Genomic DNA, 72,089 nt, shown 5'->3' with positions numbered 1-72,089 from the left:
TCATTATTTGATACTTGCATTGGATGTCGAGTATATGTGCATTTCATGGAGCGTCTTTTGACTTTACTTTAAACCGTGTCGCCTAGATTTCATTCGTATTATGACGTTGTAACTTAACTATTGGTTGAACAATTCTTGTAAACTTTGGGAACAATCTTTATTTTGAAATGAAGGCGACATATTTTGGTCAAACTTTGTCTTAAAGACTTACGACCACGTAACGAGACCTAAGTAGACGGCGCCGTCAAACATGATTTGGTCGGGTCGCTACATTTGGGGCGGTGGCCAAGCCGGAGGCTTCAGTAGGAAGCCGGCGGCTTGCCTTGAGTCGGTGACTACTTGTGCAAGTTATACTTTATCCGCAAGCTAAGATCTTGTAACCATCTTATCCAAGCCGGCGGCTTCAATCCAGGCCGGCGACTTCCTTGATTTGCCAGATCTTTATAATTTTGCCTTGATTTTGTTTCCATTTTTACTTGAACTTCGTCGATAAGTTAAGAAACCGTGTCAACCAGGCCGGCGGCTTCATTGGGAAGCCAGCGGCTTCCTAGCCTTTTTCTTGATCAACAAGTTCTTTCAATTTTACAATGATTCTGGAACATTCTGGTGTATTCAGCTCCAAGCCGGCGGCTTCATTGACTCCATGCCGGCGGCTTCATCTAGCCGATTTGTAATTTTCTTTATTTTGATCCTGTTTAATACATATCTTTGACATGAACATTAGAAATATCTTTTTCCCATTTTTACCCATTTTAGTGTGTTTTGGCATCAAAATAACTCAAAAATACTAAGATAACTCCTCAAAATATTACCAAAAAACTGTATAATTTAGGAGTTATCAAGGTGCCCGCTCAAGTTGAAGCTGAAATGTCTCATTCATATTGATTATAAACGTTCCATATTAATTAATTTCGTTGCGAGGTTTTGACCTCTATATGAGACGTTTTTCAAAGACTATATTCAGTTTTAAAACAACCATAACCTTTATTTTATCGACAAGGTTAAAAAGTTACCACCTAGATTATCCAAATATGATAATCTAAAATATCAAACTTACACACTACCAATACATATTGGTTTACAATATTAATATGTTACAACAAAGTAAATCTCGAATGCAGTTTTAAACAATTTATACAAGCATGCTGACACCAAATCTTGTCCATATTTTAGCATGTAACAGCAGAAGCTCTTAATAATCACCTGATAATAAATGCTTTAAACGTCAACAAAAAAGTTGGTGAGTTATAGGTTTAACCTATATATTTATCAAATCGTATTAATAGACCACAAGATTTCATATTTCAATATACATCCCATACATAGAGATAAATATCATTCATATGGTGAACACCTGGTAACCGACCTTAACAAGATGCATATAGAATATCCCCTATCATTCCGGGACTCCCTTCGGACATGATGAATTCGAAGTACTAAAGCATCTGGTACTTTGGATGGGCCTCGTTGAGCCCAATAGATCTATCTTTAAGATTCACGTCAATTAGGGTGTATGTTTCCTAATTCTTAGATTACCAGACTAAAAAGGGGCATATTCGGTTTAATAATCCAGCCATAGAATGTAGCTTCATTTACTTGTGTCTATTTTGTAAAACATTTATAAAACTGCATGTATTCTCATCCCAAAATATTAGATTTTAAAAGTGGGACTATAACACACTTTCACAAATTTTTACTTCGTCAGGAAGTAAGACTTGGCCACTGGTCGATTCACGAATCTATAACAAATATGTACATATATATCAAAGTATATTCAAAATATATTTACAACATTTTTAATACGTTTTAATGTTTTAAGTTTTTTAAGTCAGCTGTCCTCGTTAGTAACCTATAACTAGTTGTCCACAGTTAGATGTACAGAAAAATAAAGCAATATATATTTTCTCAAATCAATCCACAATCTCGTGTATACAAGCCTCAGGCTAGATCACAACTCAAAGTATATATAATATTTTGGAATCAACCTCAACCCTGTATAGCTAACTCCAACATTACTACATATAGAGTGTCTATGGTTGTTCTGAAATATATATATATAGATGGGTCGATATGATATGTCAAAACATTGTATTCGTGTATATGGTATCCCAAGATTACATAATATATTAGAATACATGTATAATACAATATGATTTAGCTAGGATATGATTAATATAAATTTGTTACCAATTTTCACGTAGCTACAACAAGAAAAATTATCCAATCTTGTTTTACCCATAACTTCTTCGTTTTAAATCCGTTTTGAGTGATTCAAGTTGCTATGGTTTCATTTTGAACTTAAGTTTATGAATCTAAATAGAAAAAGTATAAGTTTATAGTCGGAAATACAGATTACAAGTTATTTTTGTAAAGGTAGTCATTTCAGTCGAAAGAACGACGTCTAGATGACCATTTTGGAAAACATACTTCCACTTTGAGTTTAACCATGATTTTTGGATATAGTTTCATGTTCATAAGGAAAATCATTCAACCAGAAGAATAACTTTTAAATCAAAGTTTATCATAGTTTTTAATTAACTAACCTAAAACAGCCCTCGGTGTTACTACGACGGTGTATATCCGGTTTTACGGTGTTTTTCATGTTTTCAGGTTTTAAATCATTAAGTTAGCATATCATATAGATATAGAACATGTGTTTAGTTGATTTTAAAAGTCATGTTATAAGGATTAACTTTGTTTGCGAATAAGTTTAGAATTACCTAAACTATGTTCTAGTGATTACATGTTCAAATCTTCGAATAAGATAGTTATACATATATGAATCGAATGATGTTATGAACATCATTACTACCTCAAGTTTAGTAGGTAAACCTATTAGAAATGATGAAAAAATAACTTGAGCTTCAAAGGAGCTTTGATGGCTTGGAAGTTCTTGAAATAGAATCATGACACAAAAACAAGTTCAAGTAAGATTATTACTCGAATTAAGATAGTTATAGTTATAGAAATTGAATCAAAGCTTGAATATGAATATTACCTTGATTTAGAAAGATAACCTACTGTAAATAACAATGTTTTCTTAATCTTAGATGATTGCTTGGAATGGATTAGGAAACTTGGAAGTAAACTTGTAAACTTGGAAGTGTTCTTGATGTGTTCTTAAGTAATTGTTTTTATGATGATTATAGGTAATAACCAAAGCTTGTATTTGATGATTTTTTCTGGAAAAATATTAAATTAGACATTCATGGAAGTGTGTATGTGTTTTGAGAGAGAATTAGGAAGAAAATTGGAAGTGAAATGGAGTAGGTGGTGAGTGGTGAAGGTGAGTGGGGTTAAAAGGAGTTCTTGTGTTTATTTCCTTGCTCATAAGTCATGCTAGTTGTGTAATTGTTGGTTCCACATGTTTGTTTACTATCTAGGGCTGCTAAGAGCTGAATTATTATGTGTATATACCAATAGTATATACGTCTAGGAGCTGGGTATTGTACGAGTACGAATACGGTTGCATACGAGTAGAATTATTGATGAAATTGAACGAGAATGCAATAGTAAGCATTTTTGTTAAATAGAAGTACTTTGATATGTGTCTTGAAGTCTTCCAAAAGTGTATTATTACAACATAATAGACTACATGTATATACATTTAACTGAGTCGTTAAGTCATCGTTAGTCGTTACATGTAAGTGTTGTTTTAAAACCTTTAAGTTAACGATCTTGTTAAATGTTGTTAACCCATTGTTTATAATATCTAATGAGATGTTAAATTATTACATTATCATGATATTATGATGTATTAATATATCTTAATATGATATATATACATTTAAATGTAGTTACAACAATAATCGTTGCATATATGACTCGTTTCGAAATCCTTAAGTTAGTAGTCTTGTTTTTACATATGTAGTTCATTGTTAATACACTTAATGATATATTTACTTATCATTTATCATATTTAAACATAGTGTAACAATATCATAATATGATTCATATGTATTTAGTAAGACGTTGTTATAACGATAATCGTTATATATATCGTTTCGAGTTTCTTAATTCAATAAACTCATTTTTATGTATATCACTCATTGTTAACATACCTAATGAGATACTCACTTATCATAATATCATGTTAACTATATATATATATATATATATATATATATATATATATATATATATATATATATATATATATATATATATATATATATATATATATATATATATATATATATATATATATATATCCATATATATATGTCATCATATAGTTTTTACAAGTTTAAACATTCGTGAATCACCAGTCAACTTGGGTGGTCAATTGTCTATATGAAACCTATTTCAATTAATCAAGTCTTAACAAGTTTGATTGCTTAACATGTTGGAAACACTTAATCATATAAATATCAATTTCATTTAATATATATAAACATGGAAAAGTTTGGGTCACTACAGTACCTACCCGTTAAATAAATTTCGTCCCGAAATGTTAAGCAGTTGGAGGTGTTGACGTATCTTCTGGAAATAAGTGCGGGTATTTCTTCTTCATCTGATCTTCTCGTTCCCAGGTGAACTCGGGTCCTCTACGAGCATTCCATCGAACCATAACAATTGGTATCTTGTTTTGCTTAAGTCTTTTAACCTCACGATCCATTATTTCGACGGGTTCTTCGATGAATTGAAGTTTTTTGTTGATTTGGATTTCGTCTAACGGAATAGTGAGATCTTCTTTAGCAAAATATTTCTTCAAATTCGAGACGTGGAAAGTGTTATGAACAGCCGCGATTTGTTGAGGTAACTCAAGTCGGTAAGCTACTGGTCCGACACGATCAATAATCTTGAATGGTCCAATATACCTTGGATTTAATTTCCCTCATTTACCAAATCGAACAACGTCTTTCCAAGGTGCAACTTTAAGCATGACCATCTCTCCAATTTAAAATACTAAATCTTTTCTTTTAATGTCAGCGTAGTTCTTTTGTCGACTTTGGGCGGTTTTCAACCGTTGTTAAATTTGGATGATCTTCTCGGTAGTTTCTTGTATTATCTCCGGACCCGTAATTTGTCTATCCCCCACTTCACTCCAACAAATCAGAGACCTGCACTTTCTACCATAAAGTGCTTCAAACGGTGCCATCTCAATGCTTGAATGGTAGCTGTTGTTGTAGGAAAATTCTGCTAACGGAAGATGTCGATCCCAACTGTTTCAAAAATCAATAACACATGCTCGTAGCATATCTTCAAGCGTTTGTATCATCCTTTCACTCTGCCCATCAGTTTGTGGATGATAGGTAGTACTCATGTCCAGATGAGTTCCTAATGCTTGCTGTAATGTCTGCCATAATCTTGAAATAAATCTACCATCCCTATCAGAGATAATAGAGATTGATATTCCATGTCTGGAGATGACTTCCTTCAAATACAATCATGCTAACTTCTCCATCGTGCCATCTTCTCTTATTGGCAGGAAGTGTGCTGATTTGGTGAGACGATCAACTATTACCCAAAAAGTATCAAAACCACTTGCAGTCCTTGGCAATTTAGTGATGAAATCCATGGTAATGTTTTCCCATTTCCATTCCAGGATTTCGGGTTGTTGAAGTAGACCTGATGGTTTCTGATGCTCACCTTTGACCTTAGAACCCGTCAAACATTCTCCTACATATTTAGCAACATCGGCTTTCATACCCGGCTTTCATATCTCCAAATTTTGGTACCTAAATTCTTTCAGCCCTATACCGGGTTCCGTCTTCCCGAATATTTAGATGCTTCTCCAATCCTTTGGGTATTTCATCCTTTAAATTTCCTTCTTTTAAAACTCCTTGTTGCGCCTCCTTTATTTGAGTAGTAAGGTTATTGTGAATCATTATATTCATAGCTTTTACTCGAATGGGTTCTCTGTCCTTTCTGCTCAAGGCATCGGCTACCACATTTGCCTTCCCCAGGTGGTAACGAATCTCAAAGTCGTAATCATTCAATAATTCAATCCACCTGCGCTGCCTCATGTTCAGTTGTTTCTGATTAAATATGTGTTGAAGACTTTTGTGGTCGGTATATATAATACTTTTGACCCCATATAAGTAGTGCCTCCAAGTCTTTAATGCAAAAACAACCACGCCTAATTCTAAATCGTGTGTCGTATAATTCTGCTCGTGAATCTACAATTGTCTAGACGCATAAGCAATTACCTTCTTCGTTGCATTAATACACAACCGAGACCTTGCTTTGAGGCATCACAATATATCACAAAATCATCATTCCCTTCAAGTAATGACAATATAGGTGGCGTAGTTAACTTTTTCTTTAACAATTGAAACGCTTTCTCTTGTTCATCCTTCCATTCAAATTTCCTCCCTTTATGCTTTAATGCAGTCAAGGGTTTTGCTATTCTGGAAAAATCTTGGAAGAACCTTCTGTAGTAACCAGCTAATCCTAAAAATTGGCGTATATGCTTCGGAGTTTTTGGGGTTTCCCACTTTTCAACGGTTTCAATCTTTGCTGGATCCACCTGAATACCTTCTTTGTTCACTATATGACCCAGGAATTGAACTTCTTCCAACCAAAATGCACACTTTGAAAACTTAGCGTACAGTTTTTCTCTCCTTAACAACTCTAGCACTTTTCTCAAATGTTCTTCGTGCTCCTGGTCATTCTTTAAGTAAATAAGTATGTCATCGATAAAGACAATGACAAACTTGTAAAGGTATGGTCCACACACTCGGTTCATGAGGTCCATGGACACGGTTGGTGCGTTAGTCAACCCAAACGGCATAACCATAAACTCGTAATGACTGTAATGCGTCCTAAAAGTAGTCTTTGGAATATCATCCTCCTTCACCCGCATTTGATGATACCCAGAACGTAAATCAATCTTCAAATAAACCGATGAGCCTTGTAGTTGATCAAATAAGTCGTCGATTCTCGGTAGTAGGTAGCGGTTCTTGATGGTAAGTTTGTTCAACTCTCGGTAGTCGATACACAACCTAAATGTACCATCCTTCTTCTTAAAAAACAAAACAGGAGCTCCCCATGGTGATGTGCTTGGTCGAATGAAACCACACTCTAAAAGTTCTTGTAACTGACTTTGTAATTCTTTCATTTCGCTGGGTGCGAGTCTGTATGGAGCACGAGCTATTGGTGTAGCTCCCGGTACAAGGTCTATTTGAAATTCAATGGATCGATGTGGGGGTAATCCCGGTAATTCTTTCGGAAATACATCGAGAAATTCTTTTACGACGGAAACATCACTGATGTTCTTTTCTTCAGGTTTAACTTCCTCGATATGTGCTAGAATGATGTAACAACCTTTTCTTATTAGTTTTTGTGCCTTCATACTACTAATAAGATTTAATTTCGCGTTATTTTTTTCTACGTACACCATTAAGGGTTTTCCTTTTTCCCGTACAATGTGAATTGCATTTTTGTAACATACGATCTCTGCTCTCACCTTTTTCAACCAGTCCATGCCAATTATTATATCAAAACTTCCTAACTCTACTGGTATCAAATCAATCTTAAATGTTTCACTAACCAGCTTAATTTCTCGATTCCGACATATATTATCTGCTGTAATTAATTTACCGTTTGCTAATTCGAGTAAAAATTTATTATCCAAAGGCGTCAGTGGACAACTTAATTTAGCACAAAAATCTCTACTCATATAGATTCTATCCGCACCCAAATCCAATAAAACATAAGCCAATGTATTGTCAATAAGAAACGTACCCGTAACAAGCTCCGGGTCTTCCTGCGCTTCTGCGGCATTAATATTGAAAACTCTTCCGCGGCCTTGCCCATTAGTATTCCCTTGGTTTGGGCAATTTCTAATAATGTAGCCCGGTTTTCCACATTTATAACAAACTACGTCGGCATTATTTGTTCCGACCTTATTTATTTCTTTATTTTTGTTGTTCTTTGGTCCGTAAACCTCACATTTTGCCGCGCCATGACCACTTCTCTTACATTTGGTGCAAAATGTTGTGCAAAACGCATTCGGATGGTACTCTGCACACCTGAAGCATGGTTGTTTCTGTTGTTTGTTGTTATTGAGGTTGTTGTAAGGATTGTTATTGTTATTGAAACGGTTGTTGTAGTTGTTGTTGTTCTTGGGATGTTTGTTGTAGTTATTGTTAGGATTGCGGTTATTGTTGTGATTATTGTTTCGGTTGTGGTTGTAATTGTTATTGTTGTTGTACTAGTGACTCTTGTCACTGTTTTCCTCCCACTTCCTTTTGAGTAGTTTCGTGTTGGCTTCTTCGGCCACCTGTTCTTTAATTCTCCCCTCAATCTGATTTATGAGTTTATGAGCCATTCGACTTGCCTTCTGTATGGAAGCTGGCTCGTGTGAACTCACATCTTCTTGAATCCTTACTGGTAACCCTTTTACAAATGCGTCGATCTTCTCTTCTTCATCTTCGAACGCTCCCGGACACAATATGCATAACTCTGTGAATCATCATTCATATGTGGTAATGTCGAATCCTTGTGTTCGTAACTCTCTAAGTTCTACCTTGAGCTTATTGACTTCGTTTCTAGGATGGTACTGCTCGTTCATCAATTGCTTGAATGCCGACCACGGTAGTACGTAAGCAGCATTTTGTCCTACATGTTCAAGATAGGTGTTCCACCACGTTAACGCAGTACCTGTGAAGGTATGCGAAGCGTACTTAAATTTGTCCTCTTCAGTACACTTACTTATAGCAAACACCGATTCGACCTTCTCGGTCCACCCTTTCAATCCAATTGGTCCTTCGGTTCCATCAAATTCCAAAGGTTTGCAGGCAGTGAATTCTTTGTAGGAGCATCCTACACGATTTTTTGTGGAATTAGTTCCACTGCTAGGTCGAGAGTTATTGTTATTATGCATCGCAGCCTTTACTGTGGCTATGTTTGCTACAAGGAAAAAACGGAAATCTTCCTCGCTCATGTTCAAATTCTGACGAGTCGTCGGTGCCATTTCCTTCAAAAATAGCCCAAAAGAATTAAGTTAATCATATAGAATATTAAGAGTAGTCAATAGTATTTCGTAGCATAGTATGAACTCATTTATAAAAGCTTTTTCTTCATATTAGCATTTTATAGTTTTAATTCGGGTAGTACCTACCCGTTAAGTTCATACTTAGTAGCTAATATACAATTCAACTACTACAATTCTATATGAAAAAACTTATTATAATAAAATTTTGCTTTCAAATTTTTATACAATATTTTACAAACTTACAATACCACTATTATACATATAGGATGAAATATAGCACATAATAACTTTGCAACTCAGCAGCTATAAAGGCAATTCTAGTTAATACGCAAGTTGTTCAGCAAAAGAAATAAAGACACATAATTCATAAGTCCAGAAACAAGTCATGCATTCTGGTTTTACTAAGACGACTTTCCATCCTTGGTCTTGTGGAAAGTAACCGTTATGACCATTGGCTAGGCAGTATGTTGTAATATCGTCAAAAGGACGAGGGTTTCGTAATGTCCAACAGCCCCGTAATAATCTAAAAACCTTGTTTCTCACCCCAACTACTGAATCCATCACTTGTGGGAAGGTTTTATTTAAAAGTTGTAATCCGATATTCTTTTTCTCACTTTGGTAAGAAGCGAACATTACTAACCCGTAAGGATAACATGCTTCTTTATGTTGCATATTAGAAGCTCTTTCTAACTCACGAAATCCTATGTTGGGATATGTTGAGTCAAAATAGGTTCTTAACCCGTAGCGTAAAATTGCATTTGGGTTCCCTGCATTTAACGCTTTAAAGAAAACACGGCGTAACTTACGGTCTCCCCAATGTAATATACCCCACCTATCAAAGGAAAGCCTTTTATAAACTAAGGCATTTCTGGAAAGTCTTTCAAATGTTTGACAAGTTAATTTTGCCATAACTAAATGTGCTGATGAATTCTGACCGACTCTAGACAATATTTCCTCAATCATATCCTCTGGTAGGTCTTCTAAAATATTCGGTTGTCTACCCTTAACATCCATTTTGTTTTTATACTGTAAAATACACAACGATTAGATTCGAAAAAGATAATTAACAAACAATACAAGCAATTTTTACATAGAACATAAAAGTACAAGTACACTACAATACATATAATACACAACATGATTACAACCCTCTAATCCAAATCACTGGTTTCATCTTCTTCTAACTTGGTTCGTTTTCCTAATTTTCTAGGGATATATGGTGTTCCTCTAATACGAGCCGTCGTTTTCCACAATGGTTTAGAAAAACCTGGTGGTTTAGAGGTTCCCGGGTTATTGTCACATTTTAGGAAATATGGACATTGCCGATACATATAAAGTTCATCGGGGTTGGAATCAGGTTTCTCTATTTTTATACCTTTTCCCTTATTATTTTCTTTTGCTTTATTAAATTGGGTCGAGGTAATTTCTATAACATCATCGGAATCCTCATCGGGATCCGATTCATTGAAAAATTGGTAATCTTCCCAATATTTTGCTTCCTTGGCGGAAACACCATTGACCATTTTTAACTTTGGTCCGTTGGTTGAGAATTTTCTTTTATTTAATCGATTTACTGTAGGTATCAATATTTCTTCCTCTGGAACCTCTTCTTCTTCTGGTTCTTCCTCTTCCGGTTCCACCTCTTCCGGTTCCTCTTCTTCCGGTTCCTCCTCTTCCGGTTCCTCCTCTTCCGGTTCCTCTTCGGGAATTTGTGAATCTTCCCAAAGTATATTCGACTCTTCATTATTATTAGGTGAGTCGATGGGATTTGTACTAGAGGTAGACATCTATCACACAATATCAAACACGTTAAGTGATTAATATATCACAAAATATTTACATGTTAATAATATATAGTTTCCAACAAAAAATGTTAAGCAATCATTTTTGAAGAAAAACACGGTCGAAGTCCAGACTCACTAATGCATCCTAACAAACTCGGTAAGACACAATAATGCAAAAATTCTGGTTCTCTAGGACCAACGCTCGGATACCAACTAAAATGTCCCGTTCATATTGATTATAAACGTTCCATATTAATTGATTTCGTTGCGAGGTTTTGACCTCTATATGAGACGTTTTTCAAAGACTGCATTCGTTTTTAAAACAACCATAACCTTTATTTTATCGACAAGGTTAAAAAGTCACCACCTAGATTATCCAGAAATGATAATCTAAAATATCACACTTACACACTACCAATACATATTGGTTTACAATATTAATATGTTACAACAAAGTAAATCTCGAATGCAGTTTTAAACAATAATATACAAGCATGCTGACACCAAATCTTGTCCATATTTTAGCATGCAACAGCGGAAGCTCTTAATAATCACCTGAGAATAAACATACTTTAAACGTCAACAAAAATGTTGGTGAGTTATAGGTTTAACCTATATATTTATCAAATCGTATTAATAGACCACAAGATTTCATATTTCAATATACATCCCATACATAGAGATAAAAATCATTCATACGGTGAACACCTAGTAACCGACCTTAACAAGATGCATGTAGAATATCCCCTATCATTCCGGGACTCCCTTCGGACATGATGAATTCGAAGTACTAAAGCATCTGGTACTTTGGATGGGGCTCGTTGGGCCCAATAGATCTATTTTTAGGATTCGCGTCAATTAGGGTGTCTGTTCCTTAATTCTTAGATTACCAGACTAAAAAGGGGCATATTCGGTTTAATAATCCAGCCATAGAATGTAGTTTCATTTACTTGTGTCTATTTTGTAAAACATTTATAAAATTGCATGTATTCTCATCCCAAAATATTAGATTTTAAAAGTGGGACTATAACTCACTTTCACAGATTTTTACTTCGTCGAGAAGTAAGACTTGGCCACTGTTCGATTCACGAACCTATAACAAATATGTACATATATATCAAAGTATGTTCAAAATATATTTACAACATTTTTAATACGTTTTAATGTTTTAAGTTTATTAAATCAGTTGTCCTCGTTAGTAACCTACAACTAGTTGTCCACAGTTAGATGTACAGAAAAATAAAATAATATATATTATCTCGAATCAATCAACGACCTCATGTATACAAGCCTCAGGCTAGATCACAACTCAAAGTATATATAATATTTTGGAATCAACCTCAATCCTGTATAGCTAACTCCAACATTACTGCATATAGAGTGTCTATGGTTGTTCCGAAATATATATATTGATGGGTCGATATGATATGTCAAAACATTGTATTCGTGTCTATGGTATCCCAAGATTACATAATATAATAGAATACATGAATAATACAATATGAGTTAGCTAGGATATGATTAATATAGATTTGTTACCAATTTTCACGTAGCTACAACAAGAAAAATTATCCAATCTTGTTTTACCCATAACTTCTTCGTTTTAAATCCGTTTTGAGTGATTCAAGTTGCTATGGTTTCATATTGAACTTAAGTTTATGAATCTAAACATAAAATGTATAAGTTTATAGTCGAAAATACAGATTACAAGTAGTTTTTGTAAAGGTAGTCATTTTCAGTCGAAAGAACGACGTCTAGATGACCATTTTGGAAAACATACTTTCACTTTGAGTTTAACCATGATTTTTGGATATAGTTTCATGTTCATAAGAAAAATCATTTTCCCAGAAGAAAAAATTTTAAATCAAAGTTTATCATAGTTTTTAATTAACTAACCTAAAACAGCCTGCGGTGTTACTACGACGGCGTATATCCGGTTTTACGGTGTTCTTCATGTTTTCAGGTTTTAAATCATTAAGTTAGAATATCATATAGATATAGAAAATGTTATTAGTTGATTTTAAAAGTCAAGTTAGAAGGATTAATTGTTTTTGCGAACAAGTTTAGAATTAACTAAACTATGTTCTAGTGATTACATGTTCAAATCTTCGAATAAGATAGTTATACATATATGAATCGAATGATGTTATGAACATCATTACTACCTCAAGTTTAGTAGGTAAACCTACTGGAAATGATGAAAAAATAACTTGAGCTTCAAAGGATCTTTGATGGCTTGGAAGTTCTTGAAATAGAATCATGACACAAAAACAAGTTCAAGTAAGATTATTACTCGAATTAAGATAGTTATAGTTATAGAAATTGAATCAAAGCTTGAATATGAATATTACCTTGATTTAGAAAGATAACCTACTGTAAATAACAAAAGTTTCTTGATCTTAGATGATTGCTTGGAATGGATTAGGAAACTTGGAAGTAAACTTGTAAACTTGGAAGTGTTCTTGATGTGTTCTTGAGTAATTGTTTTTATGATGATTATAGGTAATAACCAAAGCTTGTATTTGATAATTTTTGTTGGAAAAATAGTAACTTAGATGTTCATGGAAGAGTGTCTGTGTTTTGAGAGAGAATTGGGAAGAAAATTGGAAGTGAAATGGAGTAGGTGGTGAGTGGTGAAGGTGAGTGGGGTTAAAAGGAGTTCTTTTTTTTTTTCCTTGCTCATAAGTCATGCTAGTTGTCTAATTATTGGTTCCACATGTTTGTTGACTATCTAGGGCTGCTAAGAGCTGAATTATTATGTGTATATACCAATAGTATATACGTCTAGGAGCTGGGTATTGTACGAGTTCTAATACGGTTGCATACGAGTAGAATTGTTGATGAAATTGAACGAGAATGTAATTGTAAGAATTTTTGTTAAATAGAAGTACTTTGATATGTGTCTTGAAGTCTTCCAAAAGTGTATTATTACAACATAATACACTACATGTATATACATTTAACTTAGTCGTTAAGTCATTAATTTTGAAACCTTTAAGTTAACGATCTTGTTATATGTTGTTAACCCATTGTTTATAATATCTAATGAGATGTTAAATTATTACATTATCATGATATTATGATGTATTAATATATCTTAATAAGATATATATACATTTAAATGTCGTTACAACGATAATCGTTACATATATGACTCGTATCGAAATCCTTAAGTTAGTAGTCTTGTTTTTACATATGTAGTTCATTGTTAATACACTTAATGATATGTATACTTATCATTTATAATATTTAAACATAGTGTAAAAATATCATAATATGATTCATATGTATTTAGTAAGACGTTGTTATAACGATAATCGTTATATATATCGTTTCGAGTTTCTTAATTCAATAAACTCATTTTTATGTATATCACTCATTGTTAACATACATAATGAGGTACTCACTTATCATAATATCATGTTAACTATATATATCCATATATATGTCATCATATAGTTTTTACAAGTTTTAACGTTCGTGAATCACCGGTCAACTTGGGTAGTCAATTGTCTATATGAAACCTATTTCAATTAATCAAATCTTAACAAGTTTGATTGCTTAACATGTTGGAAACACTTAATCATATAAATATCAATTTAATTTAATATATATAAACTTGGAAAAGTTCGGGTCACTACAGAAGCTTTCTTTGCTGGTGACTATGTTGCTGCTGCTGCTCTTGCAGAAGTTGATTTTATGGACCCTACTCTTAAAATTGATCCTGAAGTTGTCTTGCCAAAAACTTTTGCCAAGATAGTTAAGGGTAAAAAGGTCTTAACAAATAAGTTTGTCAGACCTACAGTGACCCCACCACCGTCCATGAAAGATATCCTAGAAAGTGAAGTTAAAGCTAAGGAAATCAGTACTTCAAATGATGAGATCACTGATCCCTTGAGCATTTACTACATGAATCCCAAAGAAAGACAAATCAAGAAGGAAATAACTGAAAATAATCGAAGAAATTCAAAATCAGTTAAATCTTCAAGTTGTCTGAATGCTGAACCTGCTGCTGTAATTCATACTGGTCAACAGTAACAACAGACGAACCAGTAAATCCTGATACTGGTAAGTCTAAAGTGGCCCCTGCTGGTCAACCAGTAGCATCAGACAAACCAGTAACTTCCCACAGTGGTAAGTCAAAATCTAAAGGCAAAGCAGTAAACCTCAATACTGGTACTGGTTCCAAGTCAAAAGCTGCCCATAAGGGAAAAGCTAAAACAATAAATTCAAATACTAAGCCATCTATCGCTGAGATACTAATTGTGAAGCTCGACCAGCTGCTACTGGCTGTTACTCAAAGCCATTAGCAGAACCAGTCACCCAGTACATCTACTACCAACCAGCTACCGAGACTAAAAGTGAAAAAATGCTACAAATGTGGCACCAAAGCTCACTTGTCCAATCATTGTACCCAAACTATGAACCCCAATGCTGTTGCCCCTCAAAGAAAACAAGCAGCAAGAAAGAAAGCATCAAAGATGATTCTTCCCAAACCCAACCTTGGATGGGTTCCCAAAAAGAACTAATCTCTTAGCTACTGTGCAGGGCATTCAAATCAAGCAAATCTGGTATCTCGATAGTGGATGTTCGAGACATATGACCGGATGTAAGTCCCTGCTAACAGACTATCAGGAAAAAGATGGTCCAGTCGTTTCATATGGAGATAATTCGTTGGGTTATACAAAGGGTGTTGGTACTTTAACAAATGGGAATGTTACATTTTCAAATGTAGCTTATGTCGTTGGGCTTAAACACAACTTACTCAGCATAAGCCAACTGACAAATAAAAGAAAGATAGTCCAATTCAAAAAGAAAATTGACACCATTTTTGGTAAGACAGGGAAGCCACTGCTAACAGCAAAAAGACATGAGAACATGTATCAAATTGTCATGAACACAGGGGTCACAATTGAAATGTCCCGTTCATATTGATTATAAACGTTCCATATTAATTGATTTCGTCGCGAGGTTTTGACCTCTATATTAGACGTTTTTCAAAGACTGCATTCATTTTTAAAACAATCATAACCTTTATTTTATCTATAAAGGTTTAAAAATCATTACGTAGATTATCAACTAATGATAATCTAAAATATACCGTTTACACACGACCATTACATAATGGTTTACAATAAGAATATATTACATCAAAAATAAGTTTCTTGAATGCAGTTTTTACATAATATCATACAAGCATGGACTCCAAATCTTGTCCTTATTTTAGTATGCAACAGCGAAAGCTCTTAATAATTACCTGAGAATAAACATGCTTAAAAACGTCAACAAAAAATGTTGGTGAGTTATAGGTTTAACCTATATATTATCAAATCATAATAAAAGACCACAAGATTTCATATTTCAATATACATCCCATACATAGAGAGAAAAATCATTCATATGGTGAACACCTGGTAACCGACATTAACAAGATGCATATAAGAATATCCCCTATCATTCCGGAAAATCCTTCGGACATGATAAAAATGAATTTGAAGTACTAAAACATCCGGTACTTTGGATGGGGTTCGTTAGGCCCAATAGATCTATCTTTAGGATTTGCGTCAATTAGTAGATCGGTTTACTAATTCTTAGGCTACCAAGCAAAAGGGGCATATTCGGCTTCGATCATTCACCCATATAATGTAGTTTCATTTACTTATGTCTTTTTCGTAAAACTTTTATAAAACTGCATGTATTCTCATCCCAAAATATTAGATTTTAAAAGTGGGACTATAAATTACTTTCACAGATTTACATCGTTGGGAAGTAAGACTTGGCCACTGGTCGATTCATGAACCTATAACAAATATGTACATATATATCAAAGTATGTTCAAAATATATTTACAACATTTTTAATACGTTTTAATGTTTTAAGTTTATTAAGTCAGCTGTCCTCATTAGTAACCTACAACTAGTTGTCCACAGTTAGATGTACAGAAATAAAATGATATATATTATCTTGAATCAATCCACGACCCAGTGTATACACGTCTCAGGCTAGATCACAACTCAAAGTATATATATTTTTGGAATCAACCTCAACCCTGTATAGCTAACTCCAACATTACTACATATAGAGTGTCTATGGTTGTTCCAATTAACATATATACATGGGTCGATATGATATGTCAAAAAATTTACATACGTGTCTATGGTATCCCAAGATTACATAATATATTAGAATACATGTATAATATAATATAAGTTAGCTAGGATATGATTTGTATAGAATTGTTACAATATTTCCCGTAGCTACAACAATAAAAAAATATCCAATCTTGTTTTACCCATAACTTCTTCGTTTTAAATCCGTTTTGAGTGAATCAAATTGCTATGGTTTCATATTGAACTCTATTTTATGAATCTAAATAGAAAAAGTATAGGTTTATAGTCGAAAATATAAGTTACAAGTCATTTTTGTAAGAGGTAGTCATTTCAGTCGAAAGAACGACGTCTTGATGACCATTTTGAAAAACATACTTCCACTTTGAGTTTAACCATGATTTTTGGATATAGTTTCATGTTCATAAGAAAAATCATTTTCCCAGAAGAACAACTTTTAAATCAAAGTTAATCATAGTTTTTTTTAATTATCAAACCCAAAACAGCCCGCGGTGTTACTACGACGGCGTATGTCCGGTTTTACGGTGTTTTTCTATTTCCAGGTTTTAAATCATTAACCTAGCATATCATATAGATATAGAACATGTGTTTAGTTGATTTTAAAAGTCACGTTAGAAGGATTAACTTTTGTTTACGAACAAGTTTAGAATTAACTAAACTATGTTCTAGTGATTTCAAGTTTAAACCTTCGAATAAGATAGCTTTATATGTATGAATAGAATGATGTTATGAACATCATTACTACCTCAAGTTTTGTGGATAAACCTACTGGAAAAGAGACAAATGGATCTAGCTTCAAAGGATCCTTGGATGGCTTGAAAGTTCTTGAAGCAGAATCATGACACGAAAACAAGTTCAAGTAAGATCATCACTCGAAATAAGATTGTTATAGTTATAGAAATTGAACTAAAGTTTGAATATGAATATTACCTTGTATTAGAAAGATATCTTACTGCAAATAAAAAAGATTTCTTGAGGTTGGATGATCACTTTACAAGATTGGAAGTAAGCTAGTAAACTTGGAAGTATTCTTGATTTTATGAAACTAGAACTTATAAAATTTATGAAGAACACTTAGAACTTGAAGATAGAACTTGAGAGAGATCAATCAGATGAAGAAAATTGAAGAATGAAAGTGTTTGTAGGTGTTTTTGGTCGTTGGTATATGGATTAGATATAAAGGATGTGTAATTTTGTTTACATGTAAATAAGTCATGAATGATTACTAATATTTTTGTAATTTTATGAGATATTTCATGCTAGTTGCCAAATGATGGTTCCCACATGTGTTAGGTGACTCACATAGGCTGCTAAGAGCTGATCATTGGAGTGTATATACCAATAGTACATACGTCTAAAAGCTGTGTATTGTACGAGTACGAATAAGGGTGCATACGAGTAGGATTGTTGATGAAACTGAACGAGGATGTAATTGTAAGCATTTTTGTTAAGTAGAAGTATTTTGATAAGTGTCTTGCAGTCTTTCAAAAGTGTATGAATACATATTAAAATACTACATGTATATACATTTTAACTCAGTCGTTAAGTCATCGTTAGTCGTTAGATGTAAATGTTGTTTTGAAACCTTTAGGTTAATGATCATGTTAAATGTTGTTAACCCATTGTTTAATATATCTAAAGAGATGTTAAATTATTATATTGTCATGATATTATGATATAGTAATATATCTTAGTATGATATATATACAGTTAAATGTTGTTACAACGATAATCGTTACATATATGTCTCGTTTCGAAATCATTAAGTTAGTAGTCTTGTTTTTACATATGTAGTTCATTATTAATATACTTAATGACATGTTTACTTATCATTTATCATGATTAAACATAGTGTATCAATATCTTAATATGATTCATATGTATTTAGTAAGACGTTGTTATAACGATAATCGTTATATATACCGTTTCGAGTTTCTTAATTCAATAAACTCAATTTTATGTATATAACTCATTGTTAAAATACCTAATGAGATACTTACTTATCATAATATCATGTTAACTATATATATAACCATATGTATGTCATCATATAGTTTTTACAAGTTTTAACGTTCGTGAATCACCGATCAACTTGGGTGGTCAATTGTCTATATGAAACCTATTTCAATTAATCAAGTCTTAACAAGTTTGATTGCTTAACATGTTGGAAACACTTAAGCATGTAAATATCAATTTCATTTCATATATATAAACATGGAAAAGTTTGGGTCACTACAGTACCTACCCGTTAAATAAATTTCGTCCCGAAATTTTAAGTTGTAGAAGGTGTTGACGAATCTTCTGGAAATAGGTGCGGGTATTTATTCTTCATCTGATCTTCATGCTCCCAGGTGAAATCAGGTCCTCTACGAACATTTCATCGAACCTTAACAATTGGTATTTTGTTTTGCTTAAGTCTTTTAACCTCACGATCCATTATTTCGACGGGTTCTTCAATGAATTGAAGTTTTTCGTTGATTTGAATTTCGTCTAATGGAATAGTGAGATCTTCTTTAGCAAAACATTTCTTCAAATTCGAGACGTGAAAAGTGTTATGTACAGCTGCAAGTTGTTGGGGTAACTCAAGTCGGTAAGCTACTGGTCCGACACGTTCAATAATCAATGGTCCAATATACCTTGAATTTAGTTTCCCTCGTTTACCAAATCGAACAATGCCTTTCCAAGGTGAAACTTTAAGCATGACCATCTTGCCAATTTCATATTCTATATCTTTTCTTTTAATGTCAGCGTAGCTATTTTGTCGACTTTGGGCGGTTTTTAATCGTTTGTGAATTTAGATGATCTTCTCAGTAGTTTCTTGTATTATCTCCGGACCCGTAATCTGTCTATCCCCCATTTCACTCCAACAAATCGGAGACCTGCACTTTCTACCATAAAGTGCTTCAAACGGCGCCATCTCAATGCTTGAATGGTACCTGTTGTTGTAGGAAAATTCTGCTAACGGTAGATGTCGATCCTAACTGTTTCCGAAATCAATATCACATGCTCGTAGCATGTCTTCAAGCGTTTGTATCATCCTTTCGCTCTACCCATCAAGAAGATGAGGAGTTATTATTTGAAGAGCCTACTCAGCAAGCTCTATATGATGAAGAAGAACCAGCAGCAACTTCCTGTCAAATCCATGTTGCTGGGTTCTCTGATGGTGAGATGGAACATTCTGCTCCATCTGTATCTAAACCAAGTGAACCTACTTTCTCTACTAAGTACTACAATTTAAGCAAAGGTCTACCGGTCTTGAAGAATCGCAAGCTGGTATTGGTTCCACTAATATTGAACAACGGTCCTCTACTGCTGTGCATACTGCTGAACCAGCTGATGATTAAGATGTTATGTATTCCATAACAAGCTCACTCGTTCATAATACAAGATGGACAAGGGAACATCTAGTTGAGCAGATTATTGGTAATCTGGCTAAGGGTGTTAAGACATGGAGACATGCAACAAGCAATTTTTGTATGCATGTAAATTTTGTGTCTACCATTGAACATGCCTCTCCTGAAGAAGCATTAAAAGATCCTCGCTGGGTAGGATCCATGCAAGATGAGCTTACTCAGTTTGATAGGAAAAAAGTATGGAGATTGGTACCTAAACCTGATGATGAAACAAAGAAAATCATTGGTACCAAATGGGTATTTAAGAATAAGATTGATGAAGATGGTATTATCGTCAGAAACAAACCTAGATTGGTGGGTCAAGGTTTTAGATAAGAAGAAGGGTTGGATTATGGAGAGACATATGCACCAGTGGCTAGGATGGAAGCTATCAGATTATTCTTGGCATATGCTGCTAAGATGAATTTTAGGGTATTTCAGATGGATGTTAAATCTGCATTTCTAAATGGGAAGCTACAAGAAGAAGTCTATGTTAAGCAGTCACCTGGTTTTGTAAGCAGTAAATATCCAGACCATGTCTACAAGTTAGACAAAGCTCTTTATGGCCTCAAACAGGCACCAAGACCATGGTATCAGACACTTCATGTGTATCTCACTGGTTTAGGTTTTAAAGTTGGAACAATTGATACCACTCTATTCTCAAAAGAGATAGATGGTGCTCTCTTGTTGGTACAGATATATGTGGATGATATTATTTATGGTTTTACAAATGAAAAATATTGTCAAAAGTTTTCAAAACTTATGTCAAAGCAATATGAAATGAGCTTACAAAGAGATTTGCAATACTTTTTAGGATTGCAAACTAAACAACTTGATGATGGAATTTTTATAAGTCAAGATAAATATATCAGTGGTATGTTAAAGAAATTTGGTATGAACTATTTAAAAGATATGGGGACTCCAATGGCAGCATCCATCAAAATAGATGCTGATCTCAATGGTGAACCATTCAATATTACTAAATATAGAGGTATGATTGGGTCTCTACTTTATCTCACAGCCAGCAGACTAGATATTATGTTTACCACGTGTCTCTGTTCCAGATATCAAGCTGATCCTAAAGACTCACATTTGCTGGCAGTAAAATGGATATTTGGATATCTGAAAGGTACTGCTAAACGAGGTCTTTGGTATCCCAAAGACCAGGATTTTGAACTAATTAGGTATTCATATGCTGACTTTGCAGGGTGTAAAATAGACAGGAAAAGTACTACTGGTGGTTGCCAGTTACTGGGTGGTAGGCTAGTCAGTTGGACAAGCAAAAAGCAAAATACTATGTCCACATCTACTGCTGAGGCAGAATATGTTTCTGCTGATAGTTGTACTGCTCTAGTACTATGGATACAAAGCCATATAAAGGACTATGGTGTTCATGTTACAAAAACTCCAATTTACTGTGACAACACCAGTGCAATTGCCATCATTAACAATCTTGTGATGCACTCAAGGACCAAGAACATTGATGTTCTATATCATTTCATAAGGGATCACGTACATAAAGGAGATGTGGAGCTTCACTTCATTTCAACTGGGCAGTAGTTAGCAGATCTTTTCACAAAGCCCTTACATGAGAAACGTTTTAACTACCTCATCTCTAAGTTGGGTATGCTTGAACTTTAAAATAAAAGACACCTTTGTTGGTGTGCTTGTTCAACAGCATATAGGGCAAGCCAGTATGACACAATCTTTTGTTTACTGCCTTAATGCCAAACAATCAGCACAACAAGGTCTTTTAAAATGGTTATATTATGTGTAAAATGAAGTAATAAATAGCTCACAACATTAATCTGATACCTTATAATTGAACCTCATTTTACTCCAATGATTTAAATTAAATACATGACATATTAAATATAGCAAAGGAATTTTTGTATTTAATACAAACATTATTTTGTGGTCGTTAACTTCATTTTTTGAATTAAAACCTACTACATTTAATGCCTAATGGGAGTGAGGAGTGTCCAAGCTGATTAAACATCATGTTATGTAACACCCCGTTTTCTCGTACGTATCGAAAGGTACATACTTAATCATTTGTACGTTTATAACTCGTTAGCTTATGCACAAATGTATGAATAAATGTGTGTGTGTATATATATATATATATATATATATATATATATATATATATATATATATATATATATATATATATATATATATATGAGGCTTAAGGTCGAAGCTTAGACGAGCATAAGAAGAGTGAACGAGGTGTGTTAGTGGTTTGAGCCATCATTTTATGCTAACTTGTCGAAGGGATCAGGATCAGGCCACTGCCGCGCCGCGAGAAATGGGTCCGCGACGCGACAAGAAAAGCAAATCTAGATCAGAACATGAGTTAAGAGTGGTGGTTTTGCCTTTGTAACGTCGCGCCGCGACATTTAGCGCCGCGCCGCGGCAATTCTGCAGTTCTGATTCCGGTTTTAGCTTAAATTAAATGACTTTAAGGGACAAAATGGTAATTTGACATGTAAATTTGATGGGGGCATTAACTCTCTACCACACATCCATTTATTTCATTTCCTTTTCCTTTTTCTTTCCTATTTCTCTCCCAAAACACAAAACCTACTTAGTTTAATCTTGAGATTTGGAGTTGGAGATTTGTGAATCAAACCTAGGAGTGAGATTTAAAGTTGTTCTCCTTGTTACTAGCTACAAGAAGATAGTCTTGGTAAGTTCTAACTTTATGTTTTAAGTTTTGATTGGGTAATGGCTAGGGTTTGGGTTACTAGAGATTTGTATGACCCATTTGAGAGTAAAATGGGCGAGTTTGTGTTATGTTGTTGTAATGAAACCCTAATAGCCACAATTTAGGGCTTTGGCCTTGTGATTTGAGGTTGTAAGTGTCAATTGGTGTTGTTAATCACTAATGCACTTTAAGATTTATGAAAGAAGTGTAATTGGGTAAGTTTGACTTGATTCTGAATCTAAGAAATATAAAATGGATCAAAATGTACTAGTTGACCCAATTAGATGAAATGGGTATGGATTACCCTAAGCTTTGTGTTAATTGAAGTTAATAGACTTTAATTCACTAGTATTAGTGATTAAAGTCGAGTCTTGGCCATTTATGGGCGGTTGTGGGTAGTTGAGTCATTTAATGCAAATTGGGTCATTAAATGCTCAAGTGGAGTATTGTGGTTAATCCCACTAGTTGTGAAATTGAATGTGCACTTAATGATTTAGGTACATTGCGTTGAAGCTCGGAAGTGCTAAATCATCATCCTTGTGATAAGGTGAGTGGAGTAATTATATGTATGTGTATATGACGTATTTATTTGTGGGTTTTATGGTATGAACCATCGAGCCGGTAGTGCCATAACATGTGTGTGATAAGATGTGAACTACGAGCCGGTAGCATCGAGTGTGAACCACGAGCCGGTAGCACTATAAAATAAGATGTGAACCACGAGCCGGTAGCATCGAGTGTGAACCACAAGCCGGTAGCACTATAAAAGAGTATGACTCGAGCGTATAGTGTGAACCACGAGCCGGTAGCGCCATAGCGTTATTGGTTAACCATATTGAGATTGTTGATTTGTTTAGCATATTATATATATATATGATGAGTTGAGTATATGCTAATGAAGTGGCGTGATAATGTACTACTTGTTGGTGTTATGTTTATGTTGACATGTTATTTGAGTTACAAGTTCGTATGAGGTATTTGGTATTGTGATTGCAAATGGATAGGTTATATATATGTATGTATAATTGTTGCACTCACTAAGCATTGCTTACCCTCTCATTGTTTACCATTTTATATGTTCCGGCTTTGACAAGGGTAAGGGCATACGGTTGGATTAGTTGTCTCCCGTTTGTGTTGACAGGGGATGCTTTTGGGGATAGCTTTTGAAGTGGCCGAACGTTTTGGGTAGTTTAGCCCCAAACCATGCTCGAGTGTCGTTTGGATTATAAACTATCGTTTGTTGTTGGTCAAACTTGTATCACATTCGTTAATGGCCTTGTGCCTCTTTATAAAAATTAAACTCGTAATATGTTTTGACGAATTGTGTGGAATGGGTTACATACTTAATTGGCGCGTAAATGTGTATTATATTTTAAAAAAAAATTTATCGTACGGAGTACGGGTTGGGTTGTTTCAAGTGGTATCAGAGCATGGTCTAAGGGATTTAGGCGACTTGAGATAGATGCCTAGACTTAGACTTTATTGTGTGAGCGCTTTATGCGGGACTTGTATGACTTGGGTCTAATCGGGAATTGTTAGTGCTTTGGTTTATGTGAGCTAACCTTGTGCTAATTGTTTTGTGTTGTGTTTAGCAATCATCAAGCAAGACGGACGTTGTACTAGCGAGTTAATGCGACGTACTCGCGTAACAACGATTAGCTACCGTTGTTACGGGTGCAAATCGTGTCAAACAAGTAATGTACGATGATTGTCGAGCAAGATGGAGTAGTGTGGTGTACATGTATATACTTACATGTTATGTCTTTTCGTTCTTTGTTTAATCCTTTCCGTTTTATAGAATGAAGACGAGAAACGGACACGATAATGATAACGGTGGTACGAGTGAGGATGTTGAAATCACGGCCAAGGTTGAGGCCATCTTTAAAAAGTTAAAGAAGGATTTTCTTGACGATGTCCGAAAGGTCTTCCAAGAGTCGGTCGATGGACAAGTGACCGAAATGATCAATGATCGAATGAAAGCCGCAATAGAGGAGGCTTTAGAGGCTAGAAACATTTACCCTCGAGGCGAAGGGGGTGAAGGTAATGGTGGGGGTGGAAGGCGGGACTTCCACTACAAAAATTTCACGGATACTCAACCTCCGATGTTTAATGGGGTGAGGGATCCATTGAAAAGCACTTGTTGGATTTCCGATATCGAGGGAGCTTTGCGTACCGCGGAATATCCTTTCGAGAAGAAGACAAGGTATGGGTCTAGCATGTTACGTGAAGAAGGCAAGTTGTGGTGGGACGATAAAATCAAATTGTATGGTGAAGAGCAATGCATGAGCTTGACATGGGAGGAGTTTAAGAAGGAATTCTTCCAAGAATACCGAACTTCTTCCGACCTTGATAGAATCCGGGACGAGTTGCATCATTTGCAACAAGGTTCGATGGACTTGGTTACTCTCAAGTCTACCTTTTTGGCAAAGACTCGTTTTTGCCCGGAATATGTTGGTGACGATCACAAGCTAATGAAAGATTTCTATCGTACCTTGAACGATAAGTTAAAGGGTAAGATTAGTCGGGGGATGTCTAAGACTTTTAAAGAGTTATTCGAGTTGGCTCGGGGTTTTGAACCGGAGGTTTCGAGGAAGAGTGATTTCACTTTTTCAAAGAGAAAGTTTGAAGGTTCGAGTCATTCGAACTTTTCCAATAAAAAGAACAAGAAAGGCTCCGAAAGCATTAATAGTCTGAAAAAGGGTACTTACGGGAGTTTCGGGCCCACATGTTATAATTGTAATCAAAGAGGACACATGGCCCGTGATTGCACCAAGGCGTCAACCAAAGTCACTTGCTTTACTTGTGGTAAAGAGGGGCACAAGAGGCAGGAATGCACCGATTTGAATAATGATAACGTTAAGCGGTTAGAGAAAGCGGCAGGTACGGCTAGGGATCGAAACTATTTGATGACCAATGATGAAGCCAAACAATCCAACGAAGTTGTCTCAAGTACTTTTATGGTTAACTCTAATCCGGCAAGGATTTTATTTGATAGCGGTGCAAATTTGTCATTTGTGTCTCCAAAATTTGTGCCTAAACTTGATAGACCATTAGCTAAGTTAAGTCGTCCGGTAGAAGTCGAAATAGCGAACGGCAAGACGGTGCTAGTGGTTGATTTGTGTAAGAATTGTGATGTCGTTTTTGGTGCCGAAAACTTTAAAATTGATCTCATCCCTATGACTTTGGGCTATTTTGATATCGTTGTTGGTATGGATTGGCTCGATCGAAATAGAGTCGATATTACATGCCATGAAAAGTTTATACGTGTGAAGACCCCAAGTGGGGGAGAGTTGATTATTCATGGCGATAGACGAAGAAGACTTGTGCCGATATGTTCTTTTGCACGGGCACGTCGTTTTCTTGTTAGTGGTGGCATGGCTTTTCTTGCCCATGTTGTTGATACTCATGACGAGCCACCACCTAATCGTGAAATTTCGGTGGTTAGTGAATTCGAAGACGTTTTTCCGGATGAGTTACCGGGTGTTCCGGCGGAAAGACAAGTTGAATTTCGTATTGAGTTGGTTCCGGGAGCTACTCCCATTGCTAAAACTCCTTACCGTTTAGCACCAACGGAAATGCAAGAGTTGTTAAATCAAACCCAAGAGTTGCTCGAGAAGGGTTTTATTCGACCGAGTGCTTCGCCGTGGGGCGCTCCGATTTTATTCGTGAAAAAGAAGGATGGTAGTTTGCGGATGTGCATCGATTACCGGGAGTTGAATAAAGTGACAATCAAAAATCGTTATCCACTGCCTAGGATCGACGATTTGTTTGATCAACTCCAAGGTGCGACGTATTTCTCTAAGATCGACCTACGGTCCGGCTATCACAAAATGCGGGTCCGTGAGGAAGATATTGAGAAAACGACTTTTCGAACACGTTATGGGCATTTTGAGTTCGTAGTTATGCATTTTGGTCTTACGAATGCACCGGCGGCATTCATGGATCTTATGAACCGAGTGTGCCAACCTATGTTGGACAAGTCGGTAATTGTGTTCATTGACAACATACTTGTTTATTCAAAGAGTATGAACGAACATGAACGTCATTTGCGTGAAGTATTGAAGACATTACGAAAGGAGAAGTTGTATGCTAAGTTCTCCAAATGTGAATTTTGGCTAAGGGAAGTTCAATTCCTTGGTCATATTGTGAACAAGGAGGGTATTCAAGTGGATCCGGGGAAGATAGAGACGGTGAAGAGTTGGAGACAACCGAATACGCCTACGAAAGTTCGAAGTTTTCTCAGATTGGCCGGTTATTATCGTCGGTTTATCCAAGATTTTTCTAAGATCGCTTCTTCATTGACGAAATTGACGAGGAAGAACGCGAGGTTTGTTTGGGAGAACGAACTACAAGTTGCCTTTCAATTGTTAAAGGAGAAGTTATGTCAAGCTCCGGTGTTAGTGTTGCCGGAAGGAGTGGAAGACATGACGGTTTATTGTGATGCTTCGTTAAATGGACTCGGGTGTGTTCTAATGCAAAGAGGTAAAGTCATCGCTTATGCCTCTCGACAATTAAAGGAACATGAGACGAGATATCCGACTCATGATCTTGAGTTGGCAGCGGTTGTGCATGCGTTGAAAATTTGGCGCCATTACTTGTATGGTGTCAAGTGTACGATTTATTCGGATCATAAGAGTTTGAAACATCTCTTTAATCAACGAGATTTGAATTATCGTCAACGTAGGTGGATGGATGTGGTAAAAGATTATGATTGTGAAATACTTTATCATCCGGGCAAGGCGAATGTGGTCGCAGATGCGTTAAGTCGAAAGAGTCATCACCCGGCGTTACGATTGGGATTGTTACGTATGATTATTACTAACGATTTTCTTGAAAAACTTGGTGTGATTCAAATAGAGGCTTACGTTCACAAAAAGCATGCGGAGCGAATTGTGGGACAATCGGAGTTCATTACTATGGGCTCGCGGGGTTTGTTGTCTTTTCAAGGAAGAGTGTGGGTTCCTAAGATGGGTGATTACCGACAAGTGCTACTCCATGAAGCACATAAGTCAAAATATTCCATTCATCCAGGCGCAACGAAAATGTATCTTGACTTAAAGAAAGATTATTGGTGGCCGGGCATGAAACGTGATGTTATGAAGTATGTTGAGCAATGCGTCACGTGTTTGCAAGTTAAGACCGAGCACCAAAAGCCGTATGGTAAGTTACAACCGTTAGAAATCCCGAAATGGAAATGGGAGCACATTACCATGGATTTCATCACAAAGTTACCTAAAATGGCGAGAACCCAATTTGATTCGATTTGGGTTTTAGTTGATCGACTGACGAAGAGTGCTTTGTTTCTCCCATTAAGGAAGCGATATCGTCGAAGACCTTGGCTAAGTTGTTTATCAAGGAAGTCATCTCTCGACACGGTGTTCCTATATCGATTGTTTCGGATCGAGATGCCCGTTTTACATCTCGGTTTTGGGAAAAGTTGCACGAAGATATGGGTACACAATTGAAATTGAGCACGGCGTACCATCCTCAAACGGACACTCAAACCGAACGTACGAATCAAACTTTAGAAGATATGTTACGAGCATGTATTATCGATTTTGGTGGTAGTTGGGACGAGCACTTACCTTTGGTGGAATTCTCGTACAATAATAGTTATCATACTAGTATTGGGATGCCACCTTATGAGATGCTTTATGGGCGTAGGTGTCGAACCCCGATTTGTTGGGGTGAAGTGGGACAAAAGGAAATCGTGAGTACCAATTTGGTTTTAGAGACGAATAGCAAGATTGATGTGATTCGAGAGCATTTGAAAAAGGCTCAAGATAGGCAAAAGTCGTATGACGACAAACGTAGACGAATGATCGAATTTCAAGAAGGTGACATGGTGATGCTTAAGGTTTCACCATGGAAAGGTATTATTCGATTCCAGAAACGAGGAAAGTTAGCTCCTCGGTTTATTGGACCGTTTAAGGTTTTAGCTCGTGTTGGTGAGGTCGCGTATCGCGTGGAATTACCCGAAGAGCTTGCAGGGATCCATAATACATTTCATGTTTCCCACCTCCATAAGTGTCTTGCGGATGATTCATCTTGGGTGCCATTAGACGAGATTGAGCTAAATAATAAGTTGGAGTATATCGAGGAACCGATTGCCATACTTGATGCGAAGGTCAAAAGGTTGAGACATAAAGAGGTTAGGACTTTTAAAGTTCAATGGCGTCGTAGTAAGGGTTCCGAGTTTACTTGGGAGCCTGAAGAGTTTGTATTGGTTTATCTTCCTTCTTGTCATGCGGCTTGGATCGCGAGGACGCACTTCGATTTAAGTGGAGGAGAGTTGTAACACCCCGTTTTCTCGTACGTATCGAAAGGTACATACTTAATCATTTGTACGTTTATAACTCGTTAGCTTATGCACAAATGTATGAATAAATGTGTATATATATATATATATATATACATACATATGTATGTGTGTCGCATTGGTATTGAGTCGTATGAGGCTTAAGGTCGAAGCCTAGACGAGCATAAGAAGAGTGAACGAGGTGTGTTAGTGGTTTGAGCCATCATTTTATGCTAACTTGTCGAAGGGATCAGGATCAGGCCACTGCCGCGCCGCGAGAAATGGGTCCACGATGCGACAAGCAAAGCAAATCTGGATCAGAACATGAGTTAAGAGTGGTGGTTTTTCCTTTGTAACGTTGCGCCGCGACATTTAGCGCCGCGCCGCGGCAATTCTGCAGTTCTGATTCCGGTTTTAGCTTAAATTAAATGACTTTACTTGACAAAATGGTAATTTGACATGTAAATCTGATGGGGGCATTAACTCTCCACCACACATCCATTTATTTCATTTCCTTTTCCTTTTTCTTTCCTATTTCTCTCCCAGAACACAAAACCTACTTAGTTTAATCTTGAGATTTGGAGTTTGAGATTTGTGAATCAAACCTAGGAGCGAGATTTAAAGTTGTTCTCCTTGTTACTAGCTACAAGAAGATAGTCTTGTAAGTTCTAACTTTATGTTTTAAGTTTTGATTGGGTAATGGCTAGGGTTTGAGTTACTAGAGATTTGTATGACCCATTTGAGAGTAAAATGGGCGAGTTTGTGTTATGTTGTTGTAATGAAACCCTAATAGCCACAATTTAGGGTTTTAGCCTTGTGATTTGAGGTTGTAAGTGTCAATTGGTGTTGTTAATCACTAATGCACTTTAAGATTTATGAAAGAACTGTAATTGGGTAAGTTTGACTTGATTGTGAATCTAAGAAATATAAAATGGGTCAAAATGTACTAGTTGACCCAATTAGATGAAATGGGTATGGATTACCCTAAGCTTTGTGTTAATTGAAGTTAATAGAAATTAATTCACTAGTGTTAGTGATTAAAGTCGAGTCTTGGCCATTTATGGGCGGTTGTGGGTAGTTGAGTAATTTAATGCAAATTGGGTCATTAAATGCTCAAGTGGAGTATTGTGGTTAATCCCACTAGTTGTGAAATTGAATGTGCACTTAATGATTTAGGTACATTGCGTTGAAGCTAGGAAGTGCTAAATCAACATCCTTGTGATAAGGTGACTGGAGTAATTATACGTATGTGTATATGACGTATTTATTTGTGGGTGTTATGGTATGAACCATCGAGCCGGTAGTGCCATAACATGTGTGTGATAAGATGTGAACCACGAGCCGGTAGCATCGAGTGTGAACCACGAGCTGGTAGCACTATAAAATAAGATGTGAACCACGAGCCGTAGCATCGAGTGTGAACCACGAGCCGGTAGCACTATAAAAGAGTATGACTCGAGCGTATGGTGTGAACCACGAGCCGGTAGCACCATAGCGTTATTGGTTAACCATATTGAGATTGTTGATTTGTTTAGCATATTATATATATATATATATATATATATATATATATATATATATATATATATATATATATATATATATATATATATATATATATATATATATATATATATATATATATATATATGATGAGTTGAGTATATGCTAATGAAGTGAAGTGATAATGTACGACTTGTTGGTGTTACGTTTATGTTGACATGTTATTTGAGTTACAAGTTCGTATGAGGTATTTGGTATTGTGATTGCAAATGGATAGGTTATATATATGTATGTATAATTGTTGCACTCACTAAGCATTGCTTACCCTCTCGTTGTTTACCTTTTTATAGGTTCCGGCTTGGACAAGGGTAAGGGCATACGGTTGGATAAGTTGTCTCCCGTTTGTGTTGACAGGGGATGCTTTTGAAGTGGCCGAATGTTTTGGGTAGTTTAGCCCCAAACCATTCTCGAGTGTCATTTGGATTATAAACTATCGTTTGTTGTTGGTCAAACTTGTATCACATTCGTTAATGGCCTTGTGCCTCTTTGTAAACATTAAACTCGTAATATGTTTTGACGAATCGTGTGGAATGGGTTACATATTTAATTGTCGCGTAAATGTGTATTATATTTTAAAAAAAGAAATTTATCGTACGGAGTACGGGTTGGGTTGTTTCATGTCAACAGTCTGATGTCCCTCGAAAACATGTCAGTCTGTCAAATCTGCCTACGCACATGCAGATGACATTTGCCATTTTATCTCTCCAACACTTTTTCCACCAATTCAAAAGGTTAAATAGGGTGATCTATTTTCCATAATAACCTTCGATTATTAAACTTTTAAAAGTCACTTTTCTCTCAACATCCCCAAATCTTCAAACTTCCATCTTTAATCTTCAACAATGGCTGAACAACAACCACAACCGATTGTTAACTAACCCAAGGAACAACCACAATAGCAACCTAAACAACCTCAGCAGCAAAAACCTGAACAACAACCCCAACCTGAAGAGAAAAATGAACCAGAATCATTGTTCGTCCTGCACCCAAGTTTGATAAAGGATGATCCGGCACCAGATCATGATCAAATACGCCTTTCTATAGGCAATGCTACTCACGCTCTCTCAAGTCTAAAGCCACATGGGCTATGAGATAATGATTGATTATGTGAGGCGATCTCCTATTTCCAGATCCATCACCAGTGTTCCCTCACGATTCTATCCAGCCTGCCTTAGCAGATTATGGTATACCACATGAATGGTCAACACTCAACAGGGTACTCCATATATTCGAAGCATGGTTACTGAACCCTAACTTGCTCCATAACTGTTAATGCAATCAGACGAGCTCTACACCTGCCTGGTGGAACATTCATCGATTCACTACCCAGTGATGACTTTAGGAGAGAAGTACTGGAAGCTATTGGGTTTGCTGGTACTGTAGCCAACAACCCGTTAAGGAAGCACATGCCACCCATGTGGTACTATGTCTTTGGTTTGCTGACTCAATGCATAAATCAGAAATCTGGAAGCTTTGACTAATGCTTTGATTTTGAGCTCAAGATTGGTCATGGATTGTTGTTCAATAGAAACATTGATTATGCTACTGAGATATTTTTAAGGTTCAGGAAATGGTGCTTGCAACAAAACGAAACAATTTGATCCCCTTACCAAGGTTCTTAAGCCTTTTTTTAAAATGAGCTAGGTGATGCTTATACGCAAATTATTGATCTTTCCATCAACCTTCCATTAAAATAAGGGGGATGCCAAAAGAAGCACCAGTTGCTCCATATACTGGTCTGACACCAGGAATGCTCGAGTATCTTGCTGCTCGGGGTGGAGCTACCCAAGTGACTACCTCTGGTCCTGCACCAGTTGAGGGGGAGGGAGCTCAGCGAAATCCAGTCAGGAAACGCAAGCAGCCAGCTACCACAACTGAAACATCCACTGTCGCAGAAACTGATAAAGCGGTAGTTGTATTAGAATCTAGTGCTCTCTGATCATAAAGAACAACCCTAGTCTTATATACTGACTACCCATCTCTAGTTTTGGAATCCGTTGCTCATCTATTTCTTGGTAGCAGGCAAAGTTAAACGCTTGAAAGCTGGCTCCAAGCAGGCCAAATGGGAGAAAGCAACAGTCTCAACTGCTGCTCCTGAAAAGGATGCTGCTATGGAACCTGGTGCATCTCTAGACCACACATCAGAAATTACTAACATAATTGAAAATCTTTTATTTGCTGACTTAACTGTTGATAGTGGAGTTAAAGGTTTGTCCTTTGCTCCCAAGATGACTGGTTTTAACACTAATGTTAAGAGGAGTAGCAACCAGGAGAGAACATACTTGACCCCCAAAGCATACTTGAGTTGGGTCCTCGTCGTGTTCAACCAGCACAGGCTACTGCTCAGCCTACTTATAACTTGGATCATGATAAGAGTAACACTAATATATCTAAACCAGCTAAAACTCTTACACTATCTGAGTCATCATGTGTTGCCAATGAGTCAGCAGAGTCACAGCTGCACTTACAGATACCATACTCCGTCTCAATCGAAGGGCTAACTAAAATACACGTTTGTCCCCAGAGACCAACATCAGATGCAATTGTTGAGTCAATTTTATTTAATTCTACTATTGTTAACATAACTTGTTCCATTGTTTCAGATCTTAGCAGGGCAGCTGATATTGTGTCTACTGGTGCTGTGGCTAGTACTGGCGATCCTTCTATTGCTGCTGGTACTGGTCCTGATGAATCTATTGATACATCTGCTGATGCTGGTGTTATTGGGGATAAAGTGGATGCCGGTTCCAATGTTCCTAGTATTAATGAGGAGATGACTATTGCTGATGCTTCTTTTATTCCTTCTCCTATCCCAAGTGATACTACTTCAACTACTGCCTCTGAAGTAGTTAATGATGTGATTATTGAACCTCCTCCTGCTATTCATGAAGCCATTACTAACAGGGTTGTTGATACTACCATTGCTGGTGGTACTCAAGATGCTGCTCATGTTATTTTTCCTAAGGAGGGTATGGTTACTGATCTTACTGGAACTGTTGGTATTCTAGATGTTGCTACTACTACCTTCAGGGAATTCATTACTATAGATGCTGCTGGTAATCTTACTATTTCTGATACAACACTGGTTGCCTTTATTAGAAGTGATGTGCACACTGCTGCTCCACCTACTACATAGTTATCTGCTTCTACTGGTTCTCAGGGAACATTAGTGGATACTGGTACTCATGCTACTGTCACTACTAAACCTTAAAAGCTGACTTTTCTGCTGAAAAGCGTATGTATGTTTGCCAGGTACCAGATCCAGAAGAGGTTGTACCTAAATTTGTCTATAAGGGAGTATCCATTACTCCTAAAGTTGCCCTCATGGTGGACCAGCTGACTATTGATCCACAAAGTGCCCTAGTTGAAGACAGCTTGCCCAGCTGGACCAACTAGCAAGAGAAGAAGTGTATGAGAGGTTGGCCACGCTGGTTAACATTAATGAGTAGCCATACTACCATTACTTTGGTATGGCTCCTGCTACCTCTCTATGGCTTGGTCACTGGAGGCCTCTCAAATTTCAGCTAGATCCAGATACTGGTAAGGTTACTATGCATGATATTCCTGATTTTCCAGTACCTTCTAATTCATCAGCTTCTTCCTCATCATCTTCTTCTACTGATGATGATGCTGATCAAGGTACTGGTAAGGAAGAGCCAGTAATTCCTGATAATATTACTGGCTCCAAAGACAAACCATTAGATCTTGATACTGATGCAGCTGATTCTACTGCCAAGGATACTAGTGGTTCTAAGCCTTCAGGTGAAGCTAAAAATGACGATGATCATGGTGATGAGTCAGATCCTGACCTTCCACCTCCACACACCCCACAGTGGTACTCTTATTGTTGTTGCTACTGCACAACCATCAAACAGTGCAGTTGATGTGTTTGAAATGGAAGGGTTGTTTACCCTGGTTATCTACAGGACAGTTGCGAGAATTACCCCCGATATTATAAGGATCATCAGGGAAACCATCATTGATAATGTTGCTGAAGCAATTCGACGTGTTGGCTGTATTACTACATCAGCTATTGAAACCCAGCTACGTCAGACCAATGCCTTTGCTGACTTGGCAGTTGATGCTATCAGGAAATATTATGAAGAAGAAGAAGAACTAAAGCAGAGGATCATCTCTCATAATGAGTACACCGATCATATCACTCGCCTTCAAGCTGAATTAGATCTTGAGAGATCAAGGAATTGATTTCTTAATGATGAAAACAGAATGTTGGAAGAGAGGGTGGAGTCATATGAATAGCAAATGGCTACAATGATTCCAGCTACTGCTTATGTTCGAATGATTGAGACGATGCAACGAATGGCTGATCTTCAAGCTAATGTTAGAGCAAGTGTCAATCAAATGGCCATGGGTGTTGCTAGAAACGAAGTTAGAACATCCAACCTATGTCTTCAACAATATGGTGTTAACCCTGGTGCAAATCTATCTCCAGCTGATGCTGACTGGAAACAACTTTGCATTTTTTATGCCTGAATCAGACAGTGATCTTGATGTTACTGTTCTCCCAGGCTCTACTTCTACCCCAGCTAATGACAAAAAGGGGGAGAAGAAATCTAAAAGTCAAAAGAAGAGAAAACAATCTGAGGGGGAGCATGAGCATGAAAAGGCTCCAAAGAAGCAGAGGAGATATGAGGGTGGTGATGATGGTAGTGAAGGAACAACTAGCCCTAAGCCCAGCAACGCTCATACTGAAGCAGGTGTTAAGGGTGCTGGTGGATCTCAACCCAGCATTCCTGCCACACCTGTGAATGATATTCGTTCTAGCAGTAAGCCAGTGATAATGTGTCTAAACTGGCTTTGGCTGAATCTTTTGTTGCCTCTCAATCCATTGAAAAGAAGTTAAAACGAAAAATGGAGAGACACTAGAAGAAACATCAAGATTTAAATGATGCCTTCAATGCCAAGTTTGAGGCCTATGCTGCATAGAAAAAGCATGGAATTGAGCATAGAAGAGGTCTCTCTCATGATCAACTTGAAATTCACAACCATATACTTAGAATTGAGCAACACAAGAAAGCTGAACGAAAAAGGCATGTTAAGTTTATGGTGAAATATGACAAGAAAAAGGCTAAAATGTATGCTGAGCAAGTAGAAAGGATAAGGAATATGACACCTGAAGGAATTCAAAAATACTTGGATTCTAATAGGTCAGGGGGAGAGAGGTCTAATGTATTTCTACAATGACTGGTTGGTATGATGAAATCCAGCCGATCCTCTCAACCAGCAACTCTTGCTCAGCCAGCTACACAACAACAGCCAGTTGAGATTATTCCTCTTGATGATGATGAGAAACCAGTAGAGACAAATCTGTCTATTACTGAGGAAGAGCATCTTGTTATAACTCCTCTACTGCCTCCACAAGAACCAGTATCCACACAAGAACCATCAGCTGAACCTGAATCAATTGATAAACAAAGGGTAAAATCTGTCCTCAGGGACAACCAGCCCCTAAGGAAGGAGCTCTTATTTGAGGCAGCTGATGAAGGTACTGCAGCAGGTGTTATACCAGCTGACACTAATCAGTCAGCTGGTAATGAAGACACAGCAAGGAGTGTTGTGATAGAAGACCCAGCTAGTAATGTGCTGCTAAGAGATAGAAGTATAGAAGACCCAGCAAAGGAGGATGAGCTGGGAGCTAAAATTGATAATGATTCTGCTGATGCTGCTGAATTTACTGTCTAATGGCAGTGGTAACTCAACTATTGTTATATCACCACTACCAGCAGACACTCGTGCTTATTTTGATAGGATACTGGGCGATCTTCACTTCTATGAACCAGAAGGTCCTTTTGGCACAGCAGAACTACCATACTTATATCCTTCATCTTCCCCAAAGAAGAATGGTAAACATACAAATTAGGAGGATGAACCAGTTGCACACAAGAAGCCTAATACCAGGAAGATGAATCCAGATAAAAGGGAGGCTTATAGGCTCAAAATCTATGTTGCTAAATTGCTGAACATTCAGGCAGCAAGGAGACCAGAAAGAATATGCCAAATCAGAATGTTGTATCATCCTCTTGACCAGCAATTCTACATTGATGCTATGGACTTCAACATTGATATTGGTCTATATCTATCAAATAGTGGCCAAAGACTCCACAATGATGAGGAGAAGGAACTCTTTTATGAGGATGTGCAACTGGATATGGACTTATAGAAATATTAGAATGCCATGGTTACTAATGAGGGCAGGCAATTGATAGTACTAGCAAAATCCCTAAACATCACAGTCAATGATTATATTACAAGTGTTCAATTGGAACAACAAAGAAGGGATGATGCTGAGTATGTTGAAAGGTTGAGGCTTAGGGAACAAGAAGCTAAAATGGCTGCTGATAGAAAATAAGAAGCTGAATCTCTTAAATTAGCAAAAGCCATAGTTAAAGTTTAGGACAAAGTCTTTGATAAACTTGAAGCTGCTGAGAAGGTCCCTATAGAAGCTCCACAAGAAACTAAAAGAACAAAAGAATTAACTGATCATTTCTTCAGGAGCAAATATGTTGATGTGATGACCAGGAGATCTAATCCTGGTAAGATCATCAAGTGCAATAAAGGAACCAGATGTACCTTCATTGTCAGCAGGGATAATAATGTTTATTAGAAGGTAGATTACACAAATCTGAGAACTTTTGGATTTAGTGAATGGATGGAGATAATGCAATACTTCATTGGTAAAGGTCAAAGTAATCTCAAAGATACATTGAAACTTGAGTTACAAGACCTTTTTGATAAAACAGTCAGGTATGGGGATGCACCAGTGGTGATTGTAGAAGAAGTATTGGCTCAAAAGCCTAAAAGAAAGAAATCTATTGGTGCTGGCCCACGAAGAAGAGATTCAATCATCTTACCTCCTCAAATACCTATATTCAAGATGGAAGACTTTCCTGAGCTGTTCCCTGAAGCCTGGGCTACTGGAAAGTTAAAGAAGAAGAGTTATCTGAGGATGAACAAAATAAAGAGAAGGATAAAGACAGATAGCCTTCTATTGTTAAAATTGTATCTTTTATTATTTCATATTCATTATACTACCTTGTAATTACTGTATATATTTATTGTAATGAATGTGAAATAAGTTCATCTTCAAAATCATATTAGTTTATAAGATATAGATAACTCAGCAAAAGATCCCAAAACAAACCTAAAAAGGGACAAATTTACTGCTTATTCTCTTTAGGTCTCTTAGTGCTGGCTTTAGTGTTTTCTCTTTATGTCATAGGTTTTGTCATCATCAAATAGGGGGAGATTGTTGAGTCTCCAAAATAATTAAGGATTTAATTTTGACAAAATAGCAAATATGTACACTAAAATGTTATATGCAAGTATCATAGGTTTAGTTATGCATAGACTGTTGACAAAATAGCAAATATGTACACTAAAGTGTTTGAGTATGTTGCCTAGTCTACCAGCACAAGGTAGACAATATTCTTCATCTAGCACAGGATGAGTGCCCAGCAATTCATGAAGATCTAGTGACTCAACATAGAAGACCCAGCATGACTTGTAAGCAGCATACTACACAAAGAGAGGTATGCTCCATTACAAGCATAGTGGTTTCCTGAGTGGTCTACATCATTTGTACTATTCAACAGAAGTCGAAGATAAAGTTGAATAGAAAAGGACACATGTCAGCGGCTGACAAGTGACCTTACAAGACCACGATGGAATGCAGAAGTTTAACACATGTGCACACATGTGTTATACTTTATCAATGCCTAGGGAACCCAACATTCTATTTTTTTATTCAAATAGTGGTGCCAAATCGAATTAGGGTGTTCCTGCAAATACCTACCAAAAAGGAAAGAAGAGAGCACCCTCTATGATGAAATTGTCCCCACAAGTACAGACATCCCTATGTACCAATGGACAATAGAACAATTACATGGATATTAGGACTACTAAATAGAGTATCAACTATTGTAATATTTAGTGGTGTGGGTTTATTTATTTAGAGTCCAAACTTGTAATAGCTTAAGATATCCTCGATAGCTATAAATTAGTTATAATCGGTATCAACCAACTGTCATTCTACCAAGAACAGTTGTAATTCTTTATGATTCATATCAATAAAGAATAAAGCGTTGAAAATTACCTTTGACTCTTATTTAAATTTACATGCTTGAATACTAAACTGCTATAATCGTTAACTTAATTAAAAGAATTGTATTCACCACCCCCCCCCCTATAGTACTCATGTTGTTAATCAATGGACCAACACAAAAGAACGACGTTCTTATGTGTTTTGCCCGGGAACGACGTTCCTGAATAGTGGAACGACGTTCTGGGGTATAAATTTGATCAGAAGCACTTTTTAAGCCATTTGAGGAACGACCTTTGTAACACATAAGAACGACGTTCCTGTTTTAGGAACGACGTTCTGGATTGTGGAACCCCGTTCTTATATCCTGGTAAACTGGAACGACGTTCTAGCATATGGAACGACGTTCCAGGCCCTGTTTTGAATGTGTTTTGGGGGGTTTATTTAAATCACTTTCTCACACTCATATAATTCTCTTACTTCTGACTTACACACTTAAAAATCTGATTTGTTAAGTCAATTTTTAAATTTTCTCCAAGCATCTTGCTAATTTATTAACATCAAACATGTTTCAAGTATGATCTTGCACTTATTTCACTTAATTGCACTTATTTGTGAAATTTTCATGCTTTTTACTTTATGTGTCATGCTTGTCAATTATGCTAGATCTAAGTTGATTATGATGATATAATTGTTGATTCAAGGTTGCAACGTTGTTGATTTACATGTTTGTCATGTTTAATTGCATAATTTCAACTTTGTGATTATAGGGTTTTCAAAAATTAGGACTTTTTAATTTTGGATGTTTGAGATGAAATTGAGTGTTGTCTAAGGTTGTTTGCTAGTTAACCAACGTACTAATGCCATGTACCCTAGAACTTAGTGTTTCTTTCGCTGTGAAATTGCAATTAGGGTTATTGACTTTAGAGTTGACCGTCGTTGACTTTTTGACATTGAAATTGTGATTTGAAGCATGAAACACTCTGGGTTGTGATTTTAATATGCGCTTTCGGTATGCTTGCAAGGTTATTTAGGTTTTCTAGAATTGAACTTATCTAGTTTGACTCGAGTTGACCATTGTACCATCATTGCATATTGATCATTCTAGCCTAAACATGACAATTGAGAAGCTTGTGTTAATGGACTAAATGTATGGGGGCATGTTTCCCTATTGATGTTTAAACGCGAAAAGTTAAATGTTTGATAATGTTATGAAGTTGTGGACGCATTTGTTGTTTGTTGCACTTATGTTTCGGGTGATTTACAAAGGGAAAGGAAAGGAGCAATCATCCGGTATTGATGAATGGTTACAAGAGGTTCTTCATGATGAGACTCTAAAGTCTCAAATGCTTAATAGAATTCAAATTTCGGTGTGCCCGGCCAAGTACATCGATTGGGCTCCATTAGAACTAGCGGGAATGGTTAGTGAGATCCGAGATTCATTAAAAGTTGAACACTTTTGTCAAAGCATGTGCCCATGGGGACCCTTGCTTGATATCCTTGAGGATGTCTACCACTTGTTAACCCGGGAATTTCTAACAACCTTTAGGGTAAACTTTAAAGTCTGTTCTCCGTGGCTAGAAGATTACCTCACATTTAGGTTAGGGGGTGAAGAATGGCGATTAAGTATGGCACAATTCATGGCGAGTCCAGATCTCTACAAGGATACCTCACCTTGGAAAAATGTAAAACGTTCAATCTAAATGAGTTTGACCCAAAAAGGTTTTGGCATAAGATTAGTAATGGCGAGTTCACACCATCCAACCAAGTGCCTCACGCACTTTCTAATCCTAAGCTTAGATGTATTCAAGGGTTCTCTGCAAATATGGATTTCCACCACGTTAGGGGATAAGGATAAGATGGCATTGCTCGATATTTGGTTAGCTCATAGGGTTCACAAGCGAAAGCATGTTCATGTTCCTAACCTCATTGCAAGCTACCTCTTTGATGCAATTGAAGACAAATTAAAGCTCCCAAATGTTGGTGGTCACTATGTAACTCAACTTGCTAAGTTCTTAAAGGTAGACTTAGATGGGTTTGAGAAACTTCTGATGACCCAGTTCGGTGTCAAGGAGTAGAAAGAAGGGCATATCCTAAAAGAAACTTCACGCAACTCGATCACACCTTGTGAAGGTGAAGAAACCTCGACACATCAACGTTAAGTGGTAACGAATATCCATTATGATTTATGAAATAAAACAATTATCACATTGGCTTGTATTAATTTGATAATTGTGTGTGGAACTAAGGATCATTGATTTGGTGAGAGGTAGTACAATTGTATTGCTACTCTCACACAATATCACATTATAATTGTAATAACTTTGTGATTGATTGTGGATTTGTTTGTGGAAGCTTTTGCTTGTTTATTGATCTTAGTGGCAGGATACACTTTTTGATGATTGATCCAAGCCCGGCATTAAGTTCATCAACTTGCATTCTTTGGTCACTAAGTATTACTCGATTGGTGACAAGAATGTTCATTTAATCTATTCCAGTTTTTATTTCTCTTCTCTCTTCTATTCTATGTCAAAATGCCCCTCATTTTTACTAATTTCATCGTTCAATGCAATGATGACATTGCATCAACCTAAATGTAGGGGGAGAATTAAAATCGCGGGTCATTTTGAACTTTTCGATTTAAACTTGTCACATACACTACAAAGCTAAAGCTTGTAACGTTGATTAATTTTTGGAACAAGTATTTAAGCATTACATAAACACAAATCATAAACACACCTAAATGGTTAAAGCTTGTAAATTTGTGAAAAAGTGAAGTCTTTTCCTTGCATTTCAACTCTAAGGAAGAAAAGTCTTCCTTTCATACTTACAGTTCTTAAGTGGGAGTAAAGTCTTCCACTTCCAAATGTTTTTTGAGCTTAAAATAATGAAATTGAATGAAAAATCAAAACTTTTGCATGGAAGTAAAGTCTTCGAGGTGTGTTCCAAAAACTAAGTGTTTAAAGCTCCATGCTTTAACACTTACGGATGAATCGAGTCCATCCATGAAAAGGAGTGATAAGTGTAAAACACACCTAATCTTATTATAATATGATTACAAATTCGTTCACAGGGAGCAGCGTTTAAGATTTTAAGACTGATAATTATTCGGAAGATTTATGTTGTAAAATGGGAGTTTGAATAAACTAATAACGCGGATACAAATAAAACGAATAACCAGATGGACGAAGCAGTGTTCACTCAGATGATTCACTAGTGACGTGGATTGTTCTTTCAATTAAAACCTATTAAATGTATGATAAGTTATAATTCAATTATTCAAACTTGACTAACTCACATTAATCTCATTCGAAACAATCAAATCATACATGATAAAACTATTGTGATTTAATCTAGGTTAAACTCACATAAAATCTTAATTACACCGATCACTAGAGCAACTACATGATTGTGCAATCAAATTACCAATTAATTACCATTCACACTCACATGTAAATGTCTAAATCTCCTAAGAGTTGAAGCATATTCCGTTTATCACTAATAAACTCACATAAACTAGGTAACAAATTATGTAATTCAAGTAAAGTAACCAATTTGCAGAATAATGGATCTTTTGGTTGAACACAATAATCATTAATCAATTAGATTCAGCTATTAATATTTGATTCGGATTAAAATCACTTAAAATCCTAACTACAAATATCACTCGATGTAATTATCACGATTATGATGCAAACCTACCATTCAATTACCGATTAGTTCCTTAATACAATTACTTAAAATCAAAGCCCTAATCGTCTAGATCACTAAATGTGTTGAAGTACACGTTATCTACCATCAGTTATCTCACAATAACTAATTAATAACATATATAATTGAATTAAAGTAGAAAGCATGCATAATAATGTGTCTTCGACCAAACTTAAATAAAATAATCAGTTAAACATTAAATCCATGAAATAAAGAACAATCCAACAATCAAAAGCTATTACATCTGAGCAAACACTAAGGGTTTTAGCCAAACATGATCACAAAATCAAACAAACAATGGAAATAATAAGAATTCATAGTTTTATCATTAAAAGAGATGAAATCCAGAGTACCAACGATATTGTAATGATCCAATCTTCAATCCTAGATGAACGACCTTTAGATTTGGTGTAGAATGGCTCTAAAACCTCTAAAAACAACCCTCCCAACCTCTGGATTCATCCCCAATCGATACCCTAAAGTTGGGGTTAAATAGGGGTATTTAAAGATGGAAATTCGGAAGTCTGACAGCCGTGAATCGTGACCGAAATAGCTGAATCGCAACCGGGATACATTGCTGTTCGAAAAGTACAATTTTCTGTCTCCGAATTGCAGTTGTGATATGCTAATCATGACCGCAATGTGCACATCATCTGAACAGTAGTTTTAAATCTTGATTATCTTAGAGCTCTGAGTCACGGAGGTTTGGGCTTTGGATTCACCTTTTTTGAGTCCGTATGCTCAAGTTATGGTAAAAACGGTGGAGGCGCGTAAACCAGAATTTGAACCTTCTTCAACATCCATCTTTTTAGCTCCAAAACTCTCGAAAACACCAAGAATACTTCCAAAACATCACTTGAACCAAAAGGCGATAAACTTTATAAAAATCTCATTATATCTTCAAAATATCACTGATATCGCTCAATTTATATATGTTTATCTCGCGATATCTACCACGCTTTGCTCGTTTTTTGACTATCTTGGGGCCTATTTAGTGTGTTATTGAGCTAATTGGTAAACATTGGGCTAAGGAGTTGATTTGGTGTAAAATTGACCAAATCTTGGGAAAAATTGGCTAAGGAAATGACAAGTGCAGGAAACAGCTCAAAAAGCGCCGCTCCTGTATAGGAGCGCTGCTCTTGAAGGACCAAAAGCATCGCTCCATGTCTAACAGCGCCGCTATTAAGCACGATTTGTATCCATTTCTCATCAGTGAGCAGAAGCGCCATTCTTCAAGCTAAAAGCGTCGTTCCTAATCAGCCAAAAAGCGTCGCCCTTATTCATGGCCAAAATCAGCATTCTAGACGCAAAAGCGCCGCTCTTGAGTATCCAAAAGCGCCGCTCCTATAGTAAAAGCAGCGCTCCTGACGCTGTTTCAGCCCAGATTTTTAGCACTATAAAAGGAACGAGAATAGGTCATTTTTCATATGCATCTTTGAGAGCAGCTGCCTAGGCTCCGAATTTCACACACAAAACCCTAATTTCATCATCCATTGGAGATTAAGGGAGGATTCAAGGAAGATTTCTCAAGATTCATCATCACTTAGCTTAGTTCTTCATCTTCTTTACATTTTGGGTTGTAATCTTTACTTTTCTTTAATTACTTTGCACTATTTAGTTGTAATCTTTACTTTACTCTTCTTACTTTGCTTTGATTACTTGTAATAGCTTGAATATGATGATGATTTACATTTCTATGCTTATTATTAGTTTGGTTTTGGCCATGATTGGCTAAATCTCTTGTGTTTGCTTATCTATGAATCTCTAATGCTAGTTTTTTCCCTAAATCAATTGAGTATTGTTGTTTGAATGAATTACATGATCATGTGTTGTTGAGTTGGCTAAAGAACCATTGCTATGAGTTTCTTTTAGGCTTGACTTTAATTACATATGTTGAGTAGCTCTCTTAGTGATTTGAGAAGTGAATCAATGTGTGCTTCAACACCTTAGGTGATCTAGACAACTAGCTGGGGAATTACAAGTGATTGTGTTCTTGATCTAAGTTGGTTTTCAATTGGCCTGTAGTCAACATAGTAGTGCCGATTATCTTAAGTGATTTCGTTAGTTGGGAGTTTTAAGTGATTTTAACTCAAGCTCAATCTTAATGACCAAATCATGCTTAACTCGATCTTAGGATACAGAGGTTATGTGAATTCGTGAAGTATCATTTGATTTGAGGTTTAGAAGTGATTCTAATATTTAATAGTTCAACAACTTATGAGATAACAAAATAGTCAAAACGGGGCAATCCAAGCATAGAGAGGATTGGATAATTGAACATGTCTTAGTTAATTGATTTAAGTCTTTAATACTTTGCTACTAGTTTCTCGCTTCTTGTTTAATTGCAAATTTAGATTTGTTTAATTGCACAAGTTTTAGTTGTTAGTTAATATCAATCAAACCCCCCAATCAAACAAACCCTAGGACAATTATTAGTTTTAAATAACCAACTTACACCGCTTCCCTTGGGACGAACTTGATAAGAATACTTACATTAAAGTGCTATAATAACCGGGTTTTAAGTGCTCGTTAGTTTTGTGTGCTTGATTGTAGTGTTTAAGTCAAATATAAATTTAGAGGGTAAAAAGATGTATTATAATGCACGCATCAACACTTTCTTGGCGCCGCTACTGGGGATGCGGTTAGCCTAGTGTGTTATTTGGTTTAAACTTTTGATTGTTCGATCCTTTCGTAAGGGCTTGCCCTTGCGAAAGTTACTTTTCGCATTTTATATATTATTTTTGTTTGGAAAAACCGTTATGTTTGTGTTGTGATTGAAGGATAGGTGCCTTTGGTGTATGAAAACAAGGTCTCACAAGGATCAAGAGTTCACACATCCATTCTCCGATTCGGAATGATACGTGCACGGGGTTCATTATCGTAGAAAAGCAAGGGTATTAAAGAAAAATTTTGAAGCTTTGCCATTTTGTTTAGAAGAGATGGATTCAAACGGTAATCCAATTGTTAATGAAGAGGGCGATCCTAATCGTCCTCCGGTTGATCAAGAAGCATTGAATGACCCAAACAACACGCCAATGTGGAACGCTAGATTGGTTGCACCAACATTGATAGCACCGGCTATTACCAAACCACCAATTGAAGCGGACAATTGGAAGATTGAGGATGACTTTTTCACGTTGATCAAGGATGCTTACTTTCATGGGTTGATAGACGAAAATCCGTTCGAGCATATTTAACACTTTAATGAGCTTTGTGATATTTACAAAACCAAAAATGTCCCCGATGACGCTTTTAAGTTAAGGGCATTCCCCTTTACACTTCAAGGAGGTGCAAAAGCTTGGATGCGAAATTTACCGTCCGATTCCATAAGATCTTTTCAAGAGTTAACAAATGAGTTTATCAATCATTTCTTTCCATCGTCCAAAGTAGAGCGATTAAGAATGGAGATTAATGGGTTCACCCAGTGGGGTGATGAGAGTTTATATGATCCATGGGTTAGATTCAAGAAGTTACTAAGAGCTTGCCCACCGCATGGTTTGACAAAGAAGGATTACCTCAAAACATTCTATCACGGTTGTAATATGTCAACAAAGCGACATCTTGATTCTTCATCCGGTGGGGTATTTATGTTAGAAGACATCTCGATCAACACATATGAATGGGAAACTTCACCACGAGATTTAGTAAGGACGAATGTAGCACAAGTCGAGAGTGAAAATAGATAAGTGACACTTGCAAGCTTGAACAATCAATTTCAAACATTTGGGAAGGAGTTGAAAAAGATTCAACAAATGGTAGTTGCAATGCAAGTTAGTTGTCAAAGATGCGAGGGTCCACATCTCACAAAGAATTGTTCTCAAATTACCCAATGCAATCATGTTGATCTAGATGACGTTCCCATGAATTCGGATGTTCATGTGAACTACGTGAGTAATCATAACTACCAACGGGGAGGGTCATCCAATCAAAGCTACTACAATCCTAACCAAAAACAAGTGTCATTCAACAACCAAACCAATACACCACTCGGATTGACAAACCAAAATCGAAACCAAAGTTATAACAACAACTACAACCAAAACCGAAACAACCATTCCCAATACTAAAACCAACAAACTTACAACAACCAACCTTATAACAACCAAAGCAATTCAAATTATAAAAACAACCAAGGTTATAGTCAAACAAAAAATAACCAAGGTTACAACCAACAACCACAACAAAACATTCAACAATGCCAACCTTCGAAAAGCATAGAAGAAATAATGCAAAACTACATCAAGAAGGTAGAAACGACCAAAGCATTCCTCATGAAAGAGAATGAGTTCTTAAAGCAACAAATCCGAAACCAACAAGCCTCATTCCAAAACCTTGAGAGTGTCGTTGGAAGACTTTCAACTCAAGTTGCCGAAAGACCGCAAGGAACTTTACTTTCAAACACTCAAGTAAACCCAATCAGCAATTATAACAATAATCGTCAACCAAACCAAAATCCACAAAACAACATCGCAAGAGTAAATCTATCGAAAACACAAATCAAAACCCTAATTATCCAAACCAAAATGAGAATGTCAATGCCATAACCACTAGAAGCGGTTTAACCACTAAAGGGGTCGAAGACCCTCAACCACAACCCTTTATCACACATGAACCACTACCAAGTTTTGTTGAAGTGGAAACCGGGGTTAATAAAGAGAAGGGTAAAGAAAAGTTTAACTCAAACGAGGGTATGGGTAATGATGAATCGGTAAGAAGAAGGGTGGTGAGCCTTTGAAGGCTACGATATTGGTGCCATATCCAAATGCTTTGAGGAAAGACAAGTTGGCGGCTCAATACAAAAAGTTTCAAGAAATGATGAAAAAGGTCTCAGTTAACCTACCAATAACCGATGTGCTTAAAGGAATGCCAAACTACGATCGGTTCATCAAGGAGCTAATATATCAAAGGGGTAAATACTATGACGAAACTTCATTCTTTATTGAAGAGGAATGCAATAAGATTCTTGCATCAAGGCCAAGGATTCCAAGAAAGTTAGGAGATCCGGGAAAATTTGTTTTCCCTTGCAAGTTTGGTAAATCGGAAATGTTTAATGCACTAGCCAACTTGGGTGCAAGCATTAACTTAATGACCCATTCACTTTACGAGCGACTCGGTCTTGGACCTCTTAAGCCGACCCGCATTAGAATAAGATTGTCCAACCATTATTTTGATACCGCTATTGGCATCGCCGAGGACATCTTGGTTAGCATTGACTCATTGGTGTTCCCGGTTAATTTTATTATCATGAAGATGAAGGAGGACCTTCAAGCCCCCCTCATCCTAGGTAGACCATTTTTGGCAACCGCCGACACCATCATCTTGGTACAACGTAACCAACTCAACATTGGAGTTGGTGAAGAGCTTGTGACCATCAATATCCGGGAAGCTATGAAGCAACTGAGTAATACCGATGATGATGAGTGTTATGCCATTGAACATATTGACATTTATGTGCATGATGAACTTGAAAAACTTTTAAAGTTTGATACTTCGGAATTTAACCAAACTTTTGGTAATGAAATTGTGGATTTAGAGGTCGATTTTAGGGAATTGATGAATTGTGATAATGTAGATGAGTTTGAAAGTAAAAATGAGACCATTCGGGAAGATACATTTGAGTCCATCCCTCATGTAGATAGATTTCGAATCAAGTCTTCATGGGAGGAGCCTCCCACTCTTGAGCTTAAAGAGCTCCCCGAACATCTTGAATATGCTTATCTTAAGGAAGAGAACCAACTTTCAGTGATTATTTCTTCAAAACTCACCCAAGACCAAAAGATGCAACTCATCTCATTACTTAAGTCTAGCCATAAGGCCATCGCATGGAAGACCACAGATATCCCGGGGATCAATCCATCATATTGCACTCACAAGATCCTCATGGAGGAGAACTATAAATCAGTTATCCAATGACAATGAAGACTTAACCCAAATATGAAAGAGGTGGTCAAAAAGGAAGTGATCAAACTATTGGACGCGAGCCTTATTTATCTAATATCTGACTCACCATGGGTGAGTCCTGTCCAAGTGGTGCCCAAAAAGGGTGGGACCACGGTGACCTTAAACGACCAAAATGAGCTTGTCCCGACCCGAACCATCACGGGATGGCACGTATGCATAGATTATAGGAGATTAAATGACGCGACAAGGAAAGACCATTTCCCACTACCTTACATCGATCAAATGATCGAACGTCTAGCGGGAAAAGAGTTGTATTACTTTCTTGACGGGTTTTCGGGCTACTTTCAAATCCCGATAGACCCCGAGGATCAAGAAAAGATGGCCTTTACATGCCCATATGGCACATTTGCCTATCAGAGGAAGCCCTTCGGGTTATGCAATGCCCCGGGGACATTCCAAAGGTACATGCTTGCTATCTTTTCCGATATGGTTGAGGATACTATGGAGGTCTTCATGGATGATTTCTTGGTTTTTGGTGACTCTTTTTATCAGTGTCTTAAAAATCTTGATAAAATGTTAACTCGTTGTGAAAAGGTAAACTTGGTTCTTAATTGGGAAAACTGTCATTTCATGATTAACGAGTGGGTGGTTTTGGGACATAAAATTTCAAAGGCGGGAATTGAGGTAGATAAATCTAAAATTAGCGTGATAAAGGACTTACCTAGACCATCGGATGTGAAAGCAATCCGAAGTTTTCTAGGACACGCGGGATTTATCGCCGGTTCATAAAAGATTTTTAAAAATAGCCCGACCTATGACCAAATTGCTAGAAAAGGACCAACCTTTCTTGTTTGATGATGAATGCATCGAAGCATTCAATTTGTTGAAGGAAAAACTTGTTAACCCACCTATTCTTATCTCTCCCGATTGGGACAAGGATTTTGAATTAATATGTGACGCGAGCGATTATGCTCAAGGCGCGATTCTTGGTCAAAGAGTTAACCAACACTTTAGACCAATTTACTATGCTAGCAAAACCCTAAACGGGGCCCAGTTGAACTACACCACTACCGAGAAGGAGCTTCTGATAAGTTTCGATCTTATCTTGTACTTTCAAAGACAATCGTCTACATGGATCACTCCGCATTGAAGTATCTTTTTCAAAAGCAAGATGCAAAGCATCGTTTGATCATTGGGTGCTACTTTTGCAAGAGTTTGACATATAAATTAAGGATAAAAAGGGAGCCGAGAATGTAGCGGCCGACCATTTGTCTAGATTAGATAATCCGGGACTACAACCCTTGGATGAGTCCAAAATTCGGGACACATTCCCGGATGAACACTTAATGAGAATTGACTTAGTTGAGGATGTCTCATGGTTTGCCGATTATGCAAACTATTTAGCATCAAATGTTTTAAGAAAAGGCTTGTCTTACCGACAAAACAAAATGTTCTTCAATGATTTGCGGTATTACTTTTGGGATGACCCACACTTGTTTCGCATTGGGGCGGATCAAGTGATAAGGAGATGCGTTTATGGGCAAGAATCCTGGGATATTTTATGAGATTGTCATAGTGGGCTCACGGGAGGCCACTTTGGCCCAAATCACACCGCAAATAAGGTGTTCGATTCGTGGTTTTATTGGCCCACTATCTTTAAAGACGCACACGGATTGGTTAAGAGATGCGACTCATGCCAAAGGTCAGGATCAATCTCCAAGAGATATGAAATGCCTCAAACAAGCATTCAAATATGCAAGTATTTAATGTATGGGGATTAGATTTCATGGGACCATTTCCAAACTCGAATAAGAATGTTTATATCTTGGTGGCGGTAGATTATGTCTCAAAGTGGGCCGAGGCCAAAGCCTTGCCAACAAACGATGCGAGAATAGTTGTTAAGTTTTTGAAAGGATTGTTTCCTAGGTTTGGTGTGCCAAAAGCATTGATATCGGATCGAGGGACACATTTTGCTAGTAGTTTGATGGAGAGAGTCATGGAAAAATATGGTGTAAACCATCGTTTTTCGACTCCTTACTAATATGGTCAAAACGGACAGTTTTATTTATGCGGTGTTGTTAGGTCACAACACGTCAGATTTGACTACCAAAAGAGAGCAATGGTTTTAATATTTATATTTAGCTGGGGTTTCCTAGCTATATGTGATGGCCCCGTCAAAACACTTAACGGCTCCGTCACTTGGTCCCACGGCTTGATCGAGCTTAAATGAATTTAACAAACGACATTGCATTCTTTTGTTTCAAAAGTTTCCCAAAAAGGAAAGCATACCAAAATATGTAGTTTAAAAGTAACCCAACATATTAATTAACCCAAAGTTGACATAAAACATTGTCAACAAACCACAAGTTTAAATTATCCAAAACTAGAATGCAAGCTTAAGTTTCATAAATTGTTTCATTAACATCTGCCCAAATGCATGCAGACTCTTCTAAATACAGCGGAAGCATCACATAAACTCAAGTACCTGTGAAAACATGCGAATAAACTGTCAACACAAAGGTTGAGTGAAGTATAGGTTTAAATAATTGAATAAACTTTAGACCACAAGATTTAAAAATGTTAGAAAACATTAAACATTATTCCATTATCATTGAGCCACCTGGTAACCACTTAACTCTTTATTTACCCTTGCCAACACAATAATAATATACACTGGACAGTGTATCTACAACAAAATACGAAGTACTAAACATTCCGATTATAAATTGCTAGCGCGACTAGCTCGAAATGGGGTTGTCAAACTCGATAGATCTATCCGTAGGATTCGTGTTCACCGGTAGAAACCAATGATTACAGTTACCAGACTAGGGAATATTTTTATCCAACTCACAATGAATAATTTAAATTTAATTGTCACTTGTGTCTAAACGTAAAATAAAATGCATGTAATCACATCCCAAAAATATACTTTGAAAAGTATGTAAAAACGGGACTATAACTCACCTTAATAGTAACGGAGTAACCAACACAATTAAGCGAACAGCAAATGAGTACAGTGATCAGGAATGATCACAACGCCGACCTATAAATAAAACAGGTCGATATAAATAACTAACTTAGGTCAAGTGTTAGTATGATAGCTATTGTACATGTTGCAAGTAGTGATAGAACAATACTCAATATGCATCGGTTTGATCGAAACAGCTTACGGACACACACTTTCTATTTTTAGAAAGTTTTTATTTTTAGCAGGTTTCCATTTTTGGAAAGTTTCTATTTTTGGAAAGTTTCTATTTTTAGAAAGTTTCTATTTTTGGAAAGTTTCTATTTTTGGAAAGTTTCCAAATTTAGAAAGTTGCTATTTTAGGAAAGTTTATAAGTTAGGAAAGTTTCCTTAATTAGAAAGTCAACAAAAGTCAACTGAAAGTCAAAGTCAACCGAAAGTCAACCTTGGTCAAACATGGTCAACGTTAATTTTAAAAGTGTAAGTTGTAATAATAATGTAAGTTATAATGTTTATTAAAGTTAAATATGTCTAATTATGTCATAATATAAGTTTAATTAAATTAAAATGAATTATTAAAGTTAATATAAGTTTAAATGATATAATTAATATAACATAAGTATTTAATTAATTAATTAAATATTAGTCGTAATATAAGTATTATTAATTAACAATAAATTTTAAATCATATCATAAGTACTATTAATTAATAACGAATTATTAATCATATCATAAGTTTCTAATTATAATTATTAAATCATAAGTATTTAATAATTAAATTATAATTAAATAATAACTAAGCCTTATAATAATTAAATAATTAATTAATCCTTATTATAAGTTTTATAATAATAATCTTATAATATAAATTTATTACTTATCATAAGTATTTTCCATTAATAATAAAAGTATTATTAATCATAAGTTTAATTAAAATGTTAATTAAATCATAAGTAATAATTAAATGATATAATAAATATATATCATAAGTCTTAAATTATAATAATTACTTTTTATATCATAAGTAATTAAATGATAATGAAATCCATTATTTTTATCATAAGTTTAATAATTAATCACAAGTTTTAAATCAAAAGTTCATCGGGTTGTATCTTGAGCCCCGGGTGTCAGTTTTCGGCGAGCCTTACATATATCTCCGCCTAATCAAACCACCCGAAACTTTGGTGCACTCAAGAACACACCAAGAACAGCCCATAAGTCTTGGTCATCACCCATGACACCACTTGAAACTTTAATTCAATCAAAATCGTGTTTTAGACGCAACGGGTTATTCGTGGCTCGGATTTAGATGACCCGAACATGAAAGTTCATCCCACCATTAATCTTAACACACTAACACACCCTAAAGTCACCAAATATAGTCACAAAGTCGGACCAAACCTGGTTCATACCAAAATCACATTCCAATCTTAACAAAATATCAATTTGATCATATCTAGGGCTCCGAGAATCGAAACGACATGAATCCGTAGTCTAAAATTAATGTCTTGATGAGAGGAACTCATCTAGATACTTTATTTTAACTTTTATAACAGTCAAAATATCAGAAATACATGAAACAGCAGCTGTCCCAATTTTACCAAACCGAAAACATGTGTTTATGAGTAATTCTATGCATACAAACACCATTACAACAACAAGTAATCATCATACTATTAAAATATACATCAAATACAGAAAAATAAAGAAAAATTAAAATTTCTAGGGTTAGGGTTTATACCCTAATCAATAATCAACAAGTATAATCGCGTAGAGAACGGAATGAGGAACGCGTTGATGTATAACAATGGATGATCCAAGCTATGATTTGATGAAGGATAATGATGATGGTGGTGGTGTGCCGTCGCCAAAAGAGAGAAGAAGAGAGGAGGAGAGCAAAAATAAAAGCTAGGTTTTAGGGAAATATTGGTGAAATACAAAATAATCACAAAAAAAGAAATCAAGGGAGTAATACTCCCTCCCTCCCTCCATTCGGCCGAAATTAGGATGGGGTGGGCCCCATGGTGGGCCAACTTGCTAAATGTGTAATCCCTCTTGGCCCAGAAGCCCTAACGAAACCCGAAACGCGAAAACACGCTTACACGATTAAAAATTCGGAGAGATAACAAATACGCGACGAAAATGAAATATAAATGCTATATATAATAATATGATCTTAAAATATCATATTTAAAATAATTAGGATTTAAATATCCCAAAAACTCGACCGTTGGTTTGAAAACCGAAAAGATTCGCCGGATAGAAATCCGCGACACGTAGAAACGTATAACTCAAAATATGAATACAAATATTCACATAACACATAATAATTATTATATTATTATTGAAATAATAATATAGGTCATAGAAATGACGTAGCACAGTTAACAGTTAACGGTCGTTAAATAATTAACGGTAAAAGATAACGGAAAAAGTAGGGTCGTGACAGTACCTTCCCGTTACGGAAATTTCGTCCCGAAATTTAAGCAGGTGCAGGGGTTGACTCAGCATCTGGGAACAAATGCGGGTACTTCTGCTTCATCTGATCTTCACGCTCCCAAGTGAACTCGGGACCGCGTCTGGAAGCCATCTAACCCGGACAATAGGAATTCGGCTCTGCTTAAGAGTCTTAACTTCTCGATCCATAATTTCAATTGGTTCCTCAATAAAGTGTAGTTGCTTATCAACATGAAGTTCTTCCAAAGGAATAGTTTTGTCGGCCTCGGCCAAACACTTCTTTAAATTCGATACATGAAAAACATCGTGAACAACACTGAGTTCTTGTGGCAACTTCAACCGATAAGCCGCCGGTCCAACTCTCTCAACAATCTCAAACGGTCCAACAAAACGAGGACTTAACTTTCCCCTTTTACCAAAATGGATCACACCCATCCAAGGTGAAACCTTTAACATGACACGATCACCAACTTGAAATTCTACATATTTCCTTCCCCTATCGGCATAACTCTTTTCCCGACTTCTGGCAGTTCTCAATCTTTCCTTAATCTGTACAATCTTCTCGGTAGTCTCGTGAATAATTTCTGGACCTGTGAGTTGAGCATCCCCAACCTCATTCCAACAGACAGGAGACCTACACTTCCTACCGTACAGAGCTTCAAACGGTGCAGCTTGAATACTTGCGTGATAACTGTTGTTATAAGAAAACTCAGCTAGCGGAAAATATTTATCCCACCCATTACCAAAATCAATAATACACGCTCGTAACATATCTTCTAACGTCTGAATGGTCCTTTCACTCTGACCATCTGTTTGAGGATGATAAGCGGTGCTCATATCTAACCTAGTTCCCAAGGCTTCCTGTAAGGATCGCCAAAATCTCGACACAAATCGACTGTCTCGGTTTGAAATAATGGATACAGGAACACCATGCCTAGAAACAATCTCCTTCAAGTACAAACGAGTAAGCTTCTCCATCAAATCCATTTCCCTAATCGGCAAAAAGTGAGCCGAATTAGTGAGTCGATCAACAATCACCCAAATAGTGTCATAGCCACCCGCAACTCTCGGTAACTTAGTAATAAAATCCATCGTAATTCCTTCCCACTTCCATTCGGGAATCTCAGGTTGCACTAAAAGTCCAGACGGTTTTTGATGTTCAGCTTTAACCTTAGCACAGGTCAAACACTTAGCCACATACGTAGCCACATCACCTTTCAAATTAGGCCACCAATACAGCTCCTTAAGATCATGATACATTTTTCCTGAACCAGGATGAATAGAGTACCTAGACTTATTTTCCTCATCTAAAACAAGTTGTCACAGTTCACCAAACTTCGGAACCCAAAGACGTCGTGCGAAGTATCTAGTACCATCAGCTCGTTCCTCAAACTTCTTAGCCATACCTCTTACGTTCTCATTCACAAAATTCTCTTCCTTTAAGGCTTCTTGTTATGCCTCAAGAATCTGCCTTGCGAGGTTTGTTCTAATTGTCATATTCAAGGCCCTAAACCTGCGAGGTTCAGATCTTTCTTTACGGCTCAACGCATCCGCCACAACATTGGCCTTACCCGGATGATACATCTAACATCCCGCATTTTTCCGTTAAATTATTTTAACGCCCGTCTTTTTATTTCAATAATATCCTTCGTAACTAGATTCGTATCCTCCGCTAGCTAACATTCTTAATATTTTTTTTGTTATTGGATTATAACGTTTCCCGTACTCTCGTGTAATTTAAAATAATTCGTTTGGTTAATTCCCGCACCTGACTACAAACTTGAGGGACTAATCTTACCACTCGGGCAAACTTGACTAACTAGTAACTCCTCACCACCACACACTTCATTTGATCACCTCCTTCCTCTTTTTCTTTCTTCCCTTTTATGATCTCAAAAACCTAAACCATTGATTCATCATCTAAATTCGGATTTGGAAGCTAACATCAAAATAAATTACATATTTGGAATCCTCTCTTCATCCTCTACAATTTGATACCAATTTCACCTCCTTTGGGTAACTTTCTAAAATCAGTAAATTTTGTGTTCTTGATGTTTTTGAATTATAAAAGTGTTAATTAGTGTCTATTGCTCGTGTATAACATGAATATATATTTTGTTTATTCGATTTGTTGTTTTGAGTAACTAGTTTGAACACTTGAAAATGGGTTTGCTTAATCTTTGATTTTGAAAGATTAAATGTTGTTAAATTGTTAAAGTTCATGTTTTAATTGTGTTACTAGTATCACTAGCTTCATTTTGATGTGTAGGTTGATTTGTAAAACTTCAAAAACATGATTAATGATTTTGTGATTCTTGATTAGGGTTTGATTGTTCTTGAGATGAACTTTTTAATGCTTGAATGTCATGAAATGTTAATTGTTAGTGTTTAGTTGTAATGCATGTTTCGTTACCTTCAAAATGGCATATCATATGTGTGAATTGGATTCCCGAAACTTAAAATGCATTTTCTGAACTTGAAACTTGAAAATGGACTTTAAATGATCACATGATGAGAAATCGGTTATTGAAAATGATGTTTTGTTTGATGAAACATGTTTAGTTATGTTCCTTGTCAAAAGAGCTTTCCAACGATATAAGATACGCATTTTAAGTGTTTACGGTTTGTGTTTTGCGTTTGTTTTAATTTTGGCTAAGTCTTGAACAAGTGAAACAGACCAGGTACCAGGCCATGCCTGTTGGCACGGCGCGACAACCTGGGCCGCGACGCTGCATTTGCCTGGTCCAGGTTCTGTCCCACTTGTTCATTTCACATGAAATGTTTGGCATGCTATGGACCTCCAATTCACATGCAACTTGTTCTAACATGCTTAAGTATGAATAATTAGCACATAAAAATAGTTCGGGACCCGACCCGAACGTGTTGACTTTTTCGTTGACTTTGTCCCGACCCAAGTTTGACTTTTTGTCAAACTTAACCAAATGATTATGCAATCTTTCTAACATGATTCTTTACTTGTATCTTGCATGAAACTTGACAATGTGATTCACGTGCTATATATAATCGAGTCGTAACGAGCCATAGGACTAATTGAACATCTTTGACCGATCATGTTTACAGTTATTGATACAACCCTATTTGTTTAGGTCAAGACTAGCGTTGTACTTGGTACGTTACTTGTTGAAGTGTCTCTGTACTCTTGCACTCAAGGTGAGATCATAGTCCCACTTTTACTCTTTTGAACTTACATTTGGGATGAGAAAACATAAACATTTCTTTTTAACTAAGTGAACACAAGTAGAGGAAAACAAACATTCTACTTACGAGTTTAGAACAAAATCCTCAATTCAATTATCATTAGTTACTCTTGCAGTGTGTAAGTGTAGGCGTGAACTTATGTTGTATGGCCATATGGGTTTGACAAACCCTCATCTCGGACGGTTCGCTACCGTCTACGGATGAAATATATTTTCGAGAAACAGTGTTGTTCTAGCACTATTAATGGGGTTCAACGGACGGAATGTTAAGCCTTGATAATTGGGTGCTCGTGATTATTAACTTTTAGAATGTACTACTATTTCATCAATGTTGCAAATCTTGTGGTTCGACTTACTTTTACTCACTTACTTACTTAAACCTATGATTTCACCAACGTTTTCGTTGACAGATTTCTATGTTTTTTTCAGGTCTTTGAACGATATGTGAAACATGCTTCCGCTCATTATTTTTGATACTTGCTTTGGATGTCGAGTATATGTGCATACATGGAGCGTCTTTTGACTTTCTTTAAAACGGTGTCCCATAGGTTTCACTTGTACTTATAACTTGTAACGATACTTTTGGTTGAACAATTCTTGTAAACTTTGAAACAATCTTTACTTTGAAATGAATGCGACATATCTTTGGTCAAACGTTATTTTAAAGACCTACGACCACGTAATGGGACCCAAGTAGTCGATGCCGTCAAATGACGAATTTGTAGGGTCTCTACAAGTGGTATCAGAGCATTGGTTGTAGGGATTTAGAGTTCATTGGTGTCAACCCCGAGTCATAGGGTACATTAGTGAATCGAGACTACAACCGGCATATAGACTGAAGTAGGAATTACTTGACTATTTATGCATTATACTCGAACTCTTCTATCATATCTAACTCGTATTTGATCTTGATCTTACGTTGATAAATTTTGTTGACGCGCCACCTTGACTTATTGAAGTAATGTTAAATGCACATATGAATTCGGGTAATATAATTTCCGGGATTATATTATGGTGATTCACATGGACGTTCCGACATTATGACATAAAGAATTTAAGGCAAGTCAAGGGAATTTTTCTCTCTATCCTTATTCCATATCACGGTTAGTATTGTTGAGAATACTAATCAACGATATTCTTGGGTCAAGAAGGAATAATGGCTCACCAAGGTCAACACAATACTCCTTCTGAAACTCTTGAACAAGCTCTTCAACGAATGATAACCACCGCCGTGGGTGCGGCCGTGGCCGATCACTTTTCCAACAACAACAATCGTGGGACCGGTAATTCAAACAAAGGTTGCTCCTACAAAAACTTCATGAAGTACAATCCTCCCACTTTCGATGGAACCGGGGGACCGGTTGCTCTCACCCGATGGTTTGATCAAAAGGAATCCGTTTTTAGCATAAGCGGTTGTCGGGACCAAGATAAGGTCAACTTTTCCACCCTCACTTTCACCGACATCGCTCTTTCATGGTGGAACAAGTACATACAATTGGTGGGTATCGATGAAGCCCACACACTCTCCTGGACCGAATTAAGAGAAAGAATGATCACCAAATACTTCCCTCGCGATGAGACTCGAAGGCTCGAACAGGGGCTAAGAAATTTAAAAACGGTCGGGAATGATCTCGAAGCTTATAATCAACAGTTTGCCGAACTAGCCTTAAGTTGTCCGAACCTCATGACTCCCGATTCCCTAAGAGTTGAACTTTACATGGATGGCCTTCCTAAGAGCATTCAACACGGGGTAATGACATCCAAACCCACTAACCTACAAGAGGCTTTAGCGATGGACCGCCAATCTATAAAAACGGTAAATGAAATTGAAGCGCCGACACCAACGGCTGAGGACCAATCGGGTAACAACAAAAGAAAATGGGAAGCCTCTCCATCGAGCAACTACAACAACAACTTCACCAAGAAGTCCTTCACCTCCGACGACAAGAAACTTTACGCCGGGTACCTGCCTTATTCTAACAAGTGCTACAAACATCACTTTGGTGAATGTGGCAAGCTAATTTGCTGCCGATGCCAAGGAAGGGGTCATATGGCCAAACATTGTGGAAGTGCCACCCCCATCACACAAAAGGGACCCAACACACAAAAGTCGGTCACTTGTTACACATGTGGCCAAACGGGTCATTTTAGGAATGAATGCCCAAAGAAGAAAATCAACCCCAACGCACGCGCTTCAACATAAACACCGAGGAAGCCCGAGATGACAACTAGTCACGGGTATGTTTCTTCTCGAAATTCTCATGTTACATGTTTATTCGATTCGGATGTCAATAAATGTTTTGTATCCAAGGCTAGGAGCCTACTCTTTGCACTCCACCATTTTCCCTAGGTACTACTTATGCCATTTAAGTAACCAACGAAAAATTTTTATGTATCGATAAATTTTATCGGAGGATGTACGTTAAACTTATTGGGTGGATAATTTAAATTTTGACTTGACACCTATAGAACTAAGGAGCTCAAAACCTATTCGTTAAGGAGAAATGTTTCCCTGCAATCATGTAAAGATTATTGCGAACTAAGTAATTTCCAGTTAAGAACCGATATCCTTTTCCCCGTATCAACAACCTCTTGAACCGTTACAAGGATCTCGCGTGTATTTCAAAATCGACCTTCATTCTGGTTATCATCAATTGAGGGTTAAGGGAGACGATGTCTCACAAATCGCTTTCCGAACTCGCTACGATAGTTATAAATTTATTTTAGTGTCGTTCAGTTTATCTAAGGCTCCGTCTGTATTCATAGACCTCCGGCACCGCGTATGCAAACTTATCTAGACAAATCCATTATCATATTTATATACAATGTCTAAACCTATTCAAGTAAAGAAGACAACGAACAACGTCTCCGTCTTACGCTCGAACTCTTGAGAAAAGAGCAACATTATACCGAAATCTCCAAGTGAGAATTTTGGTTAAACGAAGTCAAATTTCTAGACCATGTTGTTAGTGGTCAAGGAGTTACAACACATCTAACAATCGGAACCACATGTAATCGGGAAACCCTCACGACTCTGACTTGTATTCGTAAAATCTTAGATCCCGCCGGTTATTACCGCAGATTCATTTTCGACTTTTTCTCGCGTTACTCGTCCTTTAACCCCGTTAACTCCCCCAGGAAAGGACTAAACCTCTCCGTGTCCGAAATTTTAACACGATTATTCACACAAACCTTACTAGCTAAATTTATGTAACACAATGGAATTCAAATATGGAAATATTTCTACTTGAATGTCCGAAAGGCATACTCTCTCGACTCGGAATCAAGAAAACTGAAATTCGTTATTTTTGCACGAACGATTGGAATACTTAATTTTGGATCTGATCAATCTTTTCATCACCACGTACCACGTTACATAACACTGTTATTTCACTATGACCGTCTGATATTACTGGGACCCAAGATAACACACAATCCAAGGATACTTCATTTCTCTTTGACTTATCGTCCTCATGCTCCTGATACGGACAACTAATACTCAACCCCGAACTATACAACTACGTGTGCTATCTCGTTTCCCACCCAGTCTCAACATTGGACCACTAGATGCGCGATATAGCTACCTCAAGGTATAAACTCATCCTGTTCTAAGTCCTCATTTCACTCCTATCTTTTTCGCTCGTACATTAGTATAAGGAAATCTTTTATTCTAAATTCTCTATGGAGGGAGAGACTCTTCACGTTACACTGGTATTTCGCCATAAGGGTGAATAGTCCTAATGAACGTTTCCAGAAACCGATAAGAAACTTGCTCTAGCGAACGTTTTCAAATCGATAAATCTTCCGCGGCGCGGGAATCCTTGAGAAACAGAAACTTGTCCCTACCAACGTTCCGAACCCTAACTAACTTGTTTGAGCATATCTTAAGAAATTCTTTTCCAACACGGTGTACCATTGTCAATAATCCCGGATCGAAATACCCGTTTCACTTCTAGGGTTACAAGAAGCCTTAGGAACACGTTTAGACATGAGTACCGCGTATCATCCACAAACTGACAGACCAAACAAATGTACGATTTACATCTTGGAAAGACATGTTACAAACTTGTATTGTTGCCTTTAGTTGATCCCTCTTACAACAGTAGTTACCACTCGTGTATAAACGCCGCTCTCTTCGAAACGTTACATCACCACAAGTGTTGTTCTCCTATTTCGTTGGACCGTAGTAGATGAAAAGCAAATCATCAGATCCGACATCATTTAAGAAATAACCGTTGAGATAGTTTAGGTCCGAGAAGGGCTCAAGTCGACCCGTAGTCGCCAAAAGGGCTATACCAATATTCGACGTAAACCTCTCAAATCCCAAGTCAGTAACCGTGTAATATTGAGAACCCACACCTTGGGAAGGTGAAATCCATTTCGGGAATCTGGGAAACTTAAACCCACGATATATTAATCCTTTTGAAACCTTGGGGCATATTGAAACCGCTTCCTACCGTTTAGAACTTCCGACTCAAGTAAGCTCCCCTTTACCCTACGTTCCATGTAACAAACTTAGAGACTTGTCCTGCGGAACAAGAACGTGCTACTCTTCTAGATAAACTTACCATCGATGACAAACTTCTCTTCATAGAAAGACCGGTTGAAATTATGGATCGAAAACCAAGCCTTAATACAACGTGAAATCCCGAATGTCAAAGTTCATGAGAACGCCCAAGGACGTATCTACACTTATTCATAGCATTGACAATGTAAGGTCTCGAGTTAGAAACAACGACTATTACTTACAACTAAATTTCGGGACGAAATTTCTTTTAAGGTGTGGGTAATGTAACATCCCGCATTTTTCCGTTAAATTATTTTAACGCCCGTCTTTTTATTTCAATAATATCCTTCGTAACTAGATTCGTATCCTCCGCTAGCTAACATTCTTAATATTTTTTTTGTTATTGGATTATAACGTCTCCCGTACTCTCGTGTAATTTAAAATAATTCGTTTGGTTAATTCCCGCACCCGACTACAAACTTGAGGGACTAATCTTGCCACTCGGGCAAACTTGACTAACTAGTAACTCCTCATCACCACACACTTCATTTCATCACCTCCTTCCTCTTTTTCTTTCTTCCCTTTTATGATCTCAAACACCTAAACCAATGATTCATCATCTAAATTCGGATTTGGATGCTAACATCAAAACAAATTACATATTTGGAATCCTCTCTTCATCCTCTACAATTTGATACCAATTTCACCTCCTTTGGGTAACTTTCTAAAATCACTAGATTTTGTGTTCTTGATGTTTTTGAATTATAAAAGTGTTAATTAGTGTCTATGGCTCGTGCATAGCATGAATATATGTTTTGTTTGTTCGATTTGTTGTTTTGAGTAACTAGTTTGAACACTTGAAAATGGGTTTGCTTAATCTTTAATTTTGGAAGATTATATGTTGTTAAATTGTTAAAGTTCATGTTTTAATTGTGTTACTAGTATCACTAGCTTCATTTTGATGTGTAGGTTAATTTGTAAAACTTCAAAAACATGATTAATGATTTTGTGATTCTTGATTAGGGTTTGATCGTTCTTGAGATGAACTTTTTGATGCTTGAATGCCATGAAATATTAATTGTTAGTGTTTAGTTGTAATGCATGTTTCGTTACCTTCAAAACGGCATATCATATGTGTGAATTGGATTCCCGAAACTTAAAATGCATTTTGTGAACTTGAAACTTGAAAATGGACTTTAAATGATCACATGACGAGAAATCGGTTATTAAAAATGATGTTTTGTTTGATGAAACATGTTTAGTTATGTTCCTTATCAAAAGAGCTTTCCAACGATATAAGATACGCATTTTAAGTGTTTACGGTTTGTGTTTTGCATTTGTTTGAATTTTGGCTAAGTCTTGAATAAGTGAAACAGACCAGGTACCAGGCCACGCTTGTTGGCGCGGCGCGACAACCTGGGCCGCTGCGCGGCAATTGCCTGGTCCAGGTTCTGTCCCACTTATTCATTTCACGTGAAATGTTTGGCATGCTATGGACCTCCAATTCACATGCAACTTGTTCTAACATGCTTAAGTATGAATAATTCGCACAGAAAAATAGTTCGGGACCCGACCCGAACGTGTTGACTTTTTCATTGACTTTGACCCGACCCAAGTTTGACTTTTTGTCAAACTTAACCAAATGATTATCCAATCTTTCTAACATGATTCTTTACTTGTATCTTGCATGAAACTTGACAATGTGATTCACGTGCTATATATAATCGAGTCGTAACGAGCCATAGGACTAATTGAACATCTTTGACCGATCGTGTTTACAGTTATTGATACAACCCTATTTGTTTAGGTCAAGACTAGCGTTGTACTTGGTACGTTACTTCTTGAAGTGTCTCTGTACTCTTGCACTCAAGGTGAGATCATAGTCCCACTTTTACTCTTTTGAACTTACATTTGGGATGAGAAAACATAAACATTTCTTTTTAACTAAGTGAACACAAGTAGAGGATAACAAACATTCTACATACGAGTTTAGAACAAAATCCTCAATTCGATTATCATTAGTTACTCTTGCAGTGTGTAAGTGTAGGCGTGAACTTATGTTGTATGGCCATATGGGTTTGACAAACCCGCATCTCGGACGGTTCGCTACCGTCTACGGATGAAATATATTTTCGAGAAACAATGTTGTTCTAGCACTATTAATGGGGTTCAACGGACGGAATGTTAAGCCTTGATAATTGGGTGCTAGTGAATATTAACTTTTAGAATGTACTACTATTTCATCAATGTTGCAAATCTTGTGGTTCGACTTACTTTTACTCACTTACTTACTTAAACCTATGATTTCACCAACGTTTTCGTTGACAGATTTCTATGTTTTTCTCAGGTGTTTGAACGATATGTGAAACATGCTTCCGCTCATTATTTTTGATACTTGCTTTGGATGTCAAGTATATGTGCATACATGGAGCGTCTTTTGACTTTCTTTAAAACGGTGTCGCATAGGTTTCACTTGTACTTATAACTTGTAACGAAACTTTTGGTTGAACAATTCTTGTAAACTTTGAAACAATCTTTACTTTGAAATGAATGCGACATATCTTTGGTCAAACGTTATTTTAAAGACCTACGACCACGTAACGGGACCCAAGTAGTCGACGCCGTCAAATGACGAATTTTTCGGGTCACTACAAGTGGTATCAGAGCATTGGTTGTAGGGATTTAGAGTTCATTGGTGTCAACCCCGAGTCATAGGGTACATTAGTGAATCTAGACTACAACCGGTATATAGACTGAAGTAGGAATTACTTGACTATTTGTGCATTATACTCGAACTCTTCTATCATATCTAACTCGTATTTGATCTTGATCTTACGTTGATAAATTTTGTTGACGCGCCACCTTGACTTATTGAAGTAATGTTAAATGCACATGTGAATCAGGGTAATATAATTTCCGGGATTATATTACGGTGATTCACATGGACGTTCCGACATTATGACATAAAGAATTTAAGGCGAGTCAAGGGAATTTTTCTCTCTATCCTTATTCCATATCACGGTTAGTATTGTTGAGAATACTAATCAACGATATTCTTGTGTCATGAAGGAACAATGGCTCACCAAGGTCAACACAATACTCCTTCCGAAACTCTTGAACAAGCTCTTCAACGAATGATAACCACCACCGTGGGTGCGGCCGTGGCCGATCACTTTTCCAACAACAACAATCCTGGGACCGGTAATTCAAACGAAGGTTGCTCCTACAAAAACTTCATGAAGTACAATCCTCCCACTTTCGATGGAACCGGAGGACCGGTTGCTCTCACCCGATGGTTCGATCAAACGGAATCCGTTTTTAGCATAAGCGGTTGTCGGGACGAAGATAAGGTCAAGTTTTCCACCCTCACTTTCACCGACATTGCTCTTTAATGGTGGAATAAGTACGTACAATTGGTGGGTATCGATGAAGCCCACACACTCTCCTGGACCGAATTAAGAGAAAGAATGATCACCGAATACTTAACTCGCGACGAGACTCGAAGGCTCGAACAGGGGCTAAGAAATTTAAAAATGGTCGGGAATGATCTCGAAGCTTATAATCAACAGTTTGCCGAACTAGCCTTAAGTTGCCCGAACCTCATGACTCCCGATTCCCTAAGAGTTGAACTTTACATGGATGGCCTTCCTAAGAGCATTCAACACGGGGTAATGACATCCAAACCCACTAACCTACAAGAGGCTTTAGTGATGGCCCGCCAATCTATAAAAATGGTGAATGAAATTGAAGCGCCGACACCAGCGGCTGAGGACCAATCGGGTAACAACAAAAGAAAATGGGAAGCCTCTCCATCGAGCAACTACAACAACAACTTCACCAAAAAGTCCTTCACCTCCGACGACAAGAAAGGTTACGCTGGGTACCTGCCTTATTGTAAAAAGTGCTACAAACGTCACTTTGGTGAATGTGGCAAGCTAATTTGCTGCCGATGCCAAGGAAGGGGTCATATGGCCAAACATTGTGGAAGTGCCACCCCCGTCACACAAAAGGGACCCAACACACAAAAGTCGGTCACTTGCTACACATGTGGCCAAACGGGTCATTTTAGGAATGACTGCCCAAAGAAGAAAATCAACCCCAATGCACGCGACTTCAACATAAACACCGAGGAAGCCCGAGATGACAACTAGTCACGGGTATGTTTCTTCTCGAAATTCTCATGTTTCATGTTTATTCGATTCGGATGTCGATAAATGTTTTGTATCCAAGGCTAGGAGCCTACTCTTTGCACTCCACCATTTTCCCTAGGTACTACTTACTCCATTTAAGTGACCAACGAAAAATTTTTGTGTATCGATAAATTTTATCGGAGGATGTACGTTAAACTTATTGGGTGGATAATTTAAATTTTGACTTGACACCTATAGAACTAAGGAGCTCAAAACCTATTCGTTAAGGAGAAATGTTTCCCTGCAATCATGTATAGATTATTGCGAACTAAGTAATTTCTGGTTAAGAACCGATATCCTTTTCCCCGTATCAACAACCGCTTGAACCGTTACAAGGATCTCGTGTGTATTCCAAAATCGACCTTCATTCTGGTTATCATCAATTGAGGGTAAAGGGAGACGATGTCTCACAAATCGCTTTCTGAACTCGCTACGATAGTTATAAATTTCTTTTAGTGCCGTTCAGTTTATCTAAGGCTCCATCTGTATTCATAGACCTCCGGCACCGCGTATGCAAACTTATCTAGACAAATCCATTATCGTATTTATATACAATGCCTATACCTATTCAAGTAAAGAAGAAAACGAACAACGTCTCCGTCTTACGCTCGAACTCTTGAGAAAAGAGCAACTCTATACCGAAATCTCCAAGTGAGAATTTTGGTTAAACGAAGTCAAATTTCTAGACCATGTTGTTAGTGGTCAAGGCATTACAACACATCTCGCAATCGGAACCACACATAATCGGGAAACCCTCACGACTCTGACTTGTATTCGTAAAATCTTAGATCTCATCGGTTATTACCGCAGATTCATTTTCGAATTTTCCTCATGTTACTCGTCCTTTAACCCCGTTAACTCCCCCAGGAAAGGACTAAACCTCTCCGTGTCCGAACTTTTAACGCGATTATTCACACAAACCTTACTAGCTAAATTCATGTAACAGAATGGAATTCAAATATGGAAATATTTCTACTTGAACGCCCGAAAGGCATACTCTCTCGACTCGAAATCAAGGAAACTGAAATTCTTTATTTTTGCACGAACGATTGGAATACTTAATTATGGATCTGATCAATCTTCTCATCACCACGTACCACGTTACATAACACTGTTATTTCACTATGACCGTCTGATATTACTGGGACCCAAGATAACACACAATCCAAGGATACTTCCTTTATCTTTGAATTATCGTCCTCATGCTCCTGATACGGACAACTACTACTCAACCCCGAACTATACAACTACGTGTACTATCTCGTTTCCCACCCAGTCTCAACATTGGACCACTAGATGCGCGATATGGCTACCTCAAGGTATAAACTCATCCTGTTCTAAGTCCTCATTTCACTCCTATCTTTTTCGCTCGTACTTTAGTATAAGGAAATCTTTTATTCTAAATTCTCCATGGAGGGAGAGACTCTTCACGTTACACTGGTATTTCGCCATGAGGATGAATAGTCCTAACGAACATTTCCAGAAACTGATAATAAACTTGCTCTAGCGAACGTTTTCAAATCGATAAATCTTCCGCGGCGCGGGAATCCTTGAGAAACAGAAACTTGTCCCAACCAACATTCCGAACCCTAACTAACTTGTTCGAGCATATCTTAAGAAATTCTTTTCCAACACGGTGTACCATTGTCAATTATCCCTGATCGAAATACCCGTTTCACTTCTAGGGTTACAAGAAGCCTTAGGAACACGTTTAGACATGAGTACCGCGTATCATCCACAAACTGACAGACCAAACAAACATACCATTTACATCTTGGAAAGACATGTTACAAACTTGTATTGTCGCCTTTAGTTGATCCCTCTTACAACAGTAGTTACCACTCGTGTATTAACGCCGCTCACTTCGAAACCTTACATCACCACAAGTGTTGTTCTCCTATTTCGTTGGACCGAAGTAGATGACAAGCAAATCATCAGATCCGACATCATTTAAGAAATAACCGTTGAGATAGTTCAGGTCAGAGAAGAGCTCAATACGACCCGTAGTCGCCAAAAGTGCTATACCGATATTCGACGTAAACCTCTCAAATCCCAAGTCAGTAACCGTGTAATATTGAGAACCCACACCTTGGGAAGGTGAAATCCATTTCGGGAATCAAGGAAAGTTAAACCCACGATATATTAATCCTTTTGAAACCTTGGGGCGTATTGAAACCGCTTCCTACCGTTTAGAACTTCCGACTCAAGTAAGCTCCCCTTTACCCTACGTTCCATGTAACAAACTTAGAGACGTGTCCTGCGGAACAGGAACGTGCTACTCTTCTAGATAAACTTACCATCGATGACAAACTTCTCTTCGTAAAAAGACCCGTTGAACTTATGGATCGAAAACCAAGCCTTAATACAACGTGAAATCCCGAATGTCAAAGTTCATGAGAACGCCCAAGGACGTATCTACACTTATTTATAGCATTGACAATGTAAGGTCTCGAGTTAGAAACAACGACTATTACTTACAACTAAATTTCGGGACAAAATTTCTTTTAAGGTGTGGGTAATGTAACATCCCGCATTTTTCCGTTAAATTATTTTAACGCCCGTCTTTTTATTTCAATAATATTCTTCGTAACTAGATTCGTATCCTCCGCTAGCTAACATTCTTAATATTTTTTTGTTATTGGATTATAACGTCTCCCGTACTCTCGTATAATTTAAAATAATTCGTTTGGTTAATTCCCGCACCCGACTACAAACTTGAGGGACTAATCTTGCCACTCGGGCAAACTTGACTAACTAGTAACTCCTCACCATCACACACTTCATTTCATCACCTGCTTCCTCTTTTTCGTTCTTCCCTTTTATGCTCTCAAACACCTAAACCATTGATTCATCACCTAAATTCGGATTTGGAAGCTAACATCAAAACAAATTACATATTTGGAATCCTCTCTTCATCCTCTACAATTTGATACCAATTTCACCACCTTTGGGTAACTTTCTAAAATTATTAGATTTTGTGTTCTTGATGTTTTTGAATTATAAAAGTGTTAATTAGTGTCTATGGCTCGTGCATAACATGAATATATGTTTTGTTTGTTCGATTTGTTGTTTTGAGTAACTAGTTTGAACACTTGAAAATGGGTTTTCTTAATCTTTGATTTTGGAAGATTAAATATTGTTAAATTGTTAAAGTTCATGTTTTAATTGTGTTACTAGTATCACTAGCTTCATTTTGATGTGTAGGTTGATTTGTAAAACTTTAAAAACATGATTAATGATTTTGTGATTCTTGATTAGGGTTTGATCGTTCTTGAGATGAACTTTTTGATGATTGAATACCATGAAATGTTAATTGTTAGTGTTTAGTTGTAATGCATGTTTCATTACCTTCAAAACGGCATATCATATGTGTGAATTGGATTCCCGAAACTTAAAATGCATTTTGTGAACTTGAAACTTGAAAATGGACTTTAAATGATCACATGACAAGAAATTGGTTATTGAAAATGATGTTTTGTTTGATGAAACATGTTTAGTTATGTTCCTTGTCAAAAGAGCTTTCCAACGATATAAGATACGCATTTTAAGTGTTTACGGTTTGTGTTTTGCGTTTGTTTGAATTTTGGCTAAGTCTTGAACAAGTGAAACAGACCAGGTACCAGGCCACGCCTGTTGGTGCAGCGCGACAACCTGGGCCGCGGCGCGGAATTTGCCTGGTCCAGGTTCTGTCCCACTTGTTCATTTCACGTGAAATGTTTGGCATGCTATGGACCTCCAATTCACATGCAACTTGTTCTAACATGCTTATATATGAATAATTAGCACAGAAAAATAGTTCGGGACCCGACCCGAACGTGTTGACTTTTTCGTTGACTTTGACCCGACCCAAGTTTGAATTTTTGTCAAACTTAACCAAATGATTATGCAATCTTTCTAACATGATTCTTTACTTGTATCTTGTATGAAACTTGACAATGTGATTCATGTGCTATATATAATCGAGTCGTAACGAGCCATAGGACTAACTGAACATCTTTGACCGATCGTGTTTACAGTTATTGATACAACCCTATTTGTTTAGGTCAAGACTAGCGTTGTACTTGGTACGTTACTTGTTGAAGTGTCTCTGTACTCTTGCACTCAAGGTGAGATCATAGTCCCACTTTTACTCTTTTGAACTTACATTTGGGATGAGAAAACATAAACATTTCTTTTTAACTAAGTGAACACAAGTAGAGGAAAACAAACATTCTACATACAAGTTTAGAACAAAATCCTCAATTCGATTATCATTAGTTACTCTTGCAGTGTGTAAGTGTAGGCGTGAACTTATGTTGTATGGCCATATGGGTGTGACAAACCCTCATCTCGGACGGTTAGCTACCGTCTACGGATGAAATATATTTTCGAGAAACAGTGTTGTTCTAGCACTATTAATGGGGTTCAACGGACGGAATGTTAAGCCTTGATAATTGGGTGCTCGTGAATATTAACTTTTAGAATGTACTACTATTTCATCAATGTTGCAAATCTTGTGGTTCGACTTACTTTTACTCACTTACTTACTTAAACCTATGATTTCACCAACGTTTTCGTTGACAGATTTCTATGTTTTTCTTAGGTCTTTGAACGATATGTGAAACATGCTTCCGCTCATTATTTTTGATACTTGCTTTGGATGTCAAGTATATGTGCATACATGGAGCGTCTTTTGACTTTCTTTAAAACGGTGTCGCATAGGTTTCACTTGTACTTATAACTTGTAACGAAACTTTTGGTTGAACAATTCTTGTAAACATTGAAACAATCTTTACTTTGAAATGAATGCGATATATCTTTGGTCAAACGTTATTTTAAAGACCTACGACCACGTAACGGGACCCAAGTAGTTGACGCCGTCAAATGACGATTTTGTCGGATCGCTACAATACAAAAGTTCACAATCGTAATCATTCAACGTCTCAATCCATCTTCGTTGTCTCATGTTCAACTGTTTCTGATCGAGGATGTGTTGAATGAAATGTCCCGTTCTTATTGATTAAAAACGTTCCATATTAATTGATTTCGTTGCGAGGTTTTGACCTCTATATGAGACGTTTTTCAAAGACTGCATTCATTTTTAAAACAAACCATAACCTTTATTTCATAAATAAAGGTTTAAAAAGTTTTACGTATATTATCAAATAATGATAATCTAAAATATCATGTTTACACACGACCATTACATAATGGTTTACAATACAAATATGTTACATCGAAATCAGTTTCTTGAATGCAGTTTTTACACAATATCATACAAACATGGACTCCGAATCTTGTCCTTATTTTAGTATGCAACAGCGGAAGCTCTTAGTATTCACCTGAGAATAAACATGCTTTAAACGTCAACAAAAATGTTGGTGAGTTATAGGTTTAACCTATATATATCAAATCGTAACAATAGACCACAAGATTTCATATTTCAATACACATCCCATACATAGAGATAAAAATCATTCATATGGTGAACACCTGGTAACCGACATTAACAAGATGCATATATATAAGAATATCCCCATCATTCCGGGACACCCTTAGGATATGATATAAATTTCGAAGTACTAAAGCATCCGGTACTTTGGATGGGGTTTGTTAGGCCCAATAGATCTATCTTTAGGATTCGCGTCAATTAGGGTATCTGTTCCCTAATTCATAGATTACCAGACTTAATAAAAAGGGGCATATTCGATTTCGATAATTACCAGACTTAATAAATATTATCTTGAATCAATCCACGACCCAGTGTATACGTATCTCAGTATTGATCACAACTCAAACTATATATATTTTGGAATCAACCTCAACCCTGTATAGCTAACTCCAACATTCACATATAGAGTGTCTATGGTTGTTCCGAAATATATATAGATGTGTCGACATGATAGGTTGAAACATTGTATACGTGTCTATGGTATCTCAAGATTACATAATATACAATACAAGTTGATTAAGTTATGGTTGGAATAGATTTGTTACCAATTTTCACGTCGCTAAAATGAGAAAAATTATCCAATCTTGTTTTACCCATAACTTCTTCATTTTAAATCCGTTTTGAGTGAATCAAATTGCTATGGTTTCATATTGAACTCTATTTTATGAATCTAAACAGAAAAGTATAGGTTTATGGTCGGAAAAATAAGTTACAATTCGTTTTTGTAAAGGTAGTCATTTCAGTCGAAAGAACGACGTCTAGATGACCATTTTAGAAAACATACTTCCACTTTGAGTTTAACCATAATTTTTGGATATAGTTTCATGTTCATAA

General features: G+C 36.8%; 1 protein-coding gene and 1 non-coding gene across 2 annotated transcripts; one reads left to right on the top strand and one right to left on the bottom strand.

Moving 5' to 3' along the window:
- Positions 1-45,978: 45,978 nt before the first annotated feature.
- On the bottom strand, positions 45,979-46,085 carry LOC139887383 (small nucleolar RNA R71). The gene has a single exon (XR_011773218.1). It is a non-coding gene; the product is annotated as a small nucleolar RNA R71 (small nucleolar RNA).
- A 1,313-nt stretch (positions 46,086-47,398) lies between these two features.
- On the top strand, positions 47,399-48,499 carry LOC139897162 (uncharacterized). The gene has a single exon (XM_071879823.1). It carries the CDS (start codon positions 47,399-47,401, stop codon positions 48,497-48,499), a length of 1,101 nt encoding a protein of 366 aa, XP_071735924.1.
- Positions 48,500-72,089: the final 23,590 nt, after the last annotated feature.

Source organism: Rutidosis leptorrhynchoides, chromosome 1 (assembly GCF_046630445.1).
Source record: "Rutidosis leptorrhynchoides isolate AG116_Rl617_1_P2 chromosome 1, CSIRO_AGI_Rlap_v1, whole genome shotgun sequence".
NCBI lineage: Eukaryota > Viridiplantae > Streptophyta > Magnoliopsida > Asterales > Asteraceae > Rutidosis > Rutidosis leptorrhynchoides.
This window is presented reverse-complemented; position numbering and strand designations above follow the sequence as displayed.

Bases quoted from the DNA above. Each gene is read 5' to 3' on its own strand.
- LOC139897162 (XM_071879823.1), top strand. From the start codon at position 47,399: ATGATGAAAAAGGTCTCAGTTAACCTACCAATAACCGATGTGCTTAAA.